This window comes from Barbus barbus (assembly GCF_936440315.1).
Source record: "Barbus barbus genome assembly, chromosome: 17".
Taxonomy (NCBI): Eukaryota; Metazoa; Chordata; class Actinopteri; order Cypriniformes; family Cyprinidae; genus Barbus; species Barbus barbus.
The window spans coordinates 25,937,802-25,996,971 of record NC_136745.1 but is presented as its reverse complement, the minus strand read 5'-3'; the positions used below and the strand labels follow the sequence as shown (position 1 = coordinate 25,996,971).

General features: G+C 36.5%; 4 protein-coding genes and 1 pseudogene across 8 annotated transcripts; 3 read left to right on the top strand and 2 right to left on the bottom strand.

The window, feature by feature from the left end:
* Nucleotides 1-24,062: 24,062 nt before the first annotated feature.
* On the bottom strand, nucleotides 24,063-27,704 carry LOC306883016 (serine/threonine-protein kinase nekl-2-like; annotated as a pseudogene). The gene is made up of 3 exons: nucleotides 26,619-27,704; nucleotides 26,248-26,448; nucleotides 24,063-25,885 (listed from the first exon to the last, which is right to left on the bottom strand). The product of its transcript is annotated as a serine/threonine-protein kinase nekl-2-like (transcript).
* A 477-nt stretch (nucleotides 27,705-28,181) lies between these two features.
* On the top strand, nucleotides 28,182-33,220 carry LOC306883766 (peptidyl-prolyl cis-trans isomerase NIMA-interacting 4-like). 2 transcript variants are annotated; one of them, XM_079439235.1, is made up of 5 exons: nucleotides 28,182-28,541; nucleotides 29,736-29,979; nucleotides 30,395-30,465; nucleotides 32,270-32,389; nucleotides 32,918-33,220. In XM_079439235.1, the coding sequence occupies exons 2-5, from the start codon at nucleotides 29,943-29,945 to the stop codon at nucleotides 33,074-33,076; spliced, it is 387 nt and encodes a 128-aa protein (XP_079295361.1). In that variant the 5' UTR covers nucleotides 28,182-28,541; nucleotides 29,736-29,942; the 3' UTR covers nucleotides 33,077-33,220. The 2 variants fall into 2 exon arrangements, with proteins under 2 accessions (XP_079295361.1, XP_079295362.1); XM_079439236.1 differs by lacking the exon at nucleotides 28,182-28,541 and having other exon boundaries at nucleotides 29,120-29,979.
* A 359-nt stretch (nucleotides 33,221-33,579) lies between these two features.
* Nucleotides 33,580-49,086, top strand: LOC306883764 (long-chain-fatty-acid--CoA ligase 4-like). The gene is made up of 15 exons (XM_079439231.1): nucleotides 33,580-33,709; nucleotides 38,733-39,236; nucleotides 40,183-40,360; nucleotides 40,537-40,646; nucleotides 42,249-42,387; nucleotides 42,568-42,718; nucleotides 43,045-43,168; nucleotides 43,299-43,370; nucleotides 43,456-43,595; nucleotides 43,695-43,864; nucleotides 44,011-44,085; nucleotides 45,735-45,926; nucleotides 46,031-46,145; nucleotides 46,266-46,423; nucleotides 47,428-49,086. The coding sequence occupies exons 2-15, from the start codon at nucleotides 38,898-38,900 to the stop codon at nucleotides 47,583-47,585; spliced, it is 2,121 nt and encodes a 706-aa protein (XP_079295357.1). The 5' UTR covers nucleotides 33,580-33,709; nucleotides 38,733-38,897; the 3' UTR covers nucleotides 47,586-49,086.
* On the bottom strand, nucleotides 48,798-51,706 carry LOC306883765 (NTF2-related export protein 2-like). 3 transcript variants are annotated; one of them, XM_079439234.1, is made up of 5 exons: nucleotides 51,645-51,706; nucleotides 50,105-50,167; nucleotides 49,937-50,023; nucleotides 49,724-49,868; nucleotides 49,094-49,400 (listed from the first exon to the last, which is right to left on the bottom strand). In XM_079439234.1, the coding sequence occupies exons 2-5, from the start codon at nucleotides 50,117-50,119 to the stop codon at nucleotides 49,216-49,218; spliced, it is 432 nt and encodes a 143-aa protein (XP_079295360.1). In that variant the 5' UTR covers nucleotides 50,120-50,167; nucleotides 51,645-51,706; the 3' UTR covers nucleotides 49,094-49,215. The 3 variants fall into 3 exon arrangements, with proteins under 3 accessions (XP_079295358.1, XP_079295360.1, XP_079295359.1); XM_079439233.1 differs by lacking the exon at nucleotides 51,645-51,706 and adding an exon at nucleotides 50,311-50,426; XM_079439232.1 differs by lacking the exon at nucleotides 51,645-51,706 and having other exon boundaries at nucleotides 48,798-49,400; nucleotides 50,105-50,439.
* Nucleotides 51,707-51,986: 280 nt separating this feature from the next.
* Nucleotides 51,987-56,174, top strand: LOC306883033 (uncharacterized protein). Its single transcript, XM_079438089.1, has 5 exons — nucleotides 51,987-52,160; nucleotides 52,259-52,357; nucleotides 52,564-52,710; nucleotides 54,752-54,918; nucleotides 55,033-56,174. The coding sequence occupies exons 1-5, from the start codon at nucleotides 52,047-52,049 to the stop codon at nucleotides 55,184-55,186; spliced, it is 681 nt and encodes a 226-aa protein (XP_079294215.1). The 5' UTR covers nucleotides 51,987-52,046; the 3' UTR covers nucleotides 55,187-56,174.
* Nucleotides 56,175-59,170: the final 2,996 nt, after the last annotated feature.

Below are 59,170 nucleotides of genomic sequence, written 5' to 3'. Positions count from 1 at the left end.
ACAATCACTTGTGTTAATGCAGGCAAAAAAATCGAGAGTGTAGCAAGAGATCTTTGCAATAGCATGCTGAACTTGAGATACTTCCCCAAGAAAGTGGTTTGTGTCCATTCAGTTCAATGTAAATATCCAGATTGGGAAGTATTCGTACTACTGACGCCACTATCCTGATGCAGGTTTTGCTTTGTGTCAGTGGGGTTTCTTCTTTGCTCTGCTGAATGTACATGATTGCTTTGATTCTTTTTATATATTTCTGATTGAAAGCACAGAGCATTTTACCATTACATCCTCTTTGCAAGCACAGGAAGCATGTGAATCATCCTGTTACATCTTGAGAGCTTAACATCCCTACATATATATATATATATAGAGAGGGGATTCACTAAGAACAAGTTGCGTGCACTGATAGCATTGTTATTTGCGTTGGATGAGGAAGTGAAACGATGTTTATCCAACACAGTCTTGTGGCAATTCGTAGCTATTTTACGCTTTGGCGAATTGGTGGCTAATTCGTATGAATTTGTACAATCTCTTATGTATGTTTTCATGCGATCTGCTTACTCCCCATTGGTGGTTAGGTTAGGACCTTTACTCTTACAGAATCAGCACCTCGTAAAATAGTTTCGTTTTCTCATGAGATCAGGTTGCGTTTACCTCACTTCTGACAGTTTTTCCTGCATCCTTCATCTCAGCATCAGTCTATATACACTCTTTTTTCCTCCATGAACGTGAGTTGTTTTATCTGAAAGTTTAATCTGTGACTGAATGACACATTGATGGTGTAGTAGAGCAATAATGAACTTAATTCGTTATCATTTATAATGATTTCTGGCCAATTGCATGAAGTTCTTGAGTCTGAAAACTATTTCCACTTCATCATTGGTCCGATTTGTCCTGGTCTCAGGCAATAAATGTATATCTGAATTCCATAATGAGACACTCTTAGATTGATGGAACTTATTTAGGGAGTTCTACACTGCTGAAAGTGCAAGTATGGGTGACGTGTGACACAGCAACGTCAAATCATTGTCAGTGTGTTTCCTGGATGAACGTAACCCTGAGATGTCCACTACTGCACTGTCCCTCCATCTCAGTTCATTCAGTCACGCTGTTGTCAGTTCTGTTGTCGCTGTCATGTGTCTTGGTTGCACATTCTGACAGTCTTGAGTGCAACCCTGCATGCTAAAAAGAGCAAGATGACGTACTGCAGAAAGTCTTCAACATTTCCATTGATCATTAGTGATTTCCATAGGCAAATCTTGAGGAATTGTTTGAGATTTGCTTATTTTTTGGTTACTGTTCATGTGAAAACTCATTTTCACGCTTTCCTGAGGCTGAAAGGTAAACGTGAGGAGCTTGACAGCAGAACTCACGAGTCGATCTCTGATCTAGTTTGATCTATTTGTTCAAGTGCGATTCACTGGGTCACTGCATGACGATCTGACCCGACTCAAGCATTTCCTCTGCTGTTTTATATAAACATTTTTTATGAGAAATGTCCAGGAAAGATAGTGTTATGGCATATCTGGTTTCCAGTTAGCCGTGCTTTTAGCGATTGTTTTACATTTCCTCTTCTTTGATATTTCCGTCTTTATTATGTGCTCAAGCAGCTGTGTGTTCATCAACATAATGCTCCTGTTTCAATAGATATAACTTAGCAAAAAAAGAATGTAAATCATAGGAGGAAATATATATTATATAAAAATTGTATAATATACAAAAAAGTATATATATATATATATATGAACTATTGTTATTTATGTGATTCCAAATAAAAGTCTGATCCCAAATGTGTTTTGTTCCGTCATTGTCCTGTTTTCCAGAACATTGTGTTGTAGGAGGAGCTTAGTAACGCCAAATGAATATGCCCATAAGGTTATGAGCAAAAGTGCATAGGAGGAGCCCTGCTGCACTGGCAGGGCACTCAGTGCCCACAGTCATATTATAGGGCATTGCTTATGTTCCTCAGCTGCTATATCTGGCACAAGGGAGGGTTCCACACTCAGGATGCCTGACACAAAGGTCACGATAACCAGCTTTTGCAGTTATAAGCCTTAATCATATGCAGTCATATAATAAGGTTGTTTAAATGCCATTGCAATAGGTATTTCAAAGGTATTCCATATATCAAGTTTCTAAATTGTATGCATAAGAAAAATCAAGCAGTTGTTAAATAAACTGTTCTTGCCTTACTCTGGATAAGAATGATAAGCCTGCAATAATGATTTATATTTTGAGAGAGCCATATAGGGGACAGATATGGCAGGAATTTGCATATTTACACCATTCATCTTTGCTTGTTTAAGTCTTGTCTGTAAACGGAGTGAAATGGTTCTGGCTACTTGCTCAGTAAATATATTTTTCGAATATATGCCTTTTACTGACTATGGACTTTCGTTCTACTGTCAGCGGGTTTTGGTTTAGCAAGTCAGATCTGCTTTGATATGGTGATGACTAGTAACCATGGAAATTCCTCAAAACATCAGATTTATCTGCGCAAGTAAATTCAATTGCAGTCTTGTGTTTTAACCACAGAAGGCAATTGTGAGACCACAAATCCTAAGATTGAGGGTCTGTCTCAATACCCACATTTTTTTCAGTCTTGTAGACTTGAGATTGCATGCATGCAACAGGAAGTAGTGTAAGACTGTCTCATGTCCAAAAAAAAATGTTTAAACTCTTTTAACACACACAAACCTATAGGCTACTGCTATCTCTACTGCTTAGGAGCAGCATTTGAGGCTAAGTATACCCCATTGTAAGGATTAGCCCTTATTTTAATTTAGCTTTTAGGGAATCTATTCTTAAGAATCGATATTGATATGATATAGTGTTTCAATCATACATTACGATGAGAAAAGTCAACTTTCATCCACACCAAATTATTGCTGACGTAACTAGCTTTCATTCAAAATCAAACACCAAGTATTTTGCATACCCAAAATACATATATCAATTTAATCTTTTACGCAGTTAAGGCATAGATTAAACGATCCTAAATTCTAAATAATCACACCAAGCATGTGAAACTAAACAATAGTGATCGGGAAAAATTAGACATCAAGAGATTACAACAATAACATAGATTCCAATAACACAGCAAGCTTAATTTAATTTCATAAAATACAACCTGAATATATATTGTAAATGTGAGTTTAGCACCAACATGCTGTAGCTTTCTAGTGATCGTGAAGACATTGATTAGCTTGTTCATGTGTGTTTAATTAGGGTTAGAGCTAAACTCTGCAGGACAGAGGCCCTCCGGGACCGAAGTTGCCCAGCCCTGATGTAAGTAGACAAGTGGTCAGGTGAAAAGACATCAAGTGTGGTCACTGGGACAGGCCCAAATTATTTGGACACATTTCTATTGGCAAACGAAGTGCGGTTACACAAACGGTAGACTTTGCACTTATGTTTTTGATAAGAATAAACATAACTATCTGTAAGCTTTTCAGTGTTGTTGGAAAGGGGATTAACAAGTGTATTTTAACATTTTAAAAGTATTATTGTGTTGTTAATTGTTAAATTTATTAAAAACAAAAGCTTAAATGTGTGAACTCATATTGTTGCCTATATTTACTGTACTATCTTAAGTAATTTAGAATAATCATATACTGACAGACTCTAAACTTTAGTGGATTTTGTTCATAGTTAATGTAACGAGCTACAATTTTTAATTACCTCTTTTTTCCATGCAACAACGTGAAAACAGTTTCAAAAAGAATCAGTGTGAAGAGAAGGCCAAAATATGGATTTGCATTTGCATGATACATGTTAAAGTGTAGACATCGCCTGAAAATCATCTTGAAACAATGCTAGATACCAAGCTAAAAATGTTAGGTATGAGAGAATTTCTAGTATCATTTGTTTGCGCTTTTTGATACATTCTAATCTAATACAATGTAATCCATGCAGTAAGTGTGACTTCAGTGTACACAAACACAAATACTTTTTGGAGCCACTATAAGGTCATGGATGTGGCCATTAAAGCAGAACAACATCAGGAAATATGTTTATATGAATGATTTTATATTCAGAACAAAGTACTTTGAAATGGCTTGTTCTAGTATCGTCATTCTGAATGCTACTCCAAAGGTTTCGGAGAAGTGAAATTTACCTTTTAACTAAAGCTGCTGCTTCTGTCTGTAATTGAACACAGAGTTCATGCGACAGTGCCTCAGTATCTCATCGCTGCTCTCGGTTCAGTCCTGCACAGCAGAGGCAGTGATTACGGCTCTCCGCGGTAATGACTCTTATCACAGACTCCATGTGTGAGCATGGAAATCAGGCCCAACTTGAAGAGTTCACCCCACTGCCTGCTCTTCACCACAACACAAGACCTTAAATTGCTTTGCCACTACGGCTGCAAAGACTCCAGATTGAAATATTCAGTATCAGTGACAGTGAGCGCGTCAGTATGTCAGCAGAAAAGATTAAAATATGGGAATGAAAGCTTGTGGCATTTGCCAGATTGTTGTGTTGAACGTGTGATTTGTTAAGCTGACTGTAAGCAGCGCAGGCTTAGCTTCAGATTGATCGAGGAATTGATCTCAGGTTAATCTTGCAGTGTGTTAAGTGAGGCATTTTTTTTGTGTAGGCTTTATTCCTTTTCCTCGAATACTCAGAGATGTCCTGTTTAGTCTGCAAGTAAAATGATGTTTTCTAAGAAATGCAAAGCCTGGCTAACCCTTGCAAGAATTCAGTATGCAGAGGTGTAAAAAGTGCTGAGAACTGATCTTCAGGAATGACTATAAATAAAATGCATTGCTTTTTTTGTTGACTGATGAGACGTCTCTTCAAAAGGACAAATGACCATTGTTGTGTCCAAATTTACTCTGGATATGGATGCTATTGATTATAAAACTTCAGCTTGGATGCTAATTTGATTGATTAGTACGATAAAGGAAGGTTTGGCATGATGATTTGCGAAAATGCTCTCTACTTTTAAGGTCTACTTGAAATTAAAAGAAACTTCTGCCTTGGAAATGAAATCGAGTAAAAGTATCAATTTCCACTGGATGTCATCAATTTCAAATTACCAATGTTTTCCTAATGTAGAGTTTTAAAACTGCTGTAAGAATGGAACCCCAACATAGTTTTTTACAACAATATTAAAACTATATTTTGGGGAGGTGGAGGTCGACAGAAAAAAAAAAAAAAAACATTTTAGTGTTTGCAAATTATTTTTGGCTAATTAACATTATTTTTAACTTGAAAACTTGATATCTCTCTTAACTGCAGTGAGCACTTTGAACTGGATAAGAATTTCATGAGCGTTGTAACTCTGAGGTTTCTCTCAGCGAGTCTTTTCAATCAAGCTCTTCAGTGAGTCCTATATGTACCAGATTGCCCAATAGCTAAATATAATATTAATTCCCACTTAGCTTCATCACCTAGTCTGCAGTTAAACACCCTCTAATTACCATCTTAATTACACAAGTAATTAGAGGATCCAGAACGACTTGTTATATAATTTATCACCTTGTCTCTTAATGTGATGTAAAACAACACATTAATTAGATCTGCCTGAAAGTGTTTTAGCATCACTCTTATATGTCACAGTGGCACTTTGTCAGGATAAATGAATATCAGACTGAAACGTTCTAATTACGCGAACAGGGTCAAAAGGTTTCTCGGTGACCCTGAAATGACATTTAAATGCCGCAGATAAAGAAAATTACTCCAGTAGCGATAGCATGTTCCACAATCCAGCTCACCTGACCTTGCACTGTCTAAAATCTCCTAATTCACTAAGTCCTATTGAAATCTGGCAGCATTATTCATTACATAAAGATGTTATGCTGGTAGCATTATTCAGAGGTGCAGTGGACTTTACAGGCTGAATGTAATGAGCAGTAAAACCCATCAGGCTCTGGCTGATGGCTCCTGAGCACCTGCGGCAGCTGCATCTACCTGATGACTCTCTGACACCTTCATAACATCCCCAAAACAGCCCACTTTATTCCCATCTGCTCCACTGATAACAGCACTACCTTCAACAGCTCACCCACCCTCCATATTACCAGCTGCTGCGCAATATGAGAGAAATTTATGGAAAGAATTCAAATAGATGTGCAAAAAAAATGGGCTTAAAGGAACAGCTCACCTAAGAATGAAACTTCTGTCATCATTTATTAATTTCAATATGATGAAAAATAAAACAGCAGAATGATACAGCAACACCATTATTATCCTTCATGGCAACATTAATAGCCAAATTAAAAATCCAGACAATACTGTAATTCTACATTAAACTGGTTTTGCATTATGATCTGGCATTGACATTTTTATAATACTTACATTAAGACATCAATCAATCTATCTATCTATCCATCCAACCATCCATCCATCCATCCTCTATCGCTGAGTCCATACTCAAAGATATTTATCTATCTATCTATCTATCTATCTATCTATCTATCTATCTATCTATCTATCTATCCATCCACCCGTCATCTATTGCTTCGCATATACTTAAAGATATTTATCCATCCATCCATCCATCCATCCAACTATCCATCTATCACCGGGTAAAGATATTTATTCATCCATCCATCCATTCATCTATCTATCACTGAGTAAAGATATTTATCTATCCATCCATCCGTCCAGCCTTTCATCATCTATTACAGAGTATATACCTGAATAAAGATATTTATCCATCCATCCATCATCTATTGCTGAGAATATACTTAATAATAATATTGAATGCATGGAGGTAAAGTCGATTGTTTATTCATTCTTTTCTTTTTTTTCAGAAAAAAAATGTGACTAAAGAGGAGACTGAAATTACACATTGTATGCAATGATATAATGTTCTTTATAGCAATAGCATATGGCAGGATGTTTTGAATGCACAGTAAAAAATGGGAACATTTCCAAGAACAGCTCCAGCCAGGGACAGACCACTGGAAATGGGGACCGTCTCTGGAAAACAGGGACAACTGGTCACCCTATTAAATAGTCATTAGCATTAGCATGCATCACTGTTCACATTAAATCAAGACAAAGCCATTTCTTGCTTGTGCATTCAAGCTTCACTGCAGTGAATGTAAAAAATGGACAGCCTTATTTAATACAGTTTTTTCAATTCATACATTATTGATCGCACTTCTTCACGATATATTTATGATATAGTTTTCCAATCGGCCTGCATATGAAAATGTATCATACTTGGAGGTGAGGAGGAGCAGCGGAGGAGTCCCACCTGTCTTTTAGAAATAGCACACTGGGCCGGAGGCATGGCGTCCAGCCAACTGACTGATGAAGCGGCGCTCTAAGTCCTGTGCAATGAGGATCTAACAGGCAGTAGATCATTACTTTCCTGGACTCAATCGAGATTAATCTCACAAGGAGCCATCAATCACACTGCCATCCATGTATCCCTGAGCGTCAGGGCTTTATGGTAGCATCTGACAGAGAGTGATGGCCCAGCGTTTCTGCAAGATCTCAGCACACCTCTGGAGGTACAGGACTTCTGACAGGCACAAGGAACTGGTCACCAGCTCAAGTGTGTGGTCATAGATCTCCAGCTGATTGATGCTGGAATTAGATTACTGTTGATATCAGCTAAGGGTGAGTGATTGCTTTCTCTGACCCTCTCTCAATGTGAGACCCTCGGTGACCATTGGGTTTAGGCACCCTCGACTGTACTAGTATGTGACTTTTTCCTCTGCAACATATTCTGTTATTATCAATCAGTTAGATCCAGCTGAGAAGAAATGTTGCTTCCTGTGTTGTTATTCAGACCCAAGACATTGACTTTCACTCGAAACAAAAAGAGATTGTGAGCATTCTGTTATTCTGGGATCTGTGTTTGAAGTAATTCTGAGGTCTTCTGTCTTCTAACTGCAGGATGTCCATCTAGGTGTAGCGACAGAAGCTCACTTTAAGGTACATTATAGTCTACCCAAAAATCTAAATTCTGCTATGATTTTGTCATAACAAATTTGTGTGACTTTCTTTTTTTCTGTGGAATATAATTTAATCGAAATCGAATATAGTCCGTTGTTTGGACAAAAAAAAATACATTGGAAGTTAGTGGGAAACAAAACGTACCAAACGTACAAAACGTTTATTCCAACGAATCTCAAAATACCTTCCTTTATGCTCCAGAGAAGAAAGAAGGTCATACAAATTTGGAATGACTTGAGGGTGAGTAAATGTTGAGATAATTTTCACTTTTGAGTTATTATGAAATTGTTCATATATTCTAATATTCATATTTTATTATTCTATTCTAAATATATTCTAATTGCTAACTAAAACATTTTCATTCACTTAAAAATAAAATCAAACATAAAAGCTGAAAAAGATGGGGTTTTTTATTTTTCAAAGGAATAAAGATACAATCTGAAAAAAACAACACTGAAAATGAGTCGGTTGAAGCACTAAAATTACTAAAACTAAAATTAAAGCTAAATAGAAATATTTTTAAAACACTATAAAAAAATTACTGAACATAAATTTATTATATTATCTGGTGACTGTGGGGGCCATTTTAGTACAGTGAACTCATTGTCATGTTCAAGAAACCAATTTGAAATGATTCGAGCTTTGTGACATGGTGCATTATCCTGCTGGAAGTAGCCATCAGAGTATGGGTACATGGTGGTCATAAAGGGAAGGACATGGTCAGAAACAATGCTCAGGTAGGCCGTGGCATTTAAACGATGCCCAATTGGCACTAAGGGGCCTAAAGTGTGCCAAGAAAACATCCCCCACACCATTACACCACCACCAGCAGCCTGCACAGTGGTAACAAGGCATGATGGATCCATGTTCTCATTCTGTTTACGCCAAATTCTGACTCTACCATCTGAATATCTCAACAGAAATCGAGACTCATCAGACCAGGCAACATTTTTCCAGTCTTCAACCGTCCAATTTTGGTGAGCTCGTGCAAATTGTAGCCTCTTTTTCCTATTTGTAGTGGAGATGAGTGGTACCCGGTGGGGTCTTCTGCTGTTGTAGGCCATCCGCCTCAAGGTTGTGCGTGTTGTGGCTTCACAAATGCTTTGCTGCATACCTCGGTTGTAACGAGTGGTTATTTCAGTCAAAGTTGCTCTTCTATCAGCTTCTTTCTTGTTGGAAATCACAGATGCAGTGTCCTCAGCAGATGACCACAAACTCTTCAACAGCAGGCAAGAATGAGACCAAATTCAACACCAAAACTCCAGAAACTCATAACCTCGATGTCCAGACGTCTTCAAACTGTTTAGAGTAGATACTGTTTAGAGTAGATGCTACACCATGGTAAACATGCCCCTATCACAACTATTTTGAGACCTGTAGCAGGCATCATATTTGAAATGAGCTAATTTTGTGCATAAATTATAACATTTCTCAGTTTAAACATTTATGTTATCTATGTTCTATTGTGAATAAAATATTGGCTCATGTGATTTGAAAGTCTTTTAGTTTTCATTTTATCCAAATTTTAAAAAAAGTCCCAACATTTCCGGAATTCGGGTTGTATCATTGAAGCTTTAACCATGTCATATTACAAACTAGGTATGCACTTTTTGGAAATTTTATTAATACATTATTGTTTGTAGTAATTTGTTTGACCCTGGCTAAAACATATTGTAGAAACATAGAGTAGAACAACAAAATATAGACTATTCATATCTGGAGACTCTGAGAAACCAAACATAATTTAACGCAATATAACATTTTGCATGAAGAACATTTGAAACATGATATCAAGTTAAAATTTAGATATTCACTCCTCAGACAAAACGTCTTGATTAACTAAATTCTTCAATGTTATATAGGTTTTTTAGTTATTAAAATGGATTATATTAAAATTCTTAGACACTGAACAAAACTTGATGATTAAGGAAAAAATAAAAAAAATGTATATTAAGGCATGCAGGCTGAGAAAGAATATATATATATATGCAGGTACAGCTAAAAAAAATGAATATCATGAAAAAGGTCAATATTTTTTGTCACTCAGTTCAGAAAGAAACCCATATATTATATAGATCCATTGCACATAGAGTGAAATATTTCAAACCTTTATTTCTTGAAATGTTGATGATTATGGCTTACAGATAATGAAAACCTAAAATTCAGTGTCTCAGAAAATTAGAATATTAAATAAGATCAATAAAAAAGGACATTTTAAACAGAAATGTCAGGCTTATGTTCATTTCTATGTACTCAATACTTGGTTGGGCCTCCTTTTGCATGAATTACTGCATCAATGCAGCGTGGCATGGAGGAAATCAGCCTGTGGCACTGCTCAGGTGTAATGGAAGTCCAGGTTGCTTTGATAGCGCCCTTCAGGTCATCTGCATTGTTGGGTCTGGTGTCTCTCATCTTCCTCTTGACAATACCCCACAGAGTCTCTATGGGGTTCAGGTCAGGCGAGTTTGCTGGCCAATCAAGCACAGTAACACCATGGTCATTGAACCAGCTTTTGGTACCTTTGGCAGTGTGGGCAGGTGCCAAGTCCTGCTGGAAAATGAAATCAGCATCTCCATAAAGCTTGTCAGCAAAAGGAAGCATGAAGTGCTCTAAACTTTCCTGGTAGATGGCTGCGTTGACTGTGGACTTCAGAAAACACAGTGGACCAACACCAGCAGATGACATGGCAGCCCAAACCATCACTGACTGTGGAAACTTCACACTGGACTTCAAGCAACATGGATTCTGTGCCTCTCCACTCTTCCTCCAGACTCTGGGACCTTGATTTCCAAATGAAATGCAAAATTTACTTTCATCTGAAAAGATGATTTTGGACCACTGAGCAACAGTCCAGTTCTTTTTCTCCACAGCCCAGGTAAGACGCTTCTGATGTTGTCTCTGGTTCAGAAGTGGCTTGGTAGCCCTTTTCCTTGAAGACGTCTGAGCGTGGAGACTCTTGATGCACTGACTCCAGCTTCAGTCCACTCCTTGTGAAGCTCTCACAAGTGTTTGAATCAGCTTTGCTTGACAGTATTCTCAAGCTTGCAGTCATCCCTGTTGCTTGTGCACCTTTTCCCAAATTCTTCCTTCCAGTCAACTTTGCATTTAATATGCTTTGATACAGCACTCTGTGAACAGCCACTCCTTTCAGTAATGACCCTCTGTGACTTACCCTCTTTGTGGAGGGCGTCAATGTTCGTCTTCTGGATCATTGCCAAGTCAGCAATCTTCCCCATTATTGTGGTTTCAAAGAACAATAGATACCCGGAATTTATACTGTAGGGATGGTCATTAATTAAAACTCAAATGTAAATATTATAATATTTTGAGATACTGATTTTTGACTTTCATGAGCTGTAAGCTCTTATCATCAAAATTAAAACAAAAAACTTTTGAAATGTTTTACTTTACGTGTAATGAATCTAAAATATATGAAAGTTTCACTTTTTGAAATAAGTTACGATAAAAATGAACTTTTTCACGATATTCTATTTTTTTTAGATGTACCTGTATATATGCAAATATTTATTTATTTGGTGTTCTTTAGTGGTTTTTTTTTGTTTGTTTTTTGTGTTAGTGTTTATAGCTTTCATGAAATTCAAACAAAATACAGTTTAAAAGACCCACAGTAAACTCTTACTATAGATGTGTACTTCATATGTATGTGGCATGTTTATAGTTTTGTCTTGTGTTTGGACTTTTATGTTGTAGTTCTTGTCTTTGATTTTACTGTTTCCTGTGCCAGTGTGTAGTCCTTAGTAGTTTTATTGATCGATGGTTCCTTTGATTGTTTCCCCATGTGTGTCTTATTTCCTTGTTAAGCCTTGTGTATTTAAACCCTGGTTTCCCTGTGCTTCCCTGGATTCTGTTCCTGCTTTGTTTTCGTTGATTAAACTGCTGCATTTAGATCCTGTTTCCTTTGCCTTCCTGGATCTCCTTGTTAAAGAGGAATTGTCAGTTCTTCAGCTTAGATATTGACATGATGGCACTGTAAAGGCACCAGACTGATTTTTAAACAGAACGACTGACAGTTGAGATTTATTGCACAGCAGTGCATAAATAAAATCACCCTTCGGGTAAAGCAGTATGGTAGAAGTAAGTTGCAGTATTAGATTTTTTTTAGACTGGAAAATAGCGCAAGTCTTAAGTTTCAAACTGCATTGTTTTTTTTTTGTCTATCTAGTTAGTCCAGAACCAGACATAACAATAATTATAAAAGAAAGAAAGCAGAGTGCTATATCCTTCTGTAATGATATCAGTTATTATGATTATAATGTTAATGCAGACATCACTATTTAACCGAATTATCCAAAAAACAATTCTTGAAAGCGATGGGAGGAAGTACAGTACATGCTGTAGAGATGGATGCAGATAGCATAAGCCTTTGAGACGAGCTCTCCTGGGTAAGAGCGATGGTAATTTGAATGTCAGTCGATTAATGAATGAAACACAGCACCTGAGCTCTTTGATCTAGTAGCGCATGTTCTGCGTAAACACCTCTCCAAAAATACCGCTTCGTCCTTCTGGGAATGATTTTCCTGCATCCTCTCTAGTTTTGTCTAACTCGTTGATATTTAATCGAATCAGTCTTTCATGTGGCTAAAGAAAGATTAACTACAGATTTATTCAGGGCACAGTGTTTACCTAATTAGTTCAGGCACTCATAATAAACGGGATGAACAACCTTGACTCGTATGCTTCTAGACTTCCTCTTTGAAAGCTGTCTGGATTCTGGAGAAAGCAGCTTGAAAGGCTTGAAGCTTATTACTATGCCCCATTTTCCAGGCCATTTAGACATGAGTGTTTACAGTTGTTCACTGATGATTAATGCCTGTTTCATTTGAGTAAGAGCTTTGGTTTAGTAAGACCATCCTGAATGTGCCCGAGCTTCTGACAGGAAAAAAAAAAATCTAATTAAATTTATTTTAAATTTTTTTTTTTTTTTTGTGCTCACCCATGCAGGTGTCTTTGCTATGCTGTTGCAAAGGTGTTCTGAGTATTGTTTTAATTGAAAAAATACAGCGTTGCTTGAAAACTGAATATTTAAAGTTTTCCTCATGGAATTTTTTTTGTCTTTTTCAGTTTAGTTTTTTTTATACTTTTGCCTGTGTTAATGCCAACAGCATAATTTTTGGCACAAGTGTGTATTTTTATTACAATTTTAATATTTTACCCTCATTTCCTTTAGTAACTCTATTTTACACTAGGTACACAAAATAGTTACACTCAGGACCTTATAAGAACAAAAATTGAAAACTGCGATTTTTAATCCCAGAACCATTTAACTATTACAATTATGTAATTTTTATTAATAGGCTTTCTGTATGCTGGCAAGTCTTCAAAATTAAACCTTTTACTATTTTTTACCAGATGATGTCATTTTCTCATGTTTGGCCTATAAAGGAAATACTTATATTATAGAGCCAAATGGATAAATTATGCAGCTATGATTGTGTGGGTGTGTTAGTATGGATGTCAGAGTGTGGTTTGTGTGTGTATTCTAAAAAAAATGTGTTTGTGTGTGTGTTTCTGTACGGTCGACATGATTTTGCCAAGTCACACATGTTCCTGGATCAACATGTTTTGTTGATCCTGGAACAACATTACTGTCCAAATACATAGACTAACCCTATCCCTACCCATACACCTAACCCTAACCATAATTTATCCCAAAAATCAGAGGGAAATGATAACTGAATAACAAGGGTGCAGAAGCACCTAACCCTTGTTGTAAGCCTAAAACAGACATTTCCTGTAAATTTATCCCTCAATTCTGATTGGTTGATTGAGATGTTGATCCAGGAAAATATACTTAGTGAAATCACGTTTAACGTTTGGGTCCATGCGCCTGTAATGTTTAGGAGAGAAATTATACTGTGCTGCGAATCACAAATCCCACTGCTGTGTATACCAGCAGAGTAGCTGGCATCTAATAGGAAAAGTTTGGAAATGCTCCCAAACAAAATTTTTCAAAAAGCAAATGTTTTAGATATCAACCTCAAATTTGGAGCACAACTTGTTTAGATTTATGGCTTTGATTTTCTGGCTATGTTTGAGATCAACATGTTTTATAAAATATATATTTTATACAAACATTTGCTCATAAATCATTTTCATAAACTAAAACAATTTTTGTTTCACTTTTTTGATACTTTTTGTTTTACTTCAGCAATAATCGCCCAAGTCTGTATTCCCAAGCTTCAAAACTTTCTGACCGTTTTTTTGACATGGACAATTTTGTCCTCTAAGGACCTCAGATTAACTTTTGTAATATGACGCACAAGGCTTAAACAACTACAATCTCACAGAAAAAAAAAAATATATATATATATATATATAAATATATGTATATATTGCGGAATACCTCATTGGAAAGACTGATCAGATTCAAGAACTAGAATGAACTGGTGTGTGTGTATGTGTGTGTGTGTATATGTATATATATATATATATATATATATATACAGAAAATGTATTTCACTATATAAAATTTAATAACTCTCTGAAACAACTTTCTTTTCAGCTGACATCATAAAGCTTCCTCCAACCACCTTGGTACCATTCTGACATGTAATGCCCACATTTCCTAATTCAATCTATTCCCAAGGCGATTAGCAGTGCTTGATAATTATAGCACAAAAAAAAAATATTGATTATGTGCTCAAAAAGTAGACAGCCTTCGTCTAAATGTGTAAATGCGCTTCTGTTGAGTGTTCTGTAAACACAATTTACTACAGCAGCAATCAGCAGTGTTGAATTCTGGCAGGTGTGTTTGTCCCCTGTGTCAGCCCTTTGTGCTTGTCTAGCCACATTATCCCTGAGTACTATAGAAGAGTTGTGTAACATTGAGTCATTGATCAAGCGTAGGTACTTGTGGGTGTGTTAATGCCCGCACACAGCTGGAGGCTGCTGCTGTCCTTCCTGTGAGACTCCAATGCACGTGTCTTCTCCTCAAAGGACACATATGAGCAGGATGTTATTGTCTTCCTCAGGCTTCAGTGGCTCTGCACCAGTCTGTTGCACACCAGTGCTGCGCCATCGTTCTCTCTGGAGTCAACCGTGACCATTGTCTCAAAGGAGTTTTACATCATTCTGGGTAAGAGTTTACAAGAGACTCAAGAGGGGGAACTTTCGTGGTATTTTGATGCCCTTCAGTGAACTTGCCATTTCTTCTCAAGTACTGCACATGAAATGTCACACCTCAGTGGGATTCATCTAGAAATGTCATTCTTTCATGTGGAGATCATTTCAAATTCTGACCAAAACAAGTAGTTTATAGATGCATTAATGCATTTACACAAATACTGAGGTAGTGCTATAATAAAGTCATGGTATTGGAAATTTGTAATCATTTTTTCTAAGCATTCAAAACTGTGGCTTTTAAATGCATATCTTATACTTGAAGTCTTTTGTTGAAGGCATAGTTCAAAATCTGCTGTTTTGCCATATAGTTGAGTTTGTTTCTTCATCAGATCAGATTTGGAGAAATGTAGCATCGCATCACTTGCTCACCAATGGATCCTTTGCAGTGAATGGGTGCCGTCAGAATGAGAGTCCAAACAGCTGATAAAAACTTCATAATCCAGAAGTAATCCACACGACTCCAGTCCATCAATTAACATTTTGTGAAGTGAAAAGCTGTGTTTGTAAGAAACAAATCCATAATTCAAACATTTTTAACTTCCATTTGTTGCTTCCAGCTAAAATACAAGTCCTCTATCCATAATACTGTTTTATCCAGTGAAAAAGTCATCTTGTGTGAATCGGAAGAGAATGCACAGATCAAGCATGGTTTACAACCAAAAACAGTCCAAAACATTTCTAAACTAATATATTGGTGGATTTTGAAGTGAGAGGACAACAGCTGTTTAGACTTTCATCCTGATGGCACCCATTCACTGCAGAGGATCCAATGATGAGCAAGTGATGTAATGCTACATTTTTTTACAAATCTGTTCTGATGAAGAAACAAACTCATATACATCTTGGGTGGCCTGAGGGTAAATTTCAGCAAATTTTTATTTTTGGGTGAACTATTCCTTTAATACATGTCATATTACATCTGCAGGGCAGTCGTGGCCTAATGGATAGAGAGTTTGACTTGTAACCCGAAGGTCGTGGGTTTGAGTCTCAGGTCCGGCAGGGATTGTAGGTGGGGGGAGTGAATAACCAACACTCTCTCCACCCTCAATACCACGACTGAGGTGAGACCCTTGAGCAAGGCACCAAACCCCCAACTGCTCCCCGGGCGCCGCAACATTGGCTGCCCACTGCTCTGGGTGTGTGTACACTTGGATGGGTTAAATGCAGAGCACAAATTCAGAGTATGGGTCACCAAATCTGCTTCACAATGTTGCACTACAGTGAAGTCATTGGCTAAAGGCTCATACTTCAATGTCTGCCTGTTTATTTTACTGTCTTAGGCCCGTGTCATGCTCATTTGCTGCATGAGTCAAACTGCATCACACCATCCTCAGACAAAGTTAGCATTGCAAGTGTAATCATGCACATGCCTCAACAGTTTGCACCTAACAGCCCTTCGTAACTAACACTTGTCCTGTGGATCTGTATTACATTGCATTTATTTTTGCAGTTTTTATGACTGACATCTCTTAGAATGGCACATTACATTGAGTGATGGACCATTTTTCCCGAGCCAGATGAAATAGATGAAACCCAAAAAGGTATTGACGACGATCTTTTTTCACATGTAAGGCTTTTACTCTCCATATAGTAATGTGTTTACGTGTTATACGCTTACAATGCAAAGCCATTAAAATAATCATTACTGATGCAGAACCTTATTCTTGTGTAATTTTAATTACTTGGTGTATCTTCTTAACTTAGAGTTAGTTCAAGTTTACTCAATATTGTATTTTTGCTTAAAACAGATTTAAAACAAATTGAGCTCAAACAATAATTACCAAGCCCCCTGCAGTGCTGCTGTGGACCACCTGTTGAAGACCCCTGCTGTATTGTTACATTTTCAGCTGGATTTCTGAAAAATATTGAAAACAATGTAGGCGACTGCAGACAAAGAGAGCAATTCAGAAACAAAGATATAAATTAGCTCAGGCGTTCGCGTGGTTCAGAACTCTCTGATGTACCGTGTGTCTGACTCAAGCTGAGCTTTCATATACTTTGGTCTGAAATGTATCAAATTTGTGTTGTGAAGATACACCACTACTCATAAAGGAGATCACGACTCAGATGCTTTGAGAGACAGATACCAATTTTGAGCAACTCTTGAAACAATTTTTCTGATTTATCCTCAATGATAAATGCATTTATTTAATTTTTCATAGATGCAAGAGCATTTTTTTTTTCTTGAGGCAAATAGCTCATGAAGTCATCCTTTGGTTCCTTGCAAGTACTCCTGACGAAATGTCATGTTGAATGTACCATTATTTGTATCTATATGAAATATAAAGAAATAGGGCTGAGACTAGAAATGCCTAGTGACCTGGGAATAATCCACATATGATACATTGACTGTTACACATGTCTAAACTCATTTTATTCTTCTCAGTGCACCTTAGGTTCATGTCTAGTATGAACATCGTGTTTCAAACCCATAGAGATGCTTATATAGATTGAACCTGGTTTTATTAGTATTTTCATTCATTGTTTTTAACACATTAATGTTCAAATGTTTGCGGTCAGTAAGATTCTTTAGGAAGAAATTAATACATTTATCTAGCAAGCTTGTACTAAAAGGATTAAAACTGACAGTAAAGACGTTATTTACTATTTTTATTATTTTATTTTTTATTACCAGAAAACTGGTAATTTTACTTTATATTCCTTGAAGAATCCTAAATAAAATATCACAGTTTCCTCAAAACTATTAAGCAGCACAACTGTTTTCTATACTGATAATAATAAGAAATATTTCTTGAGTGCCAAATCAGCATATTAGAATAATTTTCTAAAGAATCATGTGACACTGAAGAATGGAGTAATGGCTGCTCAAACCACGGGATTTTTTTTATTGTATTTATTCATAAATAAATAAAAACTATGCGTACATATGTTTCTACATGTTCCTTTAAAACTACTCAACACCTGCTGTTTGTTTCTGGTCTCTTGCCTCTGGTTTTTCACTCTGGATTATCTCACTTCATTCAATTATCTGCACATCGATCTTAAGTCGGCTCTAAACTCTGATTCACTGCAATTTGATTGTATCAGTTTAATCAATTTCATATCAATTAATTCCATAATGTACCATATTTTCACTGTCAATATTGCACCTCCGTTAGTGGCAGGTGGTTATACCAAGCCATCATTCTAACTTAACCCCATTTGAAATATCCTCACTCACTGTGATTCATCTCCTTCCTGTGGCAATGAAAAGATAAAACAGCGTTTGAAGGAGAAAGAGTGGTGAAAAAGAGGCTGACCTGACCTCAAGCCCTGGAGGTGACATGTTCTTTCTACCAAACGAGGGCGGCTTATTTCCCAGCCTCCTGCTGTCGGCCTCAGCGCTCCCGAAAAGCACAAGAACCCTTCACGCATTCACAATTAGCCGAAGCAAACAACTCTCTAATTGACAAGCTTCCACCATAAGGAGCAAGACATGCAGACTTCTCCGGTCTGAGTAGTCAAGATATTTGACTAATTAGATCATTTGCACCACAGATCGCGTCACACTGTTGCAGGCTGGGTAAATCACAGACAGTCATACTGAGAGAGCATCTGAAGCATCTTTTGCTTCAGCTGAAATGGCTTTTAAAGGAGTTTAGATTAAGGATGTTGAGATTAAAAAGTATAAAGATGCTCACATGGGTGACAGGTTATTTGTTAAAAGTGTCTGCTTTCCCCTCGGGCATAATTATGCAAGAGAGGACTGAAAAGGTTATGAGCATTCGCTCTCTGGCACATTGAAGATGCCTGCCATCATCACTCTCTTATTTTCGATAATGGCAAATTCAATTTGAAGTAATGAACTTTATTTGCCTTCTAGACATTTATTTAGTTTTTCACTATACTGAAATGCTGTTATCTCCCATAAAGCCCAGTTAATAGGTAACATTACATGCCTGCACCTATAGACTGAACATGTAATACATATGCGCATAACATCACTGTTTTCATAGTTTACACAGAGATGATAACAGTATCGTTTTCAAAAACATGCACTTTGAATCCTGTTTGCAATCGTTTGCTATTTCAGGCCCCTAAAATGCCATTGTCATTGAATTAAATGGCCAAAATGTTTAACATTTTTAATTAAAAAGTGTAAACACCCCCTTAGTTGGACATTAGCAGTATTGGGGCAATACTATTGCATTACAATATTGCGCTACTCCCAAAAAATTAATAATTTCTACTTTACTTTTTATGGAAAGTAATGTTACATTACCTTTGCGTTACTTTTTCTCATCTGGTATCAGGGTTGTTTGTTTGATTTTAATATTAAAAAATCTATTTTTGGCTAATGTAAACGGCTGTTCACACCAAAAGTGAAATGAATAAGCCTCAGGCTGAAGGAAATGTAAATTTACATCTGTACAGTAGAGTTTGCAGCTCAAACAAACAACTGTGCTGCCATTCTGGATTGCATGAAGAATAGGACACGAGGAAGAAAAGTTCAACACTTTCTTCTCAATAGCATAAAAAGTCATTTGTGTGTTTATCTAAAGTCATTTTTGCTTATTAGTATGGCATAATTGAATCATTAAAGGTCACTAGTTAATTTTTTGTTAACATGATTATTGCAGGCTTGAGTTATATTATGAATTTGCATTTCACGGTTTTATAAATTTTTTGCAAGTGCGATGAGTAAATGCATGTTCACATTTAGTCTAGAACTACAGTAAGTGTCATATTCACACAGCACACACAATGCCTTTGCACTTTGCATTTCTCTCAACATGGGGACAGGAGGACAGGTCAGTCAATAAATGGAAAAACAAAGTAACTGGTTTTACTTGTTTGAAAAAGGACTCTGATATTTTCCTGTAATTTAAAAGAAAGTATTAATATATTGCTGGTTTCTGCTCAAGTTGCAGTGGTAGGTGAAAGCACAGCACATTCCTAAATAGAAATCTTGGAAAAAAGCGCAGTTGTCCATCAAGTTCCTTCTACAGATCTTCCATTTAGGCAAGACTTATCTTCAAAATCTCTGCTGTTTCCATGCGACTGGGATTCCCCCAGTGAGAACGCTTCCTTGTAAGTCCTTACAAAACCTCTACCACCCATTGAGAAAAAAGCGGGTTTTCATACTGCTGTAAAATGAAATATGAAGTGGCCTGTGGAGAATATGGTTTAGGACTAGAGGAATAACCATTGGAAGGACGAAAGCTGTATTTGGTCACTGCGGAGGTCAGATCTGCTTGTCTTTGTCCAATATTAAATATAAAAAGCACTTCGATTTAAGCTTCAGTTGAAACAAAGCTCCTGCATTCTCCCAACTTTTAATCTTATTGATTTTTAGAGGTTGTTGTCATCGTGAGCTCTCATGGCCTTACGTATGCTGGATCTAAATCCAGTTAGGAGGAGTTTGCGATTTCAAGAGTGATGTTGCTTTTACACAGTTATGGCTAAGAAATGTACATTTTAGATACATATTGTAATCTAAATGAATAAATGTATTGACAGTTACTTTTTTGCGCTGCTGATGAACAGTTTCAAACAACACTGTTGTATCTTCGAGCAATACAAAGTAGTGCTGTTTTTAAATAATAATAAATAATTTCAGTGAATGATTCAATGACTCACTTAAGACAGTATGTTCTGTCTGATAGGAATGTGTGTAGTATGAATAAAAAATCGCCACCAACTTGTTTCACAGCTTTTTCAGCCATTCATAGGTCTAATTGCGCACAAATGCCATCTGAAGTAGAAAAGTGCTAGCATGTTCCTCTACGGGCATAAGCTTCTAAGCTTTCAAATGTCAGAGAGCTTCACTGTGAATTACGAGTGAATCAAAAACAAACACAGAGGAGATCATGTTGACGAGATGCCTGAGGGATCACAAAACCACATTAGGCCTATTACTTTTCCAGTATATTAAACACTCCACTTTTGAGTGGTCCAAATTGTTCTGCGCCATTTATTGTGCGATATGGATCCAGCTCCTGTGAGATACCTTCACGGGAAGATTACGGACCAGCAAGCACAATAGCAGACTGGGACCAATACCCTGTAATATCACAATATTGTGCTGAGTGTTACTGGACCTCCAATAAACTGGATTAAAGGATCGGAGGGGGAAAATTGATCCTGCGTCCCGTAATCTAACCTAGGGGGCCTTTAAAGACATTCTCTGTGAGATAACTGTCACTGAAGGACAAAATACTATACCCTTGAGACCAGAGAACCTCTGTCCATGCATGACTTAAAATACCAAATTTCAGTGATAATATCCACAGAATGTGACAAGGGTGTCACTGTGAGAGCTTTTCAATTTTATAAAATTGGAAATTACATTCTGCCAGTTTCAGCTTACGTCTGAAGGGCATAAAGACCCCGTTCACCTCTCGTCATTGGATAATCCGCTCAGGAGCACACTACAAACTCCATAAAGTGCACTCTGTTGACACTGATCATTTACAAGGACATCTACAATAGCTCTTATTAAAGTGCCCCACTGCAACCCTAAGACTGGGCTGAGATCGAACCGAGACTCACACCTCAAGGTCTCCTTCATGTCAGGTAATAAAGTGAAATTATGTGCCATGACACCGCTTTCTCACATGTAATTGCTTTCGACCTGGTCTCATCATTTGTGATTAACGTGTCATGCAGGGTGAGGGGAAACGTGAGTGCTGTTCTCTAGTCACTCTTTACAGTACTTAGTAAACTTCCCACTTTACAGTCCCTGTAAAAGTTAATGTGAAACAGTGTGTGTTAAGGAGTCACATTATGAAAGCCTGTTTGTGTGTCTCATTGTGGAGATATAACGTCACAATTGGGAGATATTAAGTCATATTGCAACATGTTAAGTCACATTATGAGTTATAAAAACTCAGTTATGAGAAAGAGACTTTGAATTAAAATTTTAAAAGTTGTGAGATAAAATCACAATTGAGAGATATAAAATTGCATTGCGAGTTATAAAATCACAGTTATGAGAAACTGTTGCAGCTGTGAGATGTCAGGATGATGTCATATAAAGTTATATTGCATTACATTGTCACTATGTGAGTTACAAAATTGCAATTATGAGAAAAAAACATTGCAACTGCAAAATTTAAGATAAAATCAAAATTGAGAGATATAAAGTCACATTATGAGGTATATACAAAAACTTATTTATGAGAAGCTGTCATGTCTGTAAGATTTGCAGTCACATTATGGGGATAGAAAATCATATTGCGACATGTAAAGTCACGTTGTGAGTTATAAAATCACAGTTATGAATATAAACATTGCAACTACAAAATTTAAGGTCACAGTGTAAGATAAAACCACAATTAGGAGATATAAATTCCTTTTGTGAGTGAAGTCGCAATTATAAGAAACAGTCACATGTTTAATATTTAAAATCACATTGTGGAGGAGAAACTAATCATATTGCAACATGTAAAATCACAAAATAAGTTATTCAATAACTGACACAATTGCTTCTTTTTTTCATTTCTTGTATTCTAAGGCTTCTATAGCAATCAGCTGATATTATCTAAAAACTGAGCAACATTTAATTGGAGCATATGGTTATTCAAAGCAGTAACACCTATAAGACTATATTTAACAGCTGAACTGTAGTATAAATCTCTGCTGTACAGTTTCATTGTTCATGTTGTACAATCCTGACATAAGCCATTCAGACAGCTGTTGTCGTAGCTATTTTTATCCTACCGTCAGCTCACGGTGGTGAGATCAGGTAAAGTGCCATCAACCTTTCCTGTACATGTGGCTTTTACTCTTCCGCTGGATAAAGCAATTTGCTTTCATACACAAGCGTAGTTGATGAGTTATACATAATTTTCAGTGCTGCTTTTAGTCCCTCTGGTCTTGGGTTAGAATAGGGCTGCTTTTCACAGGGAGATGGGGTTTGTGATCTGTGTCATCCCTGCAGACGCATCTGGAGCAGGTTAGAGTGCAGGCTACTGTCACCATCTTCCACCTCACTTCTCTAATACTCACTAATCTCCAGGGAGCCTGTTTCACCGGAAACAATGGCACATAAATATTTTAGAGCTCTGACAAAAAACAGTCAGCCTGGAGGTTATTATTGTTTGTAGAGGAACAAAACTTTTATGCTGTGAGTTTCACTCTCATGCATGTGTCTTCTTTACTTCCTTCCTAAGGTCTTGAACGAATCTAGCCAAGTGGGTTAGATTTACAGTACTGCTGAAACTAATATTTTCCATAAAAATATTTTCTGATAAGAAAATTAGGAATTTAAACATCCAGCTTTCAATGGAACACATGTGTGAGGAGCAGTATGCTAATCTTGTCTATCTAGCAGAGAAATCTCACACCGATGTAGGCCAGACATGTGCTGTCTATTAAAGGTCAGGGGAAACATGTTTGCCTGAGTTTCCTCCCATTCTCTCTGGAGCTTCCTTTCTCTTTGGAATATCATGACTGTTAAAGATGATTTTCCTGAATATGTTTCGGAAAGTGGCTGTTCGCCAGACAAAAAAAAAAAAAAAAAAAAAAAAACATGGGCTATAAGGAAAAAAAGACAGCAATAATAGACAAATCTCATTGTATGTTAAAACTTATTGACGTTTTCTTGAATATATATATATTCACAAAAATGTACAGTATATATACAATTTTAAAAAGTAAAAATATTTTATTTCTAAAATATATGTAGAATATTTATTTTTTTAAATTATGTATATATCTTGATACTGATATTATATATAATTTAAAAAAATTATATCTATCTAGCTATCTATATATATACATATATATATATATATATAGTGAAACATAATGTTAATACAATTTAGAAAAAAAGCAGTTATTCCTCTTAAACTTTTACTCCAATTCTTTCGAAATAATAAAAACTTTAGTCTTTACATACTCTCCAAATATTAATTTTAGACCACTGCGACCTCGATAGCAACAAATACTGTACAAATACCATTATGACTAATAACACTACATTTGAAGACTGTTAAATTCATCAAGTAAAAATATAATTAGAACACACCATGGGTGAATAAAGAAAAGATCAACTTGTCATTTTTCAGAAACTTTTTTATTTTTGTTCTAATGATGCGTGTCATAAACTCACAAAGAATGACTCTTAATTGGTACATTAGCCTAATTTTTGAATAATATCCCAACAAAAAAAGCAAGAAGAAAGCACGTTTGAGCTGAAGGGTGGAGCACTCATGCAGCAATCAATCAATAATGCATCAAACTTAGTACAAAGCCCTGAAGACACAGTCCCTAGTTTTTCTATGGATGAAATATTGACAGGTTTTAAAGTGACAAGGCACAGAGGTGATTGCTACTCAAAGCGGTCTCTATTCTGCGGCATCTATTCTGGTCTCTCATCCACTCATACAAATGCATAGATGGATAAATAAAGAAACACACTGCAATCCATCCATGGAATTTTTTTTTAAAGCTCTATCCTGAATGACTCCTCAATCTGTGCTTTACTCTTTCCAGGACATAACATGAAAAATAAATGTAGTTTTTGGGAATTACTTTACATTTTTAATGTTCTGAGTTGCTTTTCTTTACAGCGGTTAACCTAGGTTTTTTAAATTTGTAAGTTAGTGGCTAGATGTATTCTACATCTGTTCCACGCCATCTTTATAAACACACACTCGGTTTGACATCAACATGGCCTTGATTTTTGATGAACAAGGATTCACATGTCTTTACGAAAGGGCCTTTCTCATGCTCGTGGAAGCATACACCATGATACAATATAAAAACAGACCATACTGATGCAATTTTGAGAGGGTTTGTCTCTAAGTGTCATCAATACACTTTTGTTTTTTTCATTTATAGAGATATTAAAACAAAATGCGAAGGCCATCTACAGTCAAAACCTCATTATGTGAGGACATCTATGTCATCTTATACTGGCAAAAAAATTTATCCAGATTTCCCATGCTAACGCTGGCTTGATAACACACTTTCCTCTAGAGACAGATTGTGAACATTCTTAAATGAAATACAATACAGGGTCATTCATACAGTTACACATGGTAGTTACTCGATCACACTGACTAATTCCCTGTTGGAATAATCTGGACAAGTTTAAGGGAAAACGCCTTAAGTGGAAAACAACTGCAGCTGCAGCCCATAAATTTACAAATTCTGTTTTACATTGCAATAGTGCAGTGAAATCACAGCAGGAAATGTTCACATGATATTCTCCACTACGTTTTACATTTATAAGCACTGTTTAACAGATATTTTAAGAGATCATTTCTCAGCCTGAGCAGAAAAATAGGTTAAATCACTTGAAAAAGTAGTTGCCACTGATATAATGAATTTCTGTTTTCACTATGTATTGAATTGAATTTAAAATGCAGCAGTTTTATACTTCAGTCCCTGTGACTAATAGTGTCGAGATGGGAGACTATGATATGCTCATTTTCTGGATTGATATGTTAAATCAAGACTACACAATTTCTTACTATAGAGTGCCACCTACTTGTTAAACAAGGTAACACTTTCAAAGGAGTCCTGAATTCCCATTTTCTTGGCGTCAAATATCTACAAGACCTCCCTATTTCATAATATTAATTATAGTTCATGTATGATTACATATATTACAAAACGCTGTATTTAATATACTCTAATACCAGCATTTGCTGAGGTTCACCATTAGAGAATGACTCATTAGAAAATGCTAGAAAACGACTTTCTCTAAATTAAACAGACATGATTCAGCATGTGGTCTCTTGGTCAAGGTTGAAAATGAGGTAGCAGGTCTCCAGATGGTCTGTCCCGATCATGTGCTGGAATTGTGGCTGCAGGTCTTCTGGCGTAAGGCCATTTAGAAAGTGCCCACTGATTTCCTCATAGACCGAGGCGCCAACATCTTCTATAAATCCAGAAAGCAGAAATGCATTTACTTGAGTATGCAGAGACAGTCTGAGAACCAGATGTGTTGGCAAACAGTACCCAGAATTATTCTGATATCTGCAGATGTACTAGATTTATATGACGCAAGACAAAGTCTGTGTGATATTTTTCAATTATCTAAATTATTTTAAATGCTCTGAAACAATGATAACAGTAATCAATTCATGTACCACTGCAACCTTGATGTAATTAGACTGTTAAAACGTTTAATGTTTAAATTCATCATTGAAGTAAAATACAATTAAGACACAACAAGGAAAAAAACAACACAATCAAGTGAATGAAGAAAAAAGAATCTACTTAAAATGTAAAAATGTTTACCCATGTATTTCGCTTTTAACACTTTCATCGCGACAGAGAAACCGTCTGCTTCTTTGAGCTCCAGTTCCACATCAAACGCGTCATTCTCTGAAACGCAGTTCATAGCATCTCTGGCGTAGCTGACCACTTCAACCAGGTCATCATCCTCAGCTTCCTCAAAGTCATCTGGATAGTCAGAGATGTCTTCATCTTCAGACACAACTGTCAAAAGAGAAGAAAAATACATGTAGAGAATCCTCAAAGGTGTTGGAAAAGCCAGGAAAAATATGAAATCATTCTTAGATCACCATCAGCCTACGCCTGTTGCCTTGGAGAAATAACTTAATAATAAAACAATGAAGAATATTAATATGATTACATCACACTCTTACCAATAGATTCCTCAAAAGCCTCTTCAGCCACATTGGCAAGGCTGGAGGACACGTGTTCCCTCGAAACATCCTCTGAGGAGGCATAGCTTTCATGTTCGTCAAAGTCCTCTGAATAATCAGACTCTGTTCCTTCATGGGCCACTTCCTCCTCAGCACTGCATGATGTCTCTGTTTGCAGCATCTTGTTGGAGACGGCTGAGGCACTATCTGTTCTGCTTTCCATTTATGCCATTTCTCCATTAAAATCTTCTTTTGTTTGAGGTCTGGATTCAGCATTCACCTTTGACAGTTCCTTCTCCTGATGCGTGATGAAGTTTCCCAGATGTTCTTGCATGTAGGTCATGCTAAGTATGTTGCTCGCACTCGGCCTATTCTCAGGAACCAAGGACAGCATTTTCTCGATTAATGTATGAATGTCTTCTGATTATCTCTGGGGAATTGTATTGTACTCTCCTTTTATGATCTTGTAAAACAGACTCAGGAGATGTTTAGCTTCAAAAGCTGGTTTGAGGGCACAAAGCTCATAAAGAAGGCAGCCAACCGCCTATATGTCAGATTTGGTGCTGTATGGGACATCCTGACAGAGTTCAGGACTCAGATAGCTAGGGGTTCCCACACAAGTGGAGGCCATATCGAGCGTGTGGTTCATAATCTTTGATATTCCAAAATCTCCAAGCTTTATCACACCTCTCTTGGTTAACAGCACATTGGAAGGCTTGATATCTCTGTGAAGGATCTTTTCAGAGTGGATATAACTGACGGCCATGACTACTTGCAGAAACCAGTCCATCATTTTGCATTCTGCAAAGTATTCGCCACTCTTCTGCTCTTTAATGTGGTCGTCCAATGTTCCACCATCACAATAATACATAACAATGTAAATATGCTCATTAGTCGTGTCAATCCATGTTATAATATGAGGATGCTTCAAGCTCCTGAGAATATCTGCCTCTTGCAACACAACATCTTTGGTCTGTGTTTTTCGGGAACTGTCCACGTGTGCTGCACATCATTTCTTTGTTTCATTAACATCACAACACCTGCTCCTCCTCTGCCAAGTGTCAGGACTTTATCATATTTCTCCATGACACTCACTATTCAATTCAATAAACATTATTCCTTTGTTGATCACAGGAACATTTCATTTGTCCCGCTGAGAGCTGTATATGATTATGGCCACTTATCTTCTGTATAAGAGATGGTCTGTCTAAAGAAAACACCAGATATGTAACGTTAGGCAAGAGTTATTATATGAGCCTTCAGTAAATCGAATTGGTGTAAACTGAAAGGTGAAACAAACGTTTTGGAAAACAAACATCTTTAAAATATGTATTACCTGTGAGTCATCATGTCTCACTAACAAAAACTAGTCTAATTTATGTATTTTTTTAAGATAATGCGTCGTTGCCACTCGTTGTGTCAAGAGAAGAAGACGGCTGTGTTGTCTTTATGTTACTATGGCAACAGCTGCTTCTCAACAAACGGGAATCTGATTCGTTCCGAACAATAATTTGAGGGATGCATGCATAATTAAAAATATAAATGCCTAAAACCGATAACATTGAACATTTGAATGATTTTGTTTTGTTTTGGGGTTTTTTGCAAAAAAAAACAAATTTGATATTTTCCAAAAAAGTAGGCTACATAAGAGGGACGGTCTTCATGAGGTTGTTCACGAGCATCCTTGCTGGGCACATTTGCGCAAAAATGTCATTGACAATCCTACTATTATAATCAGTTTTATTTTAAATGCAATAATAATACTAATAAATTAAAAAATATTAACACATCTGTTGGTCATCGCCATAAAAAAAATCGATTGCCACTGGAGTGAAAATACCGAAAAATGTTCGTGTCTCTCCAGTGTACTCAAGCGCGTCCTTTCCACTCACATATGCGCAAAGTTATACATTTACACCAGGGGTTCTCAAAGTCTACATTCAAAGGTCCAAATCTGAATTTTCATCAGTGTCAAAGGTCCGGAACAATTGGTTATTACAAAACGTGTTTTTAATAAACATGCATAACATATAACAAATAAACACTCTTTTAAAAAAAAAAGGTTCCCTTTGCATTCAAAATACTTTAATAATAAGTGCAAAAGAATTAATTTAAGTGTCAGCAGTAGAAGTCGACCTATAATGTTTTTTTCTCTGGCCAATGCCGATATTTAGAAATCAGGGCAGCCTATGGCCGATACATGATGCTGATTTTTTGGGCCGATTTTCTCTTTTTTTCCCTTTATATCAAAAGAGAGTTTGCGTAAATGGTTATTGCAGGGCACAAGATAGTAAGAGTAGTAGTAGTAGCCTAATTCATAGTAATAATACATGGCTCAAAACTTAAGCACCTTCTCAAAACAGTTCTGAAGCATGCTTTTTTGTTTATGTTTGCTGACAGACACCAGTGTTTCCCGCAGACTAGCAAATGCAAGTTGATTCTCTGCCAGCAGGAGGCGCTGTTGGAGCGTGATATATAGCTGTTTCCCCGGTAACGACTGTAATCAAATAAGCGCTACTTTATCAGCCATTACAGGAAAAACCAAATGGAAATTGGCATCAAAGCTTTTCTGAAGAAAACGGACGGTTCTTTTAAAAGATACAGTCATATAAAAACACCCGCGCAGCATTTTACTTTTGAAACGCGCAGTGCTCAGATTATTCAACGAAGTATAAGCCTTTTGTAAAATCTATTTGTAGCGGTCAGTTTTGATATTGTGACAAGCCGCCACAAATAAATGTATACACTGGGCACTGCTATAAGACAAATTGCCATAATATAAGTGATAGCAAAACAAAACAAAAAAATTAAAATATTAGCGGTGAAATGTCGCCCGATTATGTCAAACGTCATACGCTCACTGGATGTCACGATGACAATAAATGTCATGAAGGAAAAGTTTCAATATCTCGCCTGCAATTTCGGACCTTCTCCAAAAGACATAAAAAATAAGAATAAATAAACAAATGATTTACAAGTTCAACATGCGTTTATCGAAGTAGGAAATATAATTAGTGTTCTTGAAATATGAAATAGAAGCGGGTCCGGATTGAATTCCCTCCGGGTCCGGATCCGGACCGGAGTCCGGACTTTGAGAAGCACTGATTTACACTATAGTATAATTTCTTTACCTTGGCCCAATTGTTGTATTTGCATGTGTCGTTTACCACTCGACACAGACTGAAATAACGTATACTGTACTACTGTTAGCTGAGAAGAAAGTGTAACCGCGTGGGAATCTGAGTTTAGTTACTACTAGCTCGTGTGTGCTAACGTTAGCTAAGGTTTAAGTGGAAACACACATCCGACACGAGGAGATAGAAAATGCCACCAAAAGGAAAGGGTGGCAAAGGTGCTAAAGGTAAACAACTGATATATAATGCTGCATGAACATAATCTAACACATGACTCCATATCTAAGTTTATAGCATATAATTTGATTGTTGCAGTAATATTTATGCTGCTATGCTAGCTAGCAGTTTGCAGTGTTTGAGGCTAACAGATGCTAAACATTGTTACACTCTGCTGTACTTCTGTCGATTTAGTCTCGTTTTTCACAAGACCAGCTAGTGTTAATGAAATATTTCGGGCTATTGTATCTTAACTAAATGTGTTAAGAGTGTTAAATCCGTGAGGAGTGTGGCCAAGTGTGTGATGCGCTTAATATGGTTATTTCAAAATACTTAATATATCAAGTGTAGCTACATACAAATGGATCGGTATTATCTTAGTTGCATAGTTGTACTTTTAAGATGCTAACATTTGTATTGGAACAGGGGCAGCTGCTTCAGGCAGTGGAGACAGTGATAAGAAGGAGAAGGCTCAGAAAGGAGGTACAGCTGTAAAGGTAAACATCTGTATACTGTATCTGCATAAAAATGTTACTTACAAATACTGTAAATTTTAACTGGAAAAAAAAAAAGGTGTGTGTATATATATATATATATATATATATATATATATATATATACACACATATACACACACACACACACACACACACACTGGCCACTTTATTAGGTACACCTTGCTAATACCAGGTTGAGATCTGGTGACTGTGGAGGCCATTTGAGTAATGTGAACTCGTCATGTTCAAGAAACCAGTCTGAGATGATTTGAGCTTTGTGACATGGTGCATTATCCTGCTGGAAGTAGCCATCAGAAGATGGGTACACTGTAGTCATAAAGGGATGGACATGGTCAGCAACAATACTCAGGTAGGCTTTGGCGTTTAAACGATGCTCAGTTGGTACGAAGGGGCCCAAAGTGTGCCAAGAAAATATCCCCCACACCATTACACCACCATCACCAGCCTGAACCGTTGAGATAGGCAGGATGGATCCATGCTTTCATGTTCTTTACTCCAAATTCTGACCCTACCATCTGAATGTCGCAGCAGAAAATCGAGACTCATCAGACCAGGCAACGTTTTTTCCAATCTTCTATTGTCCAATTTTGGTGAGCATGTGTGAATTGTAGCCTCCGTTTCCTGTTCTTAGCTGACAGGAGCGGCACCCGGTGTGGTCTTCTGCTGCTGTAGCCCATCTGCTTCAGGGTTCGACGCGTTGTGCGTTCAGAGATGGTATTCTGCATACCTTGGTTGTAACGAGTGGTTATTGGAGTTACTGTTGCCTTTCCATCATCTCTAACCAGTCTACCCATTCTCCTCTGACATCAACGAGGCATTTTCGTCCACACAACTGCCGTTCACTGGATATTTTCTCTTTTTCGGACCATTCTCTGTAAACCCTAGAGATGGTTGTGCGTGAAAATCCCAGTAGATCAGCAGTTTTTGAAATACTCAGACCAGCCCGTCTGGCACCAACAACCATTCCACGTTCAAAGTCACTTAAATCCCCTTTCTTCCCCATTCTGATGCTCGGTTTGAACTTCAGCAAGTCTTCTTCACCACATGTAGATGCCTAAATGCATTGAGTTGCTGCCATGTTATTGGCTGATTAGCAATTTGTGTTACCAAGCAATTGAACAGGTGTACCTAATAAAGTGGCCGGTGAGTGTATAAATATAGTTTTGCTTGATGTATTAAAATAACTAAAACTAAAACTGAAACACAAAATAATAATAAAAACTATATCAAACCTAAATCAAATAATCAAAATGACTAAAACTAAAAATGAAAACATGAAAAAAAAAACTAATTCAAAATTGTAATTAAATTATAGTAGTGACAGAATTGTAAAATAACACTGGTTTACTGTTATGGACTGTTATATATTGTATACTGTTACGACATAAGTTCTTTGAATAACAGCTTCAAGTTCCTATGAATATGCATTTGTTATAATATGAATATTAAATTATTTATATGAATAAATTAGTCAAGGTAGTTCATAACTGTTTAGAGATGTTTAAATGTTCATTTATGAAGGTGTATATACTACTCATTATTTTGATACATGAAATTAGACTAACATTTTTACATTTCACATTTTACATTTTAACGGCCTGTGTTGGCACTTTCTATTTTTGTTTTAAATTGACCATCTTGTGTCATTTTTCATATAGTACAAGATGCAAATGATTGTACTGTTCAAAGAAGTCTCAAGAAGCTTTAAATGAATGATATGAAGTCACTTTCAAACCACCATTTAAATTAATAACATTTTTGTTGATTATGTATCACTCCCCAGGTTCGGCATATTCTATGTGAAAAGCATGGTAAGTGTATGGAAGCAATGGAGAAGCTCAAGTCTGGCATGCGCTTCAGTGAGGTGGCAGCACAATACAGTGAGGACAAAGCCAGACAAGGAGTAAGACATTTTTTATGTATAAAAACAGTGGATTAGTAGCAGTAATGTGACTTGCATGATGTGGAGTTTAAAAAAATCCTATAGTTCCTATGGGGACTATTTGTTTTTTACCAGCAGATGGCATTCAATGCACTATCCATGCTGGAAAATTCTTCAGAGTCTAATTTGCATTGGATACTGAACCCATATTATTCTAGGGAATTTCAGTAACACTAACGTACAGCCTTTCTGAATCATTTTGGTTTAAAATAAGTTATATATAAGAATATATGTTTGTAATAATAATAAATCAATTATAAAAAGTGTTTATCAGTACTGTATTATAATTTGAATTGTGCACTGAGGTAGAAATGTAATTCACCTGGGAAAAGCTGTTGCCTAGTACCTTTAGAGCTGTATGTACTTTTAATTTGACAGTTTTGATTAAAGTATGTTTTAGTCATTCGGTAATTTGTTATTTTTTTTTTTAAGTATCAGGACAACCTTAACAACACCTTGAATAGTTTTAAAGTTGTGATTTGCATACAGGGTGACCTTGGCTGGATGACAAGAGGATCAATGGTGGGACCATTTCAGGATGCAGCGTTTGCACTACCCATCAGCACTATGGACAAACCTGTATACACTGATCCTCCTGTGAAAACAAAGTTTGGTTATCACATAATCTTGGTTGAAGGCAAAAAATAGCTTGATGATGTAGTAAAAATTCCTTTTGGTTAATCTACAACACAGCATTTACAACAGCAACATTTTGCAGTCATTTAAGATTTATATATATATGACCATGTAAATAGCAGCCAATAAAAACTGATTCATTAAACTGTTTTGATGAATTTGTCTCGGTGTGGTTTTTCACAAATTTTGTTGTAACATATTTCTAGTAAGCCTTCTTTCACTTACACTACTGATGCTTTCCATATGCAACATAAGTCAGTTTTTTTAAACTACAGAACTAGAATATTATGTTAATATTACATCCTGAAGAACTAACAATACATTCTCTTACTTCACTGCATAAAGTATAGAATATGATTTGGATTTTACAATTATTTGCTTATTGGCTTGTGAAACTACAGAACAAGACATGTGTGTTATTAATAATATTAAGACTAGAACTATTATAGCCGTGACCTGAAGTGCACTAGCAGTAACAGCAAATCAATGATGCGCTTTCGCTTCATTGTCTCTAGACCTTATTGGCTGAAAAACATGGAGTCAGATGACGCAATGTTTCCGGGTGGAACAGCACGAGCCGGAGGTAACTGTCGGTCATTGAGCTTGGCAGCGAGAGAGACTGAAACACACAAACCGGCTCTGAAGGTAAGATTTAACCGGCTAGTGTTACTCTTATAATCTTAACACCTCAGGGATTCTTAACGAGGGAATTGTTTTCTCGTTTTTTTCTTGTTTACTGCGACAACTTTACAGATGGCTGAAAGCGTTAAAGGGAACGCTAGCTTGCTAACGACGGACTGTTTCATCAAATCTGAATATTACACGTCATTACTAGGTCTGAATGAAGATTAAAGTGTGTGCGTAGAGTTTTAATACATGATGGTTCAATATGAGGATCGGTGATGGAAAAGCATGTCTTGGCATCCCTCATGATGATGATGATGATGATGATGCTGCTGCGTTTGACGTTTCGCATCCGACAGAGCGCCATCATCATCTTCATCATCACATTCAAAAGACCAGACAAGGCGGAATAAAAGAGCTTTAAAAGATTCCATTATTCAAAAATCAGTCGTGTTCCATTTATTGAAACGAGCCGTTTCCACGGTGATGAACGGAACACGTGTAATGTTCTAGAGCCGAGGCGGCGTTTCGAACATCCTGTGATATATTCTATATATCTTAGAGGTCGGAAAACCTTATTATCGAAAACTATGAGATAAAGTACCCTCGTATTTATGTTTTATGCTATTTCTTACTTTATCTGAGCGTTAAATAGTTTCAAACTAAATGTTTACAGAAGGAGTTGTAATCACAGCCACTCAACAGCAGTATTGATGTGTACTTTGAAAGTGTACATGCAGGTCAACTTGTCATAAGGTGTCCTTCTAGTAAACAGAGGTCGGTTTGTAAAAGATGATGATAAAGATAATGGGATCAGATTCAGGATCTGCTGAAGATCTGGTCCATGAGTGGGGTGAGCCGGAGGGATTGATATCATTGTCTGTCTCTGCTCACTGGGTTCACATTGAGTATAACCTTTGTACAGGTTTCAGCTCATCAGGGCAGATTAAAAAATTGCATTAGTCAGCATCAACATTTTAATTTGTAAATTAATTCGTTATTAGGTAATGTAATTAACTTGGGATGAGCAAAGGTAGAGCTTCAATTAATTCGATACTCCCAGTGTGAGGTATGTGAATGATTAAGTATTGACTATTTAATTGTAGACTAACTTTTTCCTCGTTTTTACATTTTTGATTAACTATTATGTGAACATTAGATGATGGCAAGAGTAAAGTTTTTTTTTTTTTAAATTACAGAAAAATGTAAATATTTAGCAAATGAATATATATATATATATATAGGCTATATTTGTGTGTATATATATATATACAGTGTGGCAAATAAGTATTTGATACACTGCCGATTTTTCTAGTTTTCCGACTTACAAAGAATGGAGAGATCTGTCATTTTCATCGTAGGTACACCTCAACTGTGAGAGACAGAATATTACAAAATAAAAAAAGATTCACATTGTATGATTTTTGAATAATTAATTTCCATTTTATTGCATGAAATAAGTATTTGATACAATAGAAAAATAGAACTTAATATTTGGTACAGAAACCTTTGTTTACAATTACGGAGGTCAGACGTTTCCTGTAGTTCTTGAGCAGGTTTGCACACACTGCAGCAGGGATTTTGTCCCACTCCTCCATACAGGTCTTCTCCAGATCTTTCAGGTTTTGGGGCTGTCGCTGGGCAACACGGAGTTTCAGCTCCCTCCATAGATTTTATATTGGGTTCAGGCAGTGTTGGGGAAAGTTACTTTTAAAAGTAATGCATTACAATATTGCGTTACTCCCTAAAAAAGTAACTAATTACGTTACTTAGCTACTTTTTATGGAAAGTAATGCGTTACGTTACTTTTGCGTTACTTTTTAAATATGAGCAGGGCTTGATTGTTTTTAATACAAGAAATTACATTAATACAAATGTAAAAGCCCTGTATCTTGTGAAGGAAAAGTAAATTCACGTCTGTAAAGTAAAACTCAGGATAAGAAGGTTTAACACTCTTCGGCAATAAAAAAACAATGAAGTACAATTGCTAGTTTATCTAAAGTCATTGTTGCTTATTAATATGGTTGAACTGGATCATCAAAGGTCAGCAGCAAAGACATTGGTTTATAAAATGGGATTAGATACATTTGTGTTGTTTAACATATTTAATTATTGCAGGTTTGCGTCATATTCTGAGTTTGCATTTCACTGTTTTAATTCATTTTGATGAATACTAAATCTGTTTTTTGCGAGTGGGATGAATTAATGCATTCACATTTAGTCTAGAACTACAGTAACATGTTCACACAGCGCACTGCCAGTCAAAAAATGGGGAAAAAGTAACTGGCGTTACTTTTTTGAAAAAGTAACTCAGATATTTTCTTGTAAATTAAAAAGTAATGCGTTACTTTACTAGTTACTTGGAAAAAAGTAATATTATTACGTAACTCGCGTTACTTGTAATGCGTTACCCCCAACAGTGGTGTTGAGACTGGCTAGGCCACTCCAGGACCATGAAATGCTTCTTACGGAGCCACTCCTTAGTTTTCCTTAGAAGACCCAACCACGACCCATCTTCAATGGTCTTACTGAGGGAAGAAGGTTGTTGCCCAAAATCTCACGATACATGGCCCCATCCATCCTCCCCTCAATACGGTGCAGTCGTCCTGTCCCCTTTGCAGAAAAGCACCCCCAAAGCATGATGTTTCCACCCCCATGCTTCACGGTTGGGATGGTGTTCTTGGGATTGTACTCATCCTTCTTCCTCCAAACACGGCGAGTGGAGTTTATACCAAAAAGTTCTATTTTGGTCTCATCTGACCACATGACCTTCTCCCATGCCTCCTCTGGATCATCCAGATGGTCTCTGGCAAGCTTCAGACGGGCCTGGACATGTGCTGGCTTGAGCAGGGGGATTTTAATCCATGATGGTGTAGTGTTACTAATGGTAACCGTTGAGACTGTGGTCCCAGCTCTCTTCAGGTCATTGACCAGGTCCTCACGTGTAGTTCTAGGCTGATTCCTCACCTTTCTCAGGATCATTGATACTCCACGAGGCGAGATCTTGCATGGAGCCCCAGTCCGAGGGAGATTGACAGTCATCTTGAATTTCCTCCATTTTCTAATAATTGCGCCAACAGTTGTCGCCTTCTCACCTAGCTGTTTGCCTATTGTCCTATAGCCCATCCCAGCCTTGTGCAGGTCTACAATTTTGTCCCTAGTGTCCTTAGACTGCTCTTTGGTCTTGCCCATAGAGAGGTTGGAGTCTGATTGATTGAGTGTGTGAACAGGTGTCTTTTATACAGGTAACTGTATAAATTAATACAGGTAATGAGTGGAGGATAGGAGGGCTTCTTAAAGACAAACTAACAGGTCTGTGAGAGCCAGAATTCTTGCTGGTTGGTAGGTGATCAAATACTTATTTCATGGAATAAAATGGAAGTTAATTATTTAAAAATCATACAATGTGATTTTCTGGATTTTTTTTTTATTCTGTCTCTCACAGTTGAGGTGTACCTACGATGAAAATGACAGATCTCTCCATTCTCTGTAAGTGGGAAAACTTGAAAAATCGGCAGTGTATCAAATACTTATTTGCCCCACTGTGTGTGTGTGTGGGCTATATTTGTGTGCGTATTTTATAATAGTGATGTCTAAATTCATTTATAGTATTTAAACTTTAGTTGATTTTTGTTTTAAGACAAAAATTTTATATCGAAAGCATAAATATGGCTGATCGTTATCTGCCAGATTGTTAATACTGGTGCATCCCTAATATACATTATATTGTTATCAGCATTGCCCAGTAAAGTTGGTCTTTCTTACATTTAAATGTAATATTTAGCAAATTGCAAAATTAATAGGCTATATATTTCTCCTGTGAAACAGTATAACTGTGATGTCTACATTCACTTCTAACATTTAAAAAAATGGTAGTTTTTAGTGTTTTTATTTTGACAAAAAAGTCCAAATTTAAATATTGACCATTTACTGCCCACAAAAAATAAAAATACATACATACTGGTTGACTAGTAGGTGGTCTTTCTTATATTAGAATAGCAGACATTTGTTTTGCCCAAGCCATGAACAGTATATCAGGCTGTGGATTGTGTCAACATCACACACCATTTCACCTGGACTAATCACAACTTGATCTCTGAACCAAAATGTTGTCAGTCTAAACAAACAAGAAAGCGCTTACTAACTGCCATAGTAAGAGAGGTTTGGTTATCTGCTGTTATTGAGTGTCTTGCTGAGTCAGTGGAGTAAGTGTGACCTTTTGCCATTAGCTCATACTTTTGCAACAGCCCCTGCAGCTGGTCATACTTGTCTTCACCGTCAGTAAGGACTTGTGTTTCAAGGGATCTAATTTCATAGACAATACCCAGCTTGGCAGCACTGTAACAGGACGATGCAAAGCTATGTAAATTTTCTAGGTCTTTGTGTACAGGTTGTAACAGTACTGTTAAGGTGATGTTTCTGTTCCATATATGAGCAACACATTTCTACTTCCTTAATCTGACACCAGTCATGTGATCAAGAGATTACCTTATTTTACTGACGCCTGAGATGAAGTTATCTTAAGCCAGAGTTCACTTACGTGGCTAATGACTGAGATAAAGTGTTTCTGCTAAACTCAAGGAAACAGATTTGTTTTAATTATTTTGGGTGTTTCCTTGAAATCTGAACCCATGGCCTTGACATTTCTGTCATGCTGCACCCGCAACTGGAACGCTAGATAAAACAAGTGTATCAAGTTTAATCTGTACAAACATTAATAGATGTTTGGCAACAGTGTGCTTTAATGTCATGCCGTTTGTCTTTCCACCCTGTCTTTAGGCTAGGGCAGCCGCCGCAGGATGTTTGTGACTTCATACTAGTCGTTAAATGAAAACCAGTGAGACGCTATTCACTGGCCTGGAATGTGTCTTTTTGTGCGGCGCATGTGACCGTGTCCTCTAATAAGCCTCATTAAAGCAGCTGAATGAATACAAACTGTTCCGCTTAAAGCCTCAAACTCGATTTTTTTTCATATAAATGTCTCGTAGGGCTGTGTTTCAGTTGAGTACACTTGAATAACATTTCCTTTATTTGTTACTCTCAGGTTGCGCATTTTGGAGCTACATATCAGACACTTCGCTAATCTATCTGAACTTTGATCTGGGATTCTTAGTTGGACACAGGGCAATAAACTCGCTCTCTCTCAGGCTTGGCCTGATCCCTTCATCTTTCAGTCCCCTTCAGCTTCTCAGCAGATGTGCGTCTGAACATGGACCTGAGTACCGTTCTCTTGTTCCCAGTACACGTAGTAGTGTGGCTCTACTCGCTCTTGAGCTTTCTACCATGGTACTTCCTGACTGGAGCTCAGAAAAAGAAAGCCCTGGCAAAAAGGCTCAAATCCAAGTCAACCACCGGTCAGGCTGATGGGCCGTATCGTTCCGTGGATTGCTTCGACTCCCTGGTTACGGAGGACTTCGCTGGAAAAGACACCCTTGATAAGCTGTTTGATAATGCAGTGGAGCGTTTCAGTAAAGCGGACTGCCTGGGAACCAGAGAAGTTCTGAGCAAAGAAAATGAGCCGCAGCCGAGTGGGAAGGTCTTCAAAAAGGTACGACGTCCTCTGACATATTCTGTAAGGCTATGGTCACAATACAAGCCAATGTGCCTAATTCTAATTTTCTGCTCAAATCCAATTAATTTAGTGAGGTTGTTCATATGACCTTTTTAATTTAGCTCATATCAGATGCTGGTCTAAACAAGCGACTCTCCTAAACTGGAATGTGTGTATAAATTATGATAACATCTTAAACAAATTTTATTTATAAATGTATACTACTGTTTAAAGGTTTGGGGTTGCAAGATTTTTTTGGTTTCTTAAAAGAAGTCTCTTATGCTCACCAAAGCAGCATTTCTTTAATAAAAAAATACAGTAAAATAGTGAAATATTATTACAGTTTGAAATAACTGTTTTGTATTTTATTATATTCTAAAATAAATTTTATTCCTGTGATTCAAAGCTGAATTTTCAGCATCATTACTCCAGTCTTCAGTGTCACATGGTTTGTCAGAAATCATTCTAATATGCTGATTATTTTAACATTTTTGTATTTCTTTATTTGAAATGTAAATCTTTTGTGATAATGTAAAAGTCTTTACTGTGATGTTTGATCAATTTGATGCATTCATTTTGAAAAGTCATTTCTTTCAAAATTAATCTTACTGACCCCAAACATTTGTTAGTTTAATAAATGTTAGTTTATAAATTTTGACATTGACATACAAATCACATAAATTCCTACACAAAGGTGAGTCACATTGGGAAAAAAACTGACACACCTTATTTCCACATATATAATTGTGGATTGTAAAAATAGATGAATTGAAAATGTCAGATTCAGTATTAATTTTGCTGTTCACACTGTCATCCAACATTTGGGTCACATTCGAATGCAATGTGAACATTGCCAAAATTACCATTTGTTGAGAGAGGAAAAACTCCAAATTGAAGAAATATTTTTTTAATATAAAGGTGTTTGATGGTTTTGTCTTGGCAGTTAATTCTGGGCGATTATAAATGGTTGTCCTATGGGGAGATGGACACTCTGGTCAGTCAGTTTGGGAGCGGGTTGGCAGCACTTGGCCAACAGCCAAAAAGCACCATTGCGATTTTCTGTGAGACACGGGCAGAGTGGATGATCACGGCTCAGGCCTGCTTCAGACGCAATTTCCCATGTAAGGAAACAAATAATTTTTACTTTCACCTTCCCTTTTTTTCCCTAAGGAAAAATGATTTAAAGTGAGTCTTAAGTTTTATCCCTTCATGCTTTAATGTGATGACGCATGTACTGTGAATGTGTTGTTTGTCTTGATCTTCTTCTGTTAATCTGCGTTTCATATGGTTTTTGTAGTGGTCACCTTTTATGCAACTCTAGGAGAAGAGGCAGTGTCTTTCGGATTGAATGAGTGTGGAGCTACACACCTGGTCACCAGCATGGAATTGCTGGAAACCAAACTGAAGGTGAGCTAAAGACAGTTTCAAAGTTTCCTGTACTACTATCACTACAGATTCACAGCAATACAATATATTACTCAAGTTGATTTTTGAATTGAATGGGTTAAAATGGCATGGTACCATGAATTAGTGCCAACTTTCATGTTTTTCGATTCCATTCTCTTTGCTAACTGAAATCAGTGTAATCCATCTAACAAACAAACAAATTCCCAGTGCTTTTAAACAGGACTCATGATCTCATGGGTTATTAGTTTGAATCACTGAATGAACTCACTGAATCAATTAGAACAGTTAACAAAATAACATCTGACTCACTGAATCGCATGTATTCAGTCATGTATGGCTCGATGAATAACTTCAAGAAAAGGGTTTAAAGGGGTCATATGATGTGATTTCATGTTTTCCTTTGTCTTTGGAGTGTTGCAAGCTGTGTGTGCATATATAAGATCTGTAAAGTTGCAAAGATTAAAGTCTCAAACCCAAAGAGATATTCTTTATAAAAGTTAAGACTCTGCCACGCCCTTCTAAAACGGCTCATTTAGACACGCCCCCAAATGAATACGCAATGAAAGACGGCGTGACTCTTATTCTTGCTGTAGTATTGTTGTTGCCGCCGCCATGTCCTGGAGACGCTGTGTTTCGTTGTGAAAGAGAAAGTACTTTGTTTGGCCTTCCAAATGAGTACACAACTAGAAATCATTGGTTAAATTTATATTTACAACACTGTTCCAGAACAGTACAACGCAAATATTCAAGTCTGTGCAGCGCATTTTACGAAGGACTGTTTCCTGAACCTAGGAGAGAGTAGCCTACAATATGAACACTATGAATGGCTGTGAACAATATAAAGTGGGGCAATTCCAACTCACGCTTGAGGTATTCGGCCAGTCACAACGCACTGGATAGCTGGCCAATCAGAGCACACGCTTCTCAGAACGATAAGCTTTGTAAAAATCGGCGCATTTCAGAAAGGCGGAGCATAGAGGAGCAACAATAATGTACAGTACGTGGAAAATTGTGTTTTTTGAACCGCGTAAACGCATTTTTACACCAAATGCACTAAATAATGTTCTTTTTAGCAACATCATATGACCCCCTTAATCGGTAACTACAAGTCAGGCTCTGTACTGTACTCTGGACATTGATATTTGGTTGAATCCATGCTCTTATATCAGGTGACCAAAATTTTATGTCATGACCTGTTCTGATGCCAATGTCAACTTGACATAGAATACTGTTAAAAGCTGATGTTGATATCTTGTTGGCTTTAAGGTGTGGTATTAAGTAACCAAAATTCATGCCAGCAACATATTGACAAAACACCAGCATTTAGCCATGATGGTAACCAAAAACCAACGTCTGCTAAATGTCATGTTAACTTCCACACAGCTTTAATATAAAACATCATTAGATGTTGATATTTTGTTGGTTTAAAGTCATTGCATTAAGTAACCAAATTTAAACGCCATTCAATGTTGGGTTTTGATGTCAATCAGATTTTCAAACCAAAGTTTAACTTGACGTCTGGGTTTACTTGCCCTGCCACTTGAAATATTTATATTTTTCATTAAATATTCTGTTTCCATAACCATTTTTATTCCCCTACAGAGTGTTCTTCCACAAATCCCCAATCTGAGGCACATCATTTATGTGGACAGGAAGAGCATCAGCACAGCAGGACATCCACAGGGCATCCAGATCCACAGCATGCACTCTGTGCAAGAGCTGGGAGCCAAGCCAGAAAACCGTAAGAAAGGGCACCAACTTTACGGTTGACATTTTATTTATATGCTAATGAACCTTTTCAGTGATTGCCTGTACTTTACCCACAGTTCACCCATAAAATATTGATCTGAATAGAGATTTGCGCTGTAATTGATACATCTCTATCACCAGAGGAGAAAACAATGTGCGCTTTGTGTTGCAGTGAGCAGACCCATAGTGAAGCCCGTCCCGTCAGACCTTGCTGTTATTATGTACACCAGCGGCTCCACCGGTAGACCTAAAGGGGTGATGATCATTCACAGTAACCTGATAGGGGGCATGGCAGGCCAGTGCGAGAGGATACCTGGATTGGGGTGTGTATAAATATCAATAGGGTCCCACAGTGGCCACCCAGTTTTTCAGCAGACTTTGATCCAAAAGTGTTTTTTTTTATTTTTATATACATATAGTTTTCCCATTTATTTTCTTTAACCGTACATATTTTTTAACATATCTTAAAGTGTTATAAGCCAAAACGAAACCAACTAGCTATGAGGTGAAACACAACATTATACACTTTTTATATAAATATAAAAGGGATTTTTGCTTTTGGAACCTGATTGTTGCTTTCCATTAATGCAACAGTTCCTGACTGAAATGCTTATTAGTTTTGCTTTAATATGCCTGTATGCCTCCACAGACCAAAGGATACGTATATTGCCTATCTTCCTCTTGCTCATGTGCTGGAAATGACGGCTGAGATCTCATGTGTGACGTACGGCTGCAGAATCGGCTATTCCTCACCACAAACACTTTCTGATCAGGTACTGCACCTCAATTTACTTCAGGATCAGATCAATATAGTCACACATTTACACAAATGTAGGAGGTTTTTACAAAATAAGGAAATTATGTTAATTTCAGATGATTGAATGGCTTGTTTTTGCTTTGTAGTCCACCAAAATCAAGAGGGGAAGTAAAGGTGACTGCACCGTGCTGAAACCTTCTCTAATGGCCGCCGTACCTGTAAGTCTGACTCCTCTAAACATTTTCATCTGGTTTTATTCACACCAATCATGTTAAAATCTCACACTCCTGTTTCCTCTGTCAGGAAATAATGGACCGGATCAATAAGAACGTCATGAGTAAAGTGCAAGAGATGAACTTCGTGCAGAGAACCCTGTTCAAACTGGCCTACGACTACAAGCTGGGGCAGATCAAAAAGGGTTATGATGCACCCCTGTGCAATATGTAAGAGGAGATTAAAATAGGCCTTCGGGTAATCACATTTGCTCTTGTTAATGAGTCTGGAGTTTTAATCTTGGAGCCTTTGTTCCCTCATGTGTTCAGTTTGTTTAAGAAAGTGAGAGCTCTTCTGGGTGGAAACGTGCGTATGATACTGTCCGGAGGAGCCCCTCTGTCTCCCGCCACTCAGCGCTTCATGAACATCTGCTTCTGCTGTCCTGTTGGTCAGGGTTACGGTCTTACTGAGACCTGTGGAGCAGGAACTATAACCGAGGGTGAGGAGTCCTGCTACATCTGGACATCTTTTCCAGCCTATCTTGCACTGTTTATTTTAATATTACTTGTAGAGTCTTATTTTCGAAAAATGGTTAGAGCTTTATCTCAGTGTAAAGTAATGATGACATGATCTTATGTTGAGCAGTTGCTGACTATAGCACAGGACGAGTAGGAGCTCCTCTGATCTGCTGTGAGGTCAAACTCAAAGACTGGGCAGAAGGTTGGTAAATGCTACCAGTTTTCCTTATTGTAGATATCTTAAATCTTAAAGAAGTAATCCACCAAACATTCTGCCATTATAAACTCACTTTCATGTTCTTCCAAACTATAATGCTGTTATTTTGTTCTGTAGAACACAATTTAGACATTTCTGAAGCTCTTGCCATAAAACAGCATTATATTTTTACCACCATGGCTGTCAGTCTCTAAAATTGCTCTAAGACATGCACCATATATACCAAGCTTACTAAAGTAATGCGAAAGTTTGCTTTGAGGAACAGTCTTTCTTCACTTTTGCCAATACTTACATCAGCATTCCTGTAGCTCAAACAGTAGAGCATGGTGCAGAAACACAAGGCCATAGGTTCAATACCTAGAGAATGCATGAACTTATAATGTATCTTAATTCAATGTAAGATTTTGTTAAAAGCATCTGCCAAATGTGTAAATGTAATCTGATGGCGTCTAGATTAAAAAAAAAAAAATGTTGACGTCACTAGCCGGGTTTCCATCCTAAGTTGCAAATTTAACTTATGTGCAAAATTGGAATATTGCATAAAACATTTGGGAATAAGCACCGTTTCCATCCATTGAGTTGGAGAGATCAAAATCGTCACTTCCTGATAAACTGGCACTAAATATCACTAAGAAAAGTAGGAGAAGCCACTGATTATAATAATTCTCAAATATACTTGCACTTCGAGAGAGCAGATGAAACACAATAAATGCGGTCTTGCTTTCAGAGGTGAATGTCAGCTGTTTGGGAGCGCAGTCGTGGCAGACCGTTCTGGGAGGCCATTATACAGAAATTCGTGATGACAGACTTTGTTTGGGCACTTCAGAATGAGCATAACATTTCAGATGCCGTGCAACAAAATCAGTCTGCTGGTTAGTCGGGTTATGCCATCCCATAGAGCTGAGTCACATGACGTTTTTGATCACTCATGCAGGATTTATTTGCTAAATGCTTTTCCATCACCAATTATTCACATTAAGCCTTTTTCACACAAGTCAAAAATCACCTCAAGCGAGCGTAAAAACGTTTTTGCGAATTAAGGGATTTCTTTTCGAAATTTGGCGTTTCCATCACTCGTTTCTGATGTGAAACTTGAAAATGCGCATAAAAAGAGGGTGATGGAAACAAAGCTACTGACACCAAAAGCATCATGTTTGGTGTCACGTGAGCTTCAGGGAAGCAGTGTTGATATTGTTAGTAAAAAATATAAAAAATTGTTTCGTCCATTAAAATAAAGCTAAGTTAAACTGGCCACTAACTGAAATAAAATGCTCAAACTGAAGTAATAAAATTACTAAAACTAAAAATCATCATTAAAAAAGACAAAAGCACATACATTTACAGAACATTTATTAAAATGTACTACAAAAAATAACAGCTAATTAAAAATATTAATAAACACTATTGTAGTAAATAATACTAAAATAACGCTGCTGGTAAGATTATCTGTGAAATTTGTTTCTCACTCAGTTTCTAATTAGTGAAGTGCTGCACAATAATTCCTTTTGTCGTCTTTGGAAGAAAAAAATATCCGCATACAATTTTGAAACAACAAGAAGTTGAGTAAGAAGTGTCTTTTTTAAGGTGGAACTATTCAAACGGTTACATCTGTCGTGATTCTCCTTATACTTTAGGTGGCTATATGAAGCATGACAAGCCTCATCCACGGGGTGAGATCCTCATCGGAGGTCCTAATGTGACCATGGGCTACTCCCGGAGTGAAGGCTGTAATAATGAGGACTTCTTTGTGGATGAGAACGGCCAGCGGTGGTTCTGTACTGGTGATATAGGAGAGATGCACCCTGACGGTTGTCTTCAGATTGTCGGTATGTTTAGATTCAGCCTCATAATGAAGTCTTCTTTCTTGTTTTAGTTCAAATCATATATTTATGTTATCTATCTATATTATTCACATCTGTTGTATGCCTAGATCGCAAGAAGGACCTTGTGAAACTTCAAGCTGGGGAGTACGTCTCTTTAGGCAAAGTTGAGTCAGCTCTGAAGAACTGCCCTCTCGTTGACAACATCTGCGCTTACGCAAACAGGTTCGTATGCTTGGCTTTGTTTGACGCATATGGGATGTTACTGACCCTAACAAAGGGTCCTCTCTTTAGAACAGCAGACGTACTGTATACAGACCTCTTTTCTCTCTCTCTGCCCACCAGTGACCAGAACTACGTTATCAGCTTCATTGTTCCTAACCAAAAGAAGCTGACAGCTCTTGCCAATCAGAAGGGCATTGAGGGCACATGGGAAGAGATGTGCAACCACCCAGTAATGGAAAGGGAAGTTCTGAGAGAAATTAAAGAAGTTGCAACTTCAAGTGAGTATAACTTCCAGGATTTAAAGCAGCAAGGTATATGGTGTAAAAGTTCAAAATGAGGACACTGTATCAAAACATTCACTGAGCTAGCAGTAAATACTTTTATAATGTAACAGTGTTATTTTAATATTACTGAGTAGGGTTCGCGATTAATCTTATTCAAAATAAATTTGTTTACACGCTGTGTCTGTACTGTGTATATTTATTATGTATATATAAATACACACGTGTATATATATATTTTTTTTAATTATATGTATATATATTTATGCTTGTATATCATTTATATTATATATATAAATTTTATATAATATATATAAATTTTATATATAAATCTTACATATTTTTCCTTGGTATATACGTGTATGTGTTTGGATTTATATATACATAATCAAAATACACAGTATATACACACAGTATGTAAACAAACTTTTATTTTGAATGCGATTAATCACGATTAATTGTTTTGCAGCTCTATTACTGAGACGCTTATAATTTTTAGTAATATTTTCTATTTTTAGAATGTCTGTTTTATTATTTTAAATCGTTTTTTTATTCATTTTTATTTTATTCGTACATTCGTCATTTTAGTATGCCAATTTAAATGAAACAAAAATGAGAAATGTTGCTAGCTGAAATCATTTTAAGATAGTATTTCAATTAATTTTATTTCAGGGAACATTTTGTTTTTGGAATTAGTGGTTGTTAACTATAATAACCGTGGTTACAAAAAAAATCTATTTCATTTCAATGTTCTTTTGAACTTTAAAGCAGCACAACTGTTTTTAACATTGATCAAAAATAAGTTTCTTCTTGAGCAGCAATTTTTTCAAATGATTTCTGAAGATCATGTAATGACTGCTAAAAATTCAGCTTTGAATTGTTTGTAATATTTCCCAATATTATATGTATTTTTAATCAAATACATTGTAGTGTGCATAAAATGGTGTTGTATAAAATGTGGAATCAGAACATGTCTTCTAATGGTCTTCCCATCATTCTAGTTAAACTCCAGGGCTTTGAGACACCAGTTATGGTCCATCTGAGCCCGGAGCCTTGGACCCCAGAAACAGGCTTGGTGACGGACGCATTCAAACTGAAGAGGAAAGAACTGAAGAACCACTATCTCAACGACATCGAAAGAATGTATGGCCACAAGTAGGACCACTATCACAGCCAAAAACATCTTCATCAGCTCCTTGCTGTATATCAATAAATGTTAAACACCTTTTGCCACAACTGTCACCACTGCCCATTGCTTAGTGATGTGCACAAATTTTCAAAGACGAACAATGTCGATAAGCCGTCGGTCTGTATTTTTATTCCTGAGCTTTGTGGGCTTTTCATTCAGAGCTCTGTAGTCTCTCTGCTGTGAAATAGTTTACAATTAAAGTCGTAGCTGATTAGTTTGAGACCTGTTGGGTAAAGGACGATATTTATCATATCCAGCATTCACTAATTTCTCCTTTTAGTATACAAAAGGAGTGTCTTTTGAAAAGGATTTCATCCATACAACAGCGATATACTGCCATCACCTTGCGCTTTCTTTTTTCAAACGTGTGAAATTCTTTTGTTTGTAACAATGTTCACTTGTTTGGTTTAATAGAATTTGAGAACACAACCCGCTAGCTGAGGTGAAGTAATATATAGTGATGTTTCTGTGCCTTCTGATTTAAAAGTTGATTCCCTATTGGCTGCAAATTAGAATTTGATTCTTGTGCTTCATTCATGCAGTGCATTAGGAGTTAGTCTTCATAATGGTTACAAACCATGTTTATGTACTTGAGATTTTTTTTTTTTTTTTGGTAATGAAAATGTATGTCACTGAATTACAATGTTTTGAATACTAATTGATACATGGATTGACTCAGGACAGGTTGAGATGACTGGCGACTGGTTTATTGCTCATATATTGTTAGACTGAATTTAAATGAAGGGAACATTTTTAGGAATAGATTTTCCCTCTCAAGCCAGAGGTAAGGTTTGTATTGAATCTGTATCATCTTTTCATGTCAGATTTTCTTTTTCAAACTACTCGTTTTACTGTAAACAGTGTCTGATTGTCACAAGCTCTCTTGTCTGTCGCAAATTTCACTTCTGCAGGCTTTTAATATATTTGGTAATATGTCATTAAAACGGTCCTTAATATTTAATGTATAAAGCTGAAAGCAACAAAAAGAAAGTATTTAGAAATACAAACCAAGAATATGAATTTTGAGATTGAGGAACCCATCTCAGTCAGTTAATGTTATATTCTGTATTTTAATTTATTGGCTCAAACATTTTCATTTGAAACCTTGTTTAATTTATGCTTTCTTTAAGGAAGTGTGATCTGTACAGGCACAGTAATTTGTTATCTTGGATTACCAAGTGTCTCATCTAGAAAGTGTTTTATTTATAATTATTTTGTCATTTGCACTATTCTTTTCGTCAGGGACTTGTAGCTATTGTTAAATGAACAGCCATTAAGCCAACAAATTCAGCAGTTTCTTCCCCCCCACAGCCCTCAGGGTTACAGTCACTATACAGCACAAGACTATACAGCAGTCAAATGTTTGCATTGAGAAATTGTGAATTTGCTTGTAGGATGTTCTATGATGCTTATTTATTGTGGTTCAATGTATGTTATATTTGCCGAGGACAAGTAAAATGGTTTTCTACTCAAATTGTGTGGTATTCCATATTAGAAACTGTTTAATGGTCAATGTTTTTTTTTATTTACAGAACATACTTAGGTTGCAGTGTGTTTACAAATAATGAAAAAAGCCATACGAAAGATTTGAAGCTATGATTCAGTTTGCCCAGTCTTGAAAGCGAAAGCAGTCGCTTGCAATCTTCCATACTGGCTGGTCACTGTTAGGAGAGGCTTGGGCGGTTAATAAGAAATTCTGGTTGAAGAATCTCTGTTTGTTTCCGTCAAATTTCACTGAGCCAGCTGTAACCACCAACAAAGTCATTTGGCCTTGAGTTGCTTGTTCTGAAAAAAATAAATGGTATTTTATAAAACTACAGGAAAATATATTAATTAGTGCTGTCAAACGATTAATCGCATCCAAAATACCTTTTTGTTTACATATATACAGTACACATACATAATTATTATTTATATATAAACACACCTGCATAATTTTTTTATATTAAATATATTTATAGATCGTATGAATGTAAAGTAAATATTTTCTATATATATTGTATGTGCATTTACAGATACATAGTAAATATACACAGAACACACACATATATTATGCAAACAAAACCTTTTATTTTGGATGCGATTAATCGTTTTAAGATGTTGCATACCGTGCACAGGCTGGCAGTCAAGAGATTGCACTTGGAATTCACTGGAGGGAAGAGACTCGAAGAACTCTCCGAGAGCATCGTGACCTGAGACAGCATTTCCATTCCACACAAGCGTTGCTTTGTCCAGATACAGCCTTGTCAAATTCTGAAAACATTGATGCATTATCATGAAGCCTATTAGAAGTGCACTTCAAATGCATGAGAGGAGCATACCCTTCTTCTCTTGTCCATGCAGTCATAATAGATATTGACGAATTCATCCGAGTATCTGCATGACTGATCAACCAGAGTCCTGAAGTCCTGATCAGTGCCGAACACAATTGATGAGGACAGTTATGAAACATATTTGCATAAGCATTGTTCACATCAATGAACACTCACCACCGTTGAAGCCATGCTACTGAACGCGCACTTCACCGATCTCCCGCAGACTGTATTTAACTACTAATAAAACATCAAATAACCACAGCGATTTAAAATGTGGGCACGCGCCAAATGTAGGTAACATTACAGTATGTAAAGAAAAAAGACTTGTAATCGTAGTTTATGCCCACGTGGAAAACAATATCAGAATTTTGCTCTCTTACTCTTTTAAAAAACTAATCCTACATCGAGTAAAATGTGCTCAAACGCGTGTGTTCTTCGCGATTATTGCTCCGCCGGAAAATTACACCATTCTTCTTCTTCTTCTTCTTCTTCTTCTTCTTCTAGGATTTAATGGCGAGTGTCAACCCAATTTGAAAGGCGCATTCCCGCCACCTACTGGAAGGAGTGTGAAGCGAAACCGGTATCCTATATCCTATGAATTAATCCTGTTTCCTTTAAATAATCAACTAATTCGCGATATATTCTTGATTGATTATGTCCATCACCCAACAAGCTTGACTTAGTTGGAAACATTCTCTTTCATAAGCCTCACATTTTATCAGTACATGTTCTACATTTTCTGTTAACCCACATTTCCATTCTCATGTTTTCCTATTCTATGTAAGCATTGATTTAATAAACATTCTTGTTATTAAAGTTTCCAAATCTTCTTCTCTCTGAACCAACTTTCTCTTGTATACAGTATAAATGTCTATCTTTTGTTCCTTCTTTGGCTATTATCACTTTTATTTCTGTTTTAATGTCACGTCAATGTCTATTTGAGGATTTAACTGTAGGATTGATTCTTCTTTTATTAAAACATATCGCCTGAGTTTTTGCTACAGAAAAATGGAAACCCCATTCATTTGCCCAATTCTCTACATTATTAACAGCAGTCTGCATACACCTTTCCACAACGCACCATCACGATCTTCCTATCCCACTATCAACCATTGTAAAAATATCATCAATCATTAAGTTAAACAGAATTGGACTGCTAACGCTACCCTGAGGTGTTCCATTCTCTATTGTATGTATCTGAGAAAATGCAGTACACTCTTAAAACTAAAGGTGCTTCACGATGCCATAGAAGAACATTTGTGTCTAAATGGTTCCATAAAGAACCTTTAACATCTGAAGAACCTTTCTGTTTCATAAAAGGTTCTTTGTGGTGAAAGAAGGTTCTTCAGATTATAAAAAGGTAAGGAAGAGATGGTTCTTTAAAGAACCTTTGACTGAATGGTTCTTTGTGGAACCAAAAATGGCTTGAAGAACCTTTATTTTTAAGAGTTCTATTGAACAAGAAATTCCTGATCCAATTATATATTCTTCCTCTAATTTCCATTCTCTACACCATTATTCGAAGTTCCCACCAAAATACAAACATGACAAAAGGCCAAGCAAAGTGCATAAATAATGAACGCACAAACTTTAGAAATCTTATTGTTGTTGTTTAAATTTAATCCACTGTTCTTAAATATCCTGTTAGTAAGTTTACATCAATTCATATGTTAATTGTAAATGATATCACGATTAATTAATAAAAACGTCTTACGGTCATTTTTGAAGCCAAAATAGTACCTTTTCTCAAAACATTAATGACATATTTTTCATAGTTTTCTCAAAATTCTTTGTATTTTACACAAAAATGTAACACAACGCCAAAATAAATGTAAAGCAATTTGAGGGTAATCATTAAAAAGTACATATCATTATATATATATAATGTGATATAATCTACAAATTAGCTGTGATATAATCTACAAATTAGCCAAATTAATGTCTCAATCCGTTTATTACAGTTTTAGAGATTGTTTGTTATTGTTTATTGTTTTAATCAGGCACCATTCTGCGGCACCTAAGAAAGTTGTTTTATCCAATGAGATTGCAGCTTGTTGTTTGGGGGCGGGGCCATTTGGATTGAATTGTCATTCTAGCGTTCCCCGAGAAGTGTGAGATGGAGGGAACAGTATCAAATGTAGAAATCTGTAATTTGGCTTATACTGGGAAGTTTGAAGAACTGAAAAAATGCGTGTTGTCTGACAGCTCACAAGCGAATAGAACAGATCAGGTATGAGTGGGCAGTGTAGGAGCACATACACAGTGTTAGCATGATGCTAGGATGAAGTGTGTCTGTTGATTCAAATGTTAATATCACACTTGATGCAGGACAGCAGGACTGCTCTGCACTGGGCTTGTTCAGCTGGACATGTGGATATCGTGCAGTTTCTGTTGGATCTTGGGGTTGAAGTGGATCTCAAGGATGATGTGAGTCAGCATTATGTCTTGCTTCAGTCCAGAAGTCTTCATGTTATTGTATTTAAAAAGAAGTGTTATTACTGATCTCTAATTCATTTAAATGTGCTGTTCATACATGACAGGGGTTTTTTGTCCAGATAGTAGTACTATTGATGCTTTGTCATTCACTGCATATCCTCTTGGTGGAGATCTTTACCCTTTTTATGTCATTTTAGGCCTGTTGGACTCCTCTTCATATAGCAGCATCTGCTGGGAGAGAAGACATTGTCAGATCCTTAATATCCAAAGGAGCTCAGTTGAACGCTGTGAACCAGAATGGTTGTACCCCACTACACTACGCAGCATCGAGAAACCGATATGAGGTAGCTTCAGCGTTCCCCAGCCTTTTTTTAATTAATTTTAATTAAATTATTACACAGATATTTTTTTCTGAAACATTTATAGTCATATTTTATATATTATTGCAGGCCCTTACTTTAGGTCATATGAGAAGAAACCACTATTCAGTATAAAAAAATAGTGTTTCATTTTTTTAATTAAAATAAGTTTGACATAACTGCACTCCAGTAAAGTCATGTGACTCATGTCACGTTTATTTATATAACACTTTATGCAATTTACTTTAAAGCAAGCAGCTTTACAGTATTAAACAAAGCATTGTCAGTGCCACTTTTGATTAGTAACTTCTTTTTCTGCTTTAGAAAATATGTGTAGAGTATGTAACTCAATATTTTAAAGAATTACAAAAGCTGAATAATCAATCTAAGGTTACTGATGAATCAGTGAAATAATGATGATTAGTCAGTTAATCGTTCTAATAATCTTTGATTAATTTTATTAATACAGTGCGGGAAAATAATTACTTGATCCCCTTCTGTTTTTGTAAGTTTGCCCACTTACAAAGAAATGAAGGGTCTATCATTTTTATGGTAGGTTCATTTTGATGGAATATCAACCAAAAAATCCAGAAAAAACACCTTATAATAAGGTTATAAATTGATTTGCATTTCAGTGACTGAAATAAGTATTTGATCCCCAAGAAAAACACTACTTGGTGGAGAAACCCACCACACATCTCAGGAGGGATTTTGGTTTACTCCATTGCACAGATCCTCTGGCTGTGTTTCAGTTCATTGTTTTTAATGCCCTTCACTCAATAACTTGTTTACTTGGATGTACATCATTGCTTACGTTGTGGAACCCTTGCAATGGGCTGAATTAGAACACCCTAAGCACTTGATCACTTGGAATCTGCTATAGAGTTGATTTATTTATTCATTTATTTTCCCTTTACGAATTTGTTTCATGCAGCATTTAACAAGCTCCTCCTGTGTAGCTCTGGACTGATCCCTCACCTTTCTCATCCTCATCCTTATCCCATGAGACCAGATCTTGCATGGAGCTCCAGACTGATGGTTATTTTGTATTTCTTCCATTTCTGATTAATCGCACCAACAGTTGTCCCCTTCTCACCAAGCATCTTGCTGATGGTCTTGTAGCTTATTCCAGCCTTGTGCAGGTCTACAGTCTTGCCCCTGATGTCCTTTGACAGCTCTTTGGTCTTTCCCGTGGTGCTGGAGAGGTGTGAATGGAAGAGAAAGTTTCTATGGACAGGTTTCTCACATAATGAGCTGAAATTAGGAGTATCTTCTTAAAGTGATAGGACTAATCTGTGTTCCACATGTGCACATAATCCATGGGAGCCAGATTTCTTGCTGGTTAGTAGGGGATCAAATAATCAATTTATAACCTTTTATGTAATGTGATTTATTCTACCTCTCTCTGTTAAAATAAACCCACCATAAAAAATGATAAACGGTTAATTTCTTTGTAAGTGGGCAAACTTACAAAACCAGCTGGGGATCAAATAATTATTTTTCTCACTGTATATTGCCAGCTCTTTTTTTTTTTTCATTCAGAAACTCTCAAAAGAGGAACCCGGGTGATTGATCATGATGATCCAACATTTCCATTCTCATGAATTCATGTGTGACCGCCCCTAAATTTTGATGAGAGGGATTTTTTTTTTTTTTCTGGTAGTTTTTCATATTAAATTTGTAAAATTATTTATATTGACATTTTCCTATATGTTTTATAATAATATATTGCCAACACATTTAAAAAAAGTTATATTAAATGATTACATCACATCTTTCTAAAAACATGACACTTGTTAATATTTTTTATATTAATATTTTGCCAGCTCTTTTTAATCCGCAATACTAAAATATTACATTAAATCTTTCTGAAAATTGTGAAACTTTTTGTTCATATTTTATTATATTTATTTTTTATTTATTTTTATTGTGAATACTAATTTTGTATTAATATATTACATTTTTATCATCATTATATTCAATAAAATAATTATTATGCATAGTTTATGCATCTTTTTTTCAACAGATAGCCCAGATTTTGCTGGAAAATGGTGCAGATCCTAATGCAACGGATAAACTGCAATCCACACCTCTACACAGAGCATCTGCCAAAGGCAACTATCAACTCATTCAGCTTCTTTTGAAAGAGAGTGCTTCTACCAACATTCAGGACTCAGAGGGAAACACAGCACTGTGAGTAGAGCCACTGTGTAGCACTGTTACTGTTCTTTATTGGCTCATAATTATATATAAATTCTTCCTCAGAGCAGTTCTGCATAAGCTTTTTTGTTTGTTTGTTTTTGCCAGTCATCTTGCATGTGACGAGGAGCGAACAGAGGCTGCAAAACTCCTTGTGGAACATGGTGCCAGCATCTACATTGAGAACAAGGAAAAGATGACGCCTCTACAAGTGGCTAAAGGTGGCCTGGGATCTGTGTTGAAACGGATCGTAGAAGGTTGATGGACCCCGAGCAGAAATGGAGCAGTGCACTTGGCGCTGTTAATTAAGCTGCTGTTCAAGTATGATGAATACTGGTTTATGAGAGAGTATTTGAAATAAACACAGTAGAGGAACTGCTTTGGGGTGGAAGTTTTTACAGATGTTTGCTGAAGAGAAGAATGATGTTGTGGTCAACGTTCACTTTTTGGCAGTTTAAAAGCTCATTTGATATGTCGGTCACTTTTCGTGCATTTTATTGAGTATATGACTTTTAGATTTACAGATAACATTCTGATTATTATTACGTCATCAATCAATGCTTTATTTCTGTTAAACTTAAAGCTGATTTTGTTATTGGTTAATCACTTAAAATGTAATTTCTAGGTTTGTATCTCTGTGTAAAAATCACAACACCATAATGTATTCTTGATGCTCTTTTTTTTTTTTTTTTTTTAATGAAAATAAATTGTAATTGAATACTGTTGCAGTCATATCTAAGTGTTGTGTTAAAAGGATGCATATGCTCAATTTAATGCATATGTTGAATATAATGTTCACCATGTATACCACCATTCAAAGATTTGTGGTCATTAAGCTCTTTAGAAGAAATTAATACTTTTAATTTCCATGGATGCATTAAATTGATACATATTGATATATGAACTGTAACAGTAACAATACACTTTTTACAGAAGATTTCTATTTTTAAAATGCTGTTCTTTTGTACTTTCTATTCATCAAAGGATCTGAAAATGTTTTCCACAAAATTATTAATCGGCACAGTTGTTTCTTGAGCAGCAAATTAGAATGATTTCTGAAGGATCATGTGACACTGAAGACTGGAGTAATGATGCTGAAAATTCAGCTTTGCACCACAAGGATAGAAAATGTGTTTCAATATATTCAGCTAGAAAACAGCCATTTTAATATGTAATAATATTTCACATAATGTTTCTCTTTGTACAGCAGCCTTGGTGAGCATAAGAGGCTTTAAAAAACAACTGGTGACTAACTTTTGAACTGTAGTGTATGTGTATATTATACAGTTATATGGTGTACATTTATTCTTTATCATTTAGCTAATAGTTTTAACTTTTTCATATTCAATATAGTTCAAGTTCATTTTATATGTATAGCACATTTACAACAGCCACTCGGCTGACCAAAGTGCTTTACATGAGAGAAAATGATAAAAACATGCACAGAAAACAAGACTCATTTTGAAATGACCGTAAAACAGTAATCAATACAACAAGGAAAAACAAATCGGTTTTTAGCAAGGACTTAAAAACAGACAGGGAAGGGGCCATTCTAATCTCTAGAGGCAGGGTATTCCAAAGTCGAGGCCCTGCCACTGCAAAAGCACGCTCATCTAACATGTGGAACTACCAACAAAGCCTGGTCGCAAGATCTTAGGCTTCTCGATGGAGTGTATAAATGAAGGAGTTCAGAGAGGTAGACAGGAGCTAGGTTATGTAAAGATTTATACACAAAGAGTAGAATTTTGAAGTCTATTCTCTGATGAACCGGCAGCCAGTGTTCTGAGAACTGAGATCTGAGAATAGGCATGATGTGTTCATGTTTGCGACGCTTCAGAAGAAGTCTGGCCGCAGCGTTTTGGACTAGCTGAAGCGATTTAGATATTCCGCAATATAAAGAATTGCAGTAATCTAGCCGAGATGTGACAAACGCATGAACGTCCATTTCTAAAGTGAGAACGTCTCTGATTTTAGACAGTTGACGAAATTGATAAAAACTGGAACTGATAACAGAAGAGATATGTTTATCGAATTTTAATTGCTGGTCGACAAGAACACCTGTGATGATCTAAAAACAGATAAACAGTCCAAATCGAGCGTAGGCTATATACTGAGAATTCTCATTAGAACCAAAAACAATTACTTCAATCTCGTCTTCATTTAGGAAGAGGACATGTTGGGCAAGCTATGATTTAACCTCCTCTAAACATTGCAGAAGAGAAGTAATCGCTGCGGAATTGTTTCTTTTGATTGGTAGATTTGAGTATTGTCTGCGTAGAAATGAAAAGACACGCCATTTTTGCATAGAATAGAGCCCAGAGGTGGCATGTAGAGAGAAATTAGAGAAGGAGATACGATAGAACCTTGCGGAAGGGGAAGAGGTAAAATTACTCAGCTTCTCTAAAACCTTTCTGTCCAACAGGTATGATTGAAACCAAATTAGAACAGTAGCTTTTAAACCCACACGGGACTCTAGTCTGGATAATAGTGTGGAGTGGTCTACGGCAGAGGTCTTTATAGGAAAAAAAAAGTTTATTTCCAACCAGCTTCAGCACACCTGCTTGCAATTTTCAAGCAGTCTTGAGGAGTTTGATTGTCTGATTGTAGCTAAACTCTTCAGAATAGTGGGTCCCCAGGAGCAGGGTTGAAGACCTCTGGTCTTCGGTATCAAAAGCGGCCGATAAATCTAAAAGAATGAGAACCACAGAGTCTCCAGAGTCAGTGGAGATATAAATATCGTTTAGCACTCTCAGACTAGATTGAAAAATCTCATAAATACAATTGTCAGAAAATGTTGAAGTTGATCCAGCACAATTTTCTCCAAAACCTTAGAAATGAAGGGTAAAACAGAGATTGGCCTAAAAATGTTTAGAACAGAAGAATCCAGTGAAGGCTTCTTGAGCATGGGAGTGACAGTGCCACTTTAAAATGGGGCAGACACTAAGTTTGTAATTTTGTCACTGAAATATCTCAAGAAACTTTCACAGAGGTGTCAGGCATGGAGTTAATAGAAGAGTTTGCAACAGATTGAATAATTGAAAACAAAACCTTCGGTTTAGAGTTGATATACTCAAGTTCTAGCCTTTATTGGACATATCGGATATGTATTTAAGCAGACTTCCTCTTAGTTGTTAAATGGTGTTAGTAACAAAGGAACTGCTGACCAAACTTTTTTATGCATTTCATTCAATGCCAGTTCCAGCCGCCAGCTTGTCAGCAAAAGTTTCACCATGTAAAATAGGGTAGTGGTGAAGAAAACTTCCTCAGAATATAATCTACTGTTCACCTCAGTCCCCATGACGACATCGAACAGTGAACATAAAGAAAACCCATCACGCGCCGTTCCTGCGTTCTGGTACGCCTCCACTGAAACTGAATGGTGGTTACAGCCCTGCATTCTGTAGCTCCAAATCCTCTATCAACCCAATGCTGTCAACCATTTAGATTATACTTAATGAATAAAAAAGACACTTGGTTAAGAAACACAAGTGATTACTTTAACATTTCCATGAATTCCACTCCCACATGTGACCATCCTTATGTAGTTTCTATGAAAATAATTTTTTTTCTTGTAGTGTTTCAAAAAATCACATTGTTTCTCTTATAGCTGTTTATCATCAGAACGGGTTCAGTCAGTTTTAAAGAATCACATAAACTGTGTGTGCCACATATGAATATGCATGAAGACCCTTATTTGGGGAACCAGTTTACCTGCACTAATGCTTTCAAATAAAATGTATAATAGTAGTTTTTGAATGCGGAAATGTAGCTGGGTGCAAGTTTCTAGTTACGTAACTGAAACAGTATATGCATACCTCAAAAGTGAAATGTGAATGGCTATGACAAAAATGTGGTCTGGTGTCACCAGCCTTCGTGTATTCATTTCTGATTTTAGTGAATGCAAATAGTGCCTTGTAGAAAGTAGCATGCAGAGGTCCTACACATTTGTAAAAAATCCCATATTTTTCCAGATTTTACTGTAGATTCCATTCCATCTTTCATAGTGAAAAACAATATATTAAGTGTGTAACAAATTAATTAATGGTACAATTCACAATTTCATACTCTTACAGTACTAAACTAGTGCTGTCACAGTATCAGTATTTCAGTAGTTGGTACCAGTAAAACCCCAGTTAGATTCATTGAAGATGAATGCACAATGAATTTCTTATTTACATTGTGTTAGTATAATGGATGGATTCACGAGAACTCGAATGCAAGCGTTGTATAAAAACTGTGGCGTTTT

Excerpts from the sequence above, each read along its gene's own strand:
- LOC306883765 (XM_079439234.1), bottom strand. Across the intron at positions 49,869-49,936 it reads GCATGGACAAGAGAAGAAGG|AATTTGACAAGGCTGTATCT; the intron begins GTATGCTCCTCT and ends CAATGTTTTCAG. Across the intron at positions 49,401-49,723 it reads TGACTGCCAGCCTGTGCACG|AACAAGCAACTCAAGGCCAA; the intron begins GTATGCAACATC and ends TATTTTTTTCAG.
- LOC306883766 (XM_079439235.1), top strand. The coding sequence starts at position 29,943 with ATGCCACCAAAAGGAAAGGGTGGCAAAGGTGCTAAAG. Across the intron at positions 29,980-30,394 it reads GGGTGGCAAAGGTGCTAAAG|GGGCAGCTGCTTCAGGCAGT; the intron begins GTAAACAACTGA and ends GTATTGGAACAG. Across the intron at positions 32,390-32,917 it reads AGGACAAAGCCAGACAAGGA|GGTGACCTTGGCTGGATGAC; the intron begins GTAAGACATTTT and ends ATTTGCATACAG.
- LOC306883033 (XM_079438089.1), top strand. The coding sequence starts at position 52,047 with ATGGAGGGAACAGTATCAAATGTAGAAATCTGTAATTTGGCTTATACT. Across the intron at positions 52,161-52,258 it reads AAGCGAATAGAACAGATCAG|GACAGCAGGACTGCTCTGCA; the intron begins GTATGAGTGGGC and ends CACTTGATGCAG. Across the intron at positions 52,711-54,751 it reads CATCGAGAAACCGATATGAG|ATAGCCCAGATTTTGCTGGA; the intron begins GTAGCTTCAGCG and ends TTTTTTCAACAG.
- LOC306883764 (XM_079439231.1), top strand. The coding sequence starts at position 38,898 with ATGGACCTGAGTACCGTTCTCTTGTTCCCAGTACACGTAGTAGTGTGG. Across the intron at positions 43,371-43,455 it reads CTCTAATGGCCGCCGTACCT|GAAATAATGGACCGGATCAA; the intron begins GTAAGTCTGACT and ends TTCCTCTGTCAG. Across the intron at positions 46,424-47,427 it reads TAAAGAAGTTGCAACTTCAA|TTAAACTCCAGGGCTTTGAG; the intron begins GTGAGTATAACT and ends CCATCATTCTAG.